The following is a 72,089-nucleotide window of genomic DNA, read 5'->3' as shown; positions in this document are numbered from 1 at the left end:
GGGTTGAAGTTGTGGAATCGATTGGGCGCGTCGTTGAATTCTCGTACTAGCTCTGGTAGCAGGCATGCTGAAACACAAAACTGAAGAACGAGGCCATTGGTTGTGCAGCACTAGATCAAGCTATTTGTTAAACGCTGCGTTAATGTTGAAGAGGTAACTGCGATATCGTGCATGTATGCCCTTGAAATATGATGAGCCTAAAAAATAGACATTCAACAAGATATAACTATAAACGAAGCCAAAAACCTTACATATAAATTGTATCCGACATTTCTAGTAGCAGAATTATTTTAGCGTACAGCCGCGAAGGTTTGTTCTTCGAAGCATCTTTCCTTCTTGATCGTAAAGCCTTTTTATAACAAACGCAAAGACAATCATCAACCCATTTTTTAATTTTAATTCAATTGTTGCTAAACTACACGCTCATAATCTTAACCATAGTTCTAAATTCTCTAAAATCAAAGAGTGTAATAACATTTATACAATCATAAAAAGATTGACTTTCGGACAACGACGTGTTTACATACATACGACAGATGTGGATTTACAATTAGCTAATAAGAAAAAGTTAAAAGTTAAAAAAAAACATTAATTACCAAAATATTAGTCATTATTAAGTATTCGATATTGTTGCTCGTTGAAGCTCTTCTACTAATAAGAAAAGATTACCATTTAATTAAATGGACATAATTCTGGTAAACATTATAACTTTTTAATTGTTTCTTCTTCTATATACCCTCTAAAGCTTCCTCAAGGTCTGTTCACACGATCCAATTTTGTCGCATCCAATTCACTTCTGATGGATGTTTTATAGTCTGTTAACTTGCAACGTATGTGAACAACAAATGAACTAAAGTCAATGTACCACTGCTTTATCAATAACCAACTACATTCCATACGTCAGAAGTGAATTGGATCCGACAGTTGGATCGTGTAAATGGCCCTTAAGAAAGTTTATCTCTGACAGTATCTGGGGAAGCTTGGTTCAACCAAATCATATTCGACCATCCTCGTTTCGAAGGTTTTCTCTTTCTCCGTTCACTTGGTATTTTTACTTTCTTTTTAACTGATTAAATGAATATAGGAATACACGAAAGTCTCTGCAGTTTATCTAATCGCCTTCAAACTTATCTCTAACTTCATTTTTGATCGCGTCGCGTAGCGACAGCGATCTATAGTTTCGGCTTGGTTTTTTTTTATTTTTTATTTTTTTCCTCTCGGGTCGACCCCCAGCGTCGCTAGCTGCGGGCCATATCACCCTAATCGGGAACCTGCGCACAGGTAAGTTGCTAGTTATATCACGTCTTGTATTCACTTTGGGCATATTTCGTTTCACCTTCGAACTTCGAAGCAGTAAAGTAGAATCAATAAAGCGAAATACACATACAACTAACTGCACACGCCGAGCAGAGTAAGCCTGCACTAAAGGATTTCAAGCAGTTTCGAAATGGGCTGTTGTGTGTATCTCTTGCTTTCAACATGCGACTATAGTTCTGTATATTGTTCATTTTTATTATTAACAATATTTACGACACAAAATTTGCATAGCTGGGCTGGCTACGCCGCTGTGAACGACGCGATCATATAACGCCTAGTAGGCGTCTTGTTTAAATCTAAAGTCAAGACAAGCATAAAAAATATTCGAAAAGTAGCCAATAATAAACAATTATTATTCTTATACGAATTTAATGGACGCGGAAAAACATGCAGGGTTTTAGAATAATAATTTTGAAACAAACACAATTATTAAAATGAGTATACCGAAAGTGGTATAATTGGCCACAATATGATCTGGGATTAAATATGATCTAGCCTCAAGATCTCCAGGATAAAATCAGAACTGCACAAACTTACAGTACTGTCCAGAAATAACCTAACATAACCTAACACTGCGGTTGAAGTTCCGTTAGGTTACGGTTCGGTCGCAGTTCGGTTGCGATCGACCGATAAAAACCGCCGACGACCGCAAGGGAAAAAATACGTTCGCACTGGCCGTTAGCTTCCGAAAGAAATGTTATGAACAATGAGAACGACAACACAATAACCAAATCGGAAAAATCTTAAAAAATGTCTGTCATATACCGAGAATGAGGCCGAGGTTTAAGCTCCGTCTCACAGCGATTTGATCTCGATCAGACCTAGATTTGACCTGGTTAACAAGAAATGGTTGGTAGTAAAAGCTCATTGGTTTGATACATTTGGTAGATTTTATTGGATCAGACATAAATATTCAAAGCCTTTTAACAGCTAAAAAATTTAACAGTATTCAATAGAGACCCCGTATAGTGTAATTGGGCCTTACGTGTGAGATTAACTATAGTAATGACATAAGATGACCTAAAATTTAGGGGTTTTATTTATGAATATATTGCGCTTAATTACCCAATGCTGAGAAAAATATTTGCTCAGGTAACGATCATTTCAATTTTTCGAACATTGCTCAGAGTAAACCAAGTTATTCATGCAAGAGATCGCGGTAAACAGCCAAATCAAGAAGAAAAAGAAGTACCCAGGAAGTTAAAACCTTAAACATCAGAATATTTCGTTATAGGTATGCAAAGACTCATGGTCCAGGTATGTTGTGCATATCGCAGACTTATTTACGCGTGCACATATAATTTTCCATGAAACAATCGAAAAAAAATTGTTTTGGTTGATTTGCGATTTGACTTTTATATGACCAGTGACGTACCAGCATTATTAAGGAGCACATTTATATATCCATGCATGTTCACTGACCACTATAACAATCGATTTGTGTTAGGACTACATGTAGAACATAAATACACGAGTATCCCCCACCCGAACTAACGAGCTGGCGACGTCACATGTGTATGGAAACCATTTCTAGAATTGGCTGTATATTTGCACGCTTACCACAAGTAACTTCGTAGCAAGTATTGGAATCAATCGACTCGTATATGCTATAAAGACGATGCAAGATTTAGTCAAAAATGGATTTTTTTATTTTATTTAACAAAATCGGAACAGTTCAAACATTTGCCACATCTGATGGTTTTTCCCTAATATTAGGACGCTTATTCAAATTAAGTGGTTGGATATTATCAGTAAGTTTAATTGGCAATACTTATCCACCTGAACATATTTTATCGAGAAATAATTTTTTTAGTATTAATGATTCGTGATATTTTCTCATCTAAGACAGAAAGTCGCATTTTCCAGGATCATTACGCTAAGGAAGCGATAAATAGTTTTCAAAATTATGAATTTTAAAATGTTTGTTACCACTTTTCCCGACGGATAGAAAAGAACAATTCGATCGCAGGAAAAAATGAAAATATACATTGGGAGAATGAAAAGGTAACCGTACGGAAGCTATGATTCTGCCTTCGGACAGCTTAACGAAATGCATCATATCATCAGTAAAAACACCTACCATTTCGGAATCCATGTAAAAAGCATTCGGAAAAGATTTAAAAGGAAGAGTAAGCGCATTTCTCATACCATTTCTTAGAAACTTAATAGCAAATAAACAACTTTCCCCAAATTTATTTATTGCAGGGTGGAATGACACTAACACTGAATTACGAGTCATATTAGTACCAGTTAAACAGAACCATTTAACTGATTCATTCAACTGTCCCGTTGAACGTACAAACCATCTGTTGCCACATTCTATTTCCCACAATTCATAAATTTTCCTCAAATTGCAATGTAACATAACAGCACACCCATCATCACTTATTGCGACAGAAGTGAACTTTTCACTATGGGCCTCGTCAAAATTCCAAGAAGGTATTTCTTGATGACAAAGATTTTCTCCACAAATTTTCAAAATAGAAATTCTTCCATTAGTGCTAATTACAAGAACACCTTTTGTAAACTTAACAACACGACTAAAATTTAAAAAAGATTCTTCAGTTTGATTTTCTAAGATATTTGAATTCAAAGGTTCATAAGGATATTTAACAACCACGCCATCAGAGACCAACCAAAGATACGACTCAGACCACCAACACGCCCCTGCTCGTTGTTTCAGTGCAACAGTTTGCAATGTTTTCCCACTGTCGATACTTCTTATTGAAAGAATGCAATTTTCAAAACAGCACGCTACATACAAGGTGTCCGGAGATAATGCACAGCAATCTATTTCGCTGTTATTGACAAAAGAAGCATCAGGAGATTCCAGAGATATAATGAATACTAAGTTTGGATACAAACTTAGAATGAATTTCGTCCCTTCTAATTTTGAAATGTGATCGAAAACACATCCATCTGGCAAACAATCAATCTGAAAGACGTCAACGATCGTTTGGTTTACAAAATCGTATATCATCAGAGCTACAGCACCTTCGGAAGAATAATTGCTAAATGCTACACACTTTTTCTCCTTCCATAAAAAGGTTTTTGAACATATTTTGTTAGGAATGAGGACTATCTCACCAGATGGCAAGGGAACATATTCAAAGCTAAGCCTACCATGTGATTTGTATTCATCCGGTGAACCCATCTGAATGGAAACTTTACTCGACAAACACGGCGCAACAGAATTCTTTTCAAAATACACTTCTTCCAAATTCTCAGAGCGAAAGACATCGGTATATGTTGATTTGCAAAAGTCGTCATCCTCAATCTCATCCCAACTCAAAAGGAGAATGTAGGAGCCACACAAACTAAACGAACAATGAGAAAAAGACACAGGTTCACAATACTTATTGTCAACTTCTGCTAATAGGGTTTTCATCATTACATCCCACACTTGGATCAATTCCTGCCCGGATATAGCAAGTTTCATTCCACACGAAGAAAAAGAACAACTCCAAATGTTTTCGGGGGCGTGTGGAATGAAGGGTACTTCCTTTTGTTCCTTAACAAGGACGCGTGACCGAATTGAATTGCATAACAAATAGGAGGAATCAGGAGAAAAGGCGATGACGTCATAAATATCACGGTGAATCTTATCTACTTGTATTTTGAAAAGAGTCGCGAGGCTTGGTATTTTAAGCACTTGCACTGTCAATGTATCAGTATTAAAGAGGGCAAACATCGTATTGTCCGGTGACAGAGAACTGGTAAATGAACGAACTGACAAGGCACAGGAGACATGATTTAAATTATGATTCTCTTCGTTTGTCACACGTTCTATCCAAATCTCATTTATTGTATCCAAGATATTTCTAGCAACGTTTTTAGGACAGACATTTTTTGGTGAAAAATCAAAGTATCCGTTTGCAAGATCTTTTAAATAATCGTCACAATATGCTGCATGACCTTGTACCTTTAAATAAAACCCTCTTATTTTTTCTAAGAAAGAATGCAATTGAATGATGCTGTAATAATATCTTTGGAAAGATCACTACAATACGTGTCAAGGATTTGTTTCAAATCAATATCGGTGGTGCGATCGCAAAATTTTAGTCTTAAATAGTTTACGCCAACATGCACCAACCAGTGAAATTCCTCCACCTTACCTGTATTAACCAAATATCTTCTACCATTTTTTAAAGCGTGCTTATTCTCGGGTGAAATTTGAAATTCTAAAACGGACTTTAAAGAATCTATCTGATAGAATTCCTTCTCACAAGCACGCCAAAGACGTCTATTTCCGTCTTCAAGATCTGCAACAAACGCATGTTCCTCATACCCATTCAACGTCATCCAATCCCATAATGACTTATGGTAAAGAGTCAAGCAACCATCATAAACTGGAAGAATTTCTGACAGAATGTCGATAATCGCTGTGCGTATTTCAAATTCTTTCCAGGACAGACCCATGCATGTAAAAAGAATTTTCAATGGGAGAGGCACGAATGCAGCGGCAATAACATTGATAAAACTTTTTAAGATAGATGACAAGGTATCTTGCTTTAAACGTTGGAGGCCTATTTTCAAACGTTTGAACTGTTTTTCATAATATCCGGCAATACCATTGGGGATGAAATCACTTAAGTCGGGTTCAATTCCCAAGCCCTTTTCTCTTAATTCACGAACTAAGTGATAAGCGTACAAAAACGATCCCTCACACTTGGAAATAACTAACCTTATGCTATCATAATCAAGATTAGGTAAATCACGACGAATGAAAAGCTCAATATCTTGATTGTGATCTTCATCATCAGGACGGATTTCTAACGGCTGTAAATTTTGAAGAACCTTCCGTACTTGTAGCTCCGGTCTGCTCGAAATGAATATCTTAATCCAATCAGGCAGTTCACAAAATTTCTCGGATATCAACTCCAAAAATTCGCTCTTCATATCAGTTTTGCTCTCGTCCAAGGCATCAACAATGATCAACATTGGATCATTTCTGCGAAGAGAGTGTAGTGGATCGTTTAAAAGAACACGAAATGCATCTGACAGCGAGTCCCGAGAATGTTCACGACGAAGGATTTCGGTTAGTTTATCACGGAATCCATCAACATTATCACACATTTGGCTGGCAAGGGACTGGAGGATTCTGTGAGGATTGCTGTAATCAGAATTTCGAAAGTCGCAGAAATGGTGAGCTGCGAGTTGGCCACGTTCTCTATACAGCTCAAAGATCTTTCCAGACAAAACACTTTTTCCAGCGCCTGGACCTGCAGTTAGGATCATAACCCGGGTTTCTTTACTCACAAACCAACTTGAGAGTTTATCAAACAACCATCTTCTAGTTCCATCATGAAATGTTTTACAAAGTCGTCAATTTTTCCAGTAAAGTCAAATTTAGCGAGTTTCTCGACATGAGTGATGAACATTCTCATCTACTGTTTTTTTAGCTTGACTACTTCACTTTAACATCACTTAATCTGATTTCAAGTCATCGTCTTGTAATTTCCATTCTTTCAATCTGTGAATATAACTTTCTTCTTCAGGGCTGAGAGGAGCCACTTTCAACTGATCAATGGCATTTTGAGAAATTCCCAAGTTACAACGGTACCGAAATTTCTGCCACAATTTTTCAAACGTTGTGTCGTCCAAACTTGCAGTTGGAATATGACCATAGACTTATTCTGAACATTTGACTCTCAAAATGTTTGCTGATAGAGATGTATCGCTAACTGGAGGCATAACATTCCATCCAGTCGCTGGTGGAGACAATCCACAAATATTTCGAAGTAGGACAGTCAGTAAGGTGATATCGAAGTTGTTTGAATCTGGTGCACCAGATATTGGGAAGAGTAGATCCCATTGCGGGGCTTTAATTATATTGTATCGTATTCTCTGCAGGGTCGCTCTGTTGGCATTCAATGCGGAGGCCAAGGTGGAAGGTGGATGCACTGAATGTAAAGCAGCTCTCAAAGCATCTCCTCCTTTATCTACCAACAGTTGACAAACCCGGGAATAATTAGCTTTGCTTTTGTTGGATCCATAAATTGATCTTTAAATTGAAAATCCCTGAAATCGGAGAAGGAAATGATGAGGAGATTGTTCTGATAAAAACAAGACACTTACTTTACTTTACTTTAAAGGCATAACGTATTGACAAAATTTACAAGCATGTCACGTTCCTTATACCAGCACGCAGGGAAAAGAATGAATAAATTCAGTGAGTTAAAATGGAACACCAAATTCTTTGTTACATTATGTAATAAGGTTGATATTATTAATAATGGAGTTAATATTTAACAAGACGCCTGTTTTGGCGTTAACTCCGGCGTGCCGCGCACATGCCAGTCTTCAATATAAAGCTTCTGAACATAAACAATACAGTTCATACCCATTTAAATGCCTTGCGAACCTAAATGTTGTTCGATTGCGACATTCAGAAGCACATCGTACTTTCAAAGTATAGAAGTTCAATTGTTCAAAATGTAAATAAACTGCATGATACATTCACTCTGTCTTACACTTTGCCTTTGGAATTTGTGCTTATATAGTTATATTAAATTTTCAATCCTGTGCAAACTGCGACGTGTCAACGCGCCCATACACGACCACACGGTCTTGTTAAACGGCGAAATAGCAGCGATATTATTAAAATAGGACTAGAATATACATGTATTAAATATATTAATACCCCAATTCAATCTAAACTTAATCGAACAGCATCAAAAGAACGGTTTACTTGTTCCTCTTGGAGGAATTGCCGTATCATGCGAGCGAAATCGAATCGCGCATCGGAAATTTAGCCAAAGCTGTGCACCACAACTCTTGGGAGACAAGACTGGGGCGTAGATATATACGATCACATACACATTTCAAATACCAGTATATTTCGCGCCATTACACACTTGCGACGACGAAAAATATTAAAAAAAAATTAAAAAAACAAAAACAAAACAAAACCGGGGCGAATTTTCAACTGTGATTGATAAGTGGGCGTAAGACAGAGACTCGAAGTGAAAAGACTGTAATTTGTTGGACTGAGTTTATGGAATAAATATATATAAATATGCGTATACGTTACAAAAGAAAAACGTGAAAGATGTTGGCGGCGGTGACCATTTTTAGTAGTGAGAAACAACTTTTGTTATGTCGAACGAGGAATTTGGTACAAGTGAAGCTACGCGAAATATGCAGGCGGCAGAGCTGCAAACCAGTCAACAAAATACGCCATCTGTGCCCCTATCACACTAGCTGGCATAAAACCACCGAGTAATCTGAATATAAAGGACAATGTAATCGAAAACTGGAAGAGTTGTAAACAAAAGATGGGAAAATTATGCCATTGTAGCTAATTTGGCGAGTCAACCGGAGACATTCAAAGTAGCATTGTTTTTACATTGTCTGGGCGAGGACGCTCTAAAGGTATACAATGGATTGTCGTTTAAGTCGGAGGAAGATAAACAGAATCTATCTAGGATCATAGAGAAATTAGAAGAGCACGCGATTGGTGAGGTAAATGAGACATACGCGAGGCATGTGTTTAATAGCAGAAATCAGGATCCGTCTGAGTCTATTCAAGCGTACATTACAGAGCTACGCAAATTAGGGAAGTCATGTAACTTCTATGACTGTCTCAAAGAATCTCTTTTGAGAGATAGAATCGTCCTAGGGATAACTAACAAGAATTTCAGAAAACGACGTTTGCAAGAACGGATACTAACGCTTAAGAAGTGCATCCATATTTGTCGCAGCATCGTAGCGGCATCTAATCAACTAAGCGGTGTCAGACATGACAATTGAGGAAGTAAACAAAGTAAGCGCGTGAAATCAGCAGAAGTCAGATCGATCGAAGAAAGGTCGGGGTATATACAACACAGCCCCGGATCAGGATCACGATCCTGTAAGTTCTGCGGAGGTGAACACGCGTTCCAGAGGGAGACGTGTCTGGCGTGGGGACAGCGATGTCGAAAATGCGGCGGTAGAAACCATTTTGCTAGGAAGTGTCCTAACCAAGCGCGAGGACAAGAACAACAGCAAGGAGGATCCGTAAAGCAGTTAGGCGAGGCATCTGAAGAATCAGACACGAGTGATCGATGTCGAATTCGTTGCGGGTATCACAACAAATGTTAATGCCGTTGAGGTCCGCAATTCAGGATACTTCAAAGAAATATATGCTATGATGGAAATTCAAAAGACCAAAAGATGAAAAAAAAGACCATTCGTTTACAAATTGACAGTGCCGCATCAATCAACGGGTGTATAAACGCCTTGGGGACAGCGAGATTAATTATCCAAAATCCCTGAAACAAGAAAAAATATTCAGTGAAATTCATTGTGGTAAATACAGGTCTTCAACCGTTAATTGGTGCGAAAGCTGCACAGCAGATGAAGTTATTAACGGTGCACCAGCAAAATTTTGTTCCGGCATCCCCACCTGTCATTCAGTCAACTGTAACCCAGGTCACAACTAGAGAGTACTTAGTTCAGAAATACCCGGAGGTATTCAAACAACCGGTTGGCACACTTCCGGGGATGGTACATTTGGAGCTCTCGCCCGAAGCAGGGGCAGCAATAACACCATCACGTCGTATACCAACAGTCCTAAAGGATCCGTTTAAGAAAGAGTTGGACAAATTAGTAAGGGACATGATCATAGCTCCGGTTGAACAACCTACGCCCTGGATGAGCAGTGTTGTGGTGACCACTAAAAAGTCAGGAGCGCTCAGAATTTGTATAGATCCCAGGCCACTTAACAAAGTCCTCAAGAGAGAACCTATCAAATACCAGTCCTGGATGAACTTTTGCCTGAATGTGCACAAGCGAAAGTTTTCTCGACAGCAGATCTTCGCTCGGGATTCTGGCATTGTGTGTTAGATGAACAATCTAGCCTTTTAACTACATTCTCAACACCCTATGGCAGATACCGTTGGCTTCGTTTACCTTTGGATTATCCGTGTCGCCCGAGATTTTCCAGAATCGTCTCATTTAAGCAATCGAAGGTTTAGACGGACTTCTTAATATAGCGGACGATATCCTAATTTATGGCATTGGTGAAACTGAGAAAATTGCGCAGGCGGATCATGACAGAAAACTGCTAGAACTTTTGGAGCGATGTGAGATCGGGGTGTGGTATTGAACTCGGAGAAACTGAAGTTACGTCTCAAACGAGTTAAATTCATGGGTCATGTACTTACGGACAGAGGATTAGAACCAGACCCAGACAAAATAAAGGCCATGGAAGAGATGCCCAGGCCATAAAATGAGGAAGATGCCCAGATCTCGTCAAATTTCTACCGCACCTGGGAGATACTATGGAACCGATTCGTCGTCTTACACGGAAAGATGCCGTGTGGATATGGACCGAAGAACAAGAACGAGCTTCTTGCAGAGATGGTTGTGAAGTCACCAGTCCTCAGCTATTTTAATCCAGCTTGGCCGCTCGAGATCCAGTGAGACGCCAGTCAGTCTTAATGCAACAAGGAAAGCCAATAGCTTTCACTAGCCGTGCCCTAACACCGACAGAGCAGCGGTACGTGCAAATGGAGAAAGAGATGTTGACCATAGTATTTGCGCCAATCCTGAGTCAATTCTGAAGAAATCGCTGTAGCAAGTACCAAGAAAGCTACAAGGCATGATGATGCGATTGCAGAAATATAACGTCGAAGTAAACTATGAGCGAGGAAAGAATATGCTGATAGCAGATCTCTTGTCAAGGGCGCATCTACCATGCTCCCAGGATCACGACCACAAGGAGTTCGAACAGGTTAACTCAGCGAATCTGCTACCCTTATCAAAGCCGCAGTTAGACCAAATCAGAGTAGAAACCCGACGTAATGAAACCCAACAAATTTTAAAGGCGGCCCGACGAGAGAAGGGACATCCCAGCGCAGGTTCGAGCGTATTTTGACATCAGGGATGAACTGACGGTCGATAACGAGTTTAGAGGGGAACGGGTAGTCATCCCAATTGCGCTGCGGCAGAGTGTAAAGCAGAAGGTTACACATCACATTTGGGGACGGAGTCATGTTTACGTCGAGCACGAGTCTGTGTTTTTTGGCCGGGTATGTCGGCCGAAATTCGTCAGCTTGTGGAGGCATGTGCGACTTGTCTGAAGCCAAAGGAAACGCTGGAACATCACGACGTTCCAAGTCGCCCGTGGGAGAAGATAGCAACGGATCTGTTCACATTCCAGAACAAGGAGTTTCTGACAACAGTGGACGATTATAGCAACTTTTGGGAAATCGACGACCACGACCGCCCCTGCAGTAATCTCTAAGCTGAAATGCCACTTCGCCAGATATGGGTGTTCAGACGTGTCCAAGTAAAATGTTCGCTACGTTCGCTAAAGTTTGGGAGTTCGAACACCGTACTATAAGCCCTTAGAATAGTAAAGCGAATGGAAAAGCCGATGCAGCCGTCAAAGTGGCAAAACAACTACTACGGAAGGCACAAGACAGCAAGACAGATCTGTTCACCGACACAAGGGATGAACACAAGTCCGGTGCAAAGGTTCTTGAAATAGAAGAACGAAAACGTTGCTCCCAACTAAAGAAACACTTCTCCGCCCAAGGGTGCCAAACCCAGAAGAACAACAGCAAAAGATCAAAGTGAAGCGGAGGACTCAAGCACACTATTAGAATCGAAATGCCAGAGATCTGAAAGAGCTGAAAAAAGGGGACGTAGTACGCATTAAGCCGTCGAAGCCGCCCACACGAGTTTGGAAGAAAGAAGTTGTAGTAGAAAAAATCGATAGTAGATCATACGTCGTCGAGACCACGGAAAGAACGAAATATCGCCGTAACCGTTACCATCTCAGAAAGACGCAGGAACCAAACGAGGCAGAGGAGGTCGAGTTTGGAATAGAATCTGAAGAGACCAAGAAAGACAAGGGGCCCGCAGAGAGACCAAAGAACCAAACCTTGGAAGCGAGGAGAGTTGAGGTTGATAATCCAACATTCGCCAGACCACAAAGGGAAAGACGAAAACCAGCGTACCTTGTGGACTATGACTGAAAGGAAGGAGAAAACGAAAAACAATAGTTCTGAGTATATATATATATATATATATATATATATATATATATATATATATATCCGGCTCCATTACATAAGCGACGGTCATCGGACGTGTACTTGTGAGCTCCGCTGAAATATTATATTATAACCTTGTTGATAAAACTATTATTACAATGCTTACAAGTCAAATAGAATACTATTGGAACGGATCACTATACGATCTGCAATCATTTGTTGAAGCTGATTTGGAATTAAATGGGAAATGGTCTTCACCTCGTGGTGGAAATAGACTGTTTAAAAGCGCTAAGGGCAGCTTTACATGGCAGGGCCCTTCAAGGAAGAAATTGGTTATCATGACCGACGACGAAGGTTATCTCACTAATGCGTTCAAGAAACATGCTGGATGTGAAGGCGATAGCACAAAACCTGTCGAAGTCGAATCAAATCAGGGCACAACAATGCAGTTCTCATGCACGAACTGTTCAAAGCATGATCTTTCCATTTCAGAATTACAGTTGGATGTTGCTATGTTGTCCGCTTTATTACACAAGGAGCAAGGAAATGTAACGGCTCAATCGGCACGTATTACAGAATTAGAAGTCCTAATCCAGAATCTGGTAGCCGAGAACAGGAATAAAGCGATCGAAGTTGAGTCAACTAGAGCATGCAACGGTGAATTAACTCACGAAAATGAATTTATTAAATATGTTGTGAAAAGTAAACGAGACAAACAAGATAATGGAGAGGCAGCAGAGTTGAAGGAAATTTCCCGAGGCTTAAACAAAGTCCATTATCCACATATTATTGTGGACACAATAGACAAAGGAAATATAAATAATAGGAACACAATAGGCGAACAAAGTATAAGAAACAGGGTAATCGAGCTTGAACCTGCCTTCGTGCAAACAAGTAAGGGCATTGTTGAGGCTTTTGCGGCAAATTCCTTGAGTTATAATAGCACCATGGTTACTAGTGGTGATCAAGTATCTGATGGGATTACAGATAATAGTTCGAATCACGAGGACGCTTTTGACTCTATTAAAAATACCTCGGTAAACGGTGACCCAAGTATCTGCTTAATCACAGACGACAATTGTCAAACAACACCGCCTGGTACAGTAACTCGAGTTATGATTGATACTCAAACGTCTTGTCAACAACAACCCATTCCTACTCGTATCACCGCAAGAAAATATGGAAGAAAGTTTCATGGGAAGTCTTATTTGGGACCACGTAATAAGGAGGGAAAATCACGTACTAATGATGGTGCAAGAAGTAATATAGCACGCCAAAAACAGCAAGAGACGAGAAACAGGAATGATAAAATAAATGAAGAGGGTTTTTGCGGCGAATCGTGGGGGAGACAAGATAAGTTGGTTCAATTTTTATTACTAGATATCCCCATTCCACAGCCTGAGACTTTTGTCAACGATGTGGCTAATATTCGAGGGGCAAATATGGAAAATTGTGTCAGAATTAAAGTAAGCAAAACTCAAGATGTCTCGTCCGGTAGAGAGAATTTATTACGCTTTGCCTGTGTTAATGCAAGGTCTCTGAAAAATAAAACAGCTGAGTTTGTGGATCATGTAGTAGGGAATAGTATTGACATATGTGTAGTCACTGAGACCTGGTTGAAAGATGCAGATTCTGTTAGCATTGCGGCGTTATCTCTATCAGGCTACTATTTTAGAAATTTCCCACGGCAAACTTATAGAAGGGGTGGCGGAACTGGCGTAATGTCTAACAGTCGTGTTGAAATCAAATTTATTAGTGGATATGAAAAAAATTCATTTGAATATTCAGAGTGGAATTGTAAAGTGTCCAATAAGGATATCAAAATTATAGCGGTTTATCGTCCACCATATTCACAGTGTCATGCAGTTACCTCGAATATATTTTTTGAAGAATTTTCTTCTTTCCTCGAAAGCATCGTTATGTGCAGGGAAATACTTTTAATAACTGGGGACTTTAATTTCCATCTCGATGACACAGCAAATGAAGATAGTAGAAAATTCATTGAAGTTTTGGAAACATTTGGCCTTATGCAACACGTTATGTTTCCAACTCATGTATCCAATCACATACTGGATCTTATTGTTACGAGATCGTCAAGCGATATTATGATTAGCAAAGTTCAGCCTTCTTATTTCCTATCCGATCACTGCTTTGTCGAATGCAGTTTGTCTGTGCCTCGTCCCAATCCTAAACCGAAGGAAATTCAATATCGTAAAATGCGACAAATTAACATAGATGCGTTCAAATCTGACATTGCTGCATCTAATCTATGTAATCAAACTTGGGATAACTTGAATGACTTGATGCAAAGCTATGATGAAACCTTGTCTAATATTTTAGAGAAGCATGCTCCCGTTAAAAGAAAGGTAATAATCGAGAGAACAAAACTACCATGGTTCAGTGACGAACTTAAACGTCTGAAAGTAAATCGCAGAAAATTAGAGAGGAAAATGTTAAAGTCGAACTGTGAATGTGACAGGTCACTGTATCGTGCTGCCTGTAATAAATATTCTGCTAAATTGAGGATGGGCAAGCGATTATATTATTCTGAACTCATTGACCAGTGCTCAGGTGACTCAAGAAAACTTTTTAAGGTGGTGTCTTCTCTTTCCAAAGTTCCCAATGAAAATTCCCTGCCTCCGCATACTGATTTGGGTCAGCTTGTGAATGAGTTTGGCGAGTTTTTTCATCGAAAGATTGAACTAATTAGAACCGAAATCGATAGCATCGCAGTACAACCTCCATCTGTTGAATATTGGCCACCTGCAGCTGAATTTACATCATTTCGTCAGTTAACAGAGGAAGAAATTTGCGACATTATTATGAAATCATCAAAGGCTACTTGCAAATTAGATCCAATTCCAACCTGGTTAGTGAAATTATGCGTTGATGAACTGAAATCTGTAATAACAAAAATTATTAATATGTCATTGCATCATGGTTATGTTCCTGAAGCATGGAAAGTTGCTCTTCTGGTACCTATATTGAAGAAACTTGGTCTTGAGGCTTTATTTGAGAATTTTCGACCTGTGAGTAACCTCTCATTTGTTTCAAAAATTGCTGAAAAGGCTGTTGTTGGTCAAATAGTTAACCATTGCGAAGAAAATGCACCACTTCCTATTAATCAATCAGCTTATCGCCCTTTTCACTCAGTAGAAACAGCTCTTATTAAAGTTCAAAGTGACATTCTTATGAGCATGGATCAACAAGAAGTCACGCCTACTTGTACTACTCGACTTAAGCGCGGCCTTTGATACGGTAGAGCACGAGATCATGTTAGAAATATTAAAATCAAATTTTGGTGTCGGCGGTACTGCGCTTGGATGGATAAAATCTTTTCTATCGGACAGAAAACAGTTTGTTTCAATAAACCAAGTACTCTCAGATAGTTTTCCCATGACCTGTGGTGTTCCGCAAGGAAGCTGTCTCGGACCGATTCTATTTTTACTGTATGTGTCGAAACTATTTGAAATTATTGGAAAGCATTTACCATCTTCACACGGATACGCTGATGATACCCAGCTGTACTTATCCTTTTGTCCTGAGTCGCCTGTTTGTCAAAATGATGCAGTTCGGGCTATTGAAGCATGTATAACTGATGTCCGCGCTTGGCTGGTTTCTCAAAAATTAAAATTTAATGATCTCAAGACAGAATTCTTAATAATCGGCACTCGTCAGCAGTTGAAGAAGATTGAAATTAACTCTGTACAAGTAGGGGACGTGGATATTAAACCTGCTGAAAGTGTTCGGGATTTAGGTATCTGTTTGATAAAACATGTCGATGGATGTTCACGTCGGGAAGGTTTGCAGCAAAGCTTTTAGAGGATTATATAACATCAGACAAATAAGGAAGTTTCTTTCTCAGGAGACAACTAAAATTCTTGTGCATGCATTTATAACCTCACATTTAGACTACTGTAATTCGCTCTTGTTTGGGATTCCACAGTACCAGTATCAGCGTTTACAAAGAGTTCTTAATGCGGCTGCAAGAATGATATGTTTTACACCAAGATCTGCTCATATCACTCCGGTTCTAATGAATCTTCATTGGTTGCCAATAAAGTTTCGAGTTGACTTCAAGATTGCATTACTGGTTTACAAAGCCCTTAACGGAATGGCACCTCAGTACATTGTTGATCTACTGTCGTATAAGCCTGAAAGCAAATACCATTTAAGGTCGGATAATTGTTCCTTGTTAAATATCCCGAAAACTAATGCAAAAACTCTTGGGGACAGATCATTTAAATACGCTGCCCCTCTCATATGGAATTCTCTTCCACTTCAAATTAGACAGTGTGAAACAATTAATTCCTTTAAAACTCAATTAAAAACATTTTTATTTAGGAAGGCATTTGAATAGACAAACTTCCTATTAAGTGTAAATATCGTGTTAATTTCTAGTAGGATAATTTTAGAATGGTTTTAGAGCATATTTATAACTGTAACTTTTAATTGTACAGCGCTTTAGAATATTTTTAACATAATTTAAGCGCTATATTTAAATGACTATATTATTATTATTATTATTATATATATATATATATATATATATATATATAATATATATATATATATATATATATATATATATATATACAAGTATATATATATATATATATATATATATATATATATATATATATATATATATATATATATATATATAAATATAAACATGCGGTCATATATTCGAATGAAAAGGTGGTAAGGTGGCATCCTTAATAAGGTGGCTCCGAATACGTGTAATTAGTACAGTTTGTAACGTCATCTTTAAAGATGAGACGCGCGTTGGTAGAAGTTTTTAATTCGAAGTGTATATTCTTATATATAATCGTCTTATGCTGCACTGGTTCCATTTCGAGGCTCTTGTTCTTAGGGAAAGTGGATATAAACATATGAATATACTCTCCCAATTTCAGTGACGGATCTACTTCCCCAATGCAATTATCGTTTCGAGTTGCGCGACTGGTTTTTATGGCTAAATACTGGCAGAAAGACTTTTTTTCTATTATAATGGCATTAAACAGTGCTTATGTTGCTAAACAACTCTCTACGCCTCATCTGAAGCTCCTCAGCCCTTTCACCCCGCAACAAACTCAGAATCTTCAACACAAATGTGAAGTCAGTGCTGCTGTATGGTTCAGAAACATGGAAGACAGCAAAGATCAGCACCCACAAACTACATTTGCAAACTTGCATTAACAGATGCTCTGAACCATTCTCAATGTTTGCTGGCCAGATGTCATCTCCAACAGAGAATTATGGGAGAGAACGGAACAAAGCCCCATTGACATTGGCATCAAGGAGAGAAAATGGGGGTGGATATGTGAAACCCTACGAAAAACCGAATTTCAACAGCACAAGACATTAAAACAGTTTGCAGTAAACACTGTAAACCAACGTCAACGCAAAAGATTATTATTCCGGCACTGTGACACACGCATGCATGAATTGGTATATAGTCCGAATTTACAACCAAAAGATGCATAAAAGGTAAACCGATCCTGATGATATATTTTATAGTATACACATAAATTTGTTTATATAATTATCGAAATTTAAATAGTGATACAAAAATGCACAATTCTGACCCAGTGATTCGATTTTCGTGTTAAAACTTCATAAACACCAATTTCTGCGGTGTTTGTTTATCATGTTGTACCTTTGTGGGTTCCTGAAAACCAGGGCGTGGCAAGCGAATTAAGGGATGTCATGTGATATTCACCATAACTTTTAAAAATAATAAAAATATCCAATATTATAGATTTATTCAAAGATTATCCACTATGTTTTGACTATTTGGCTTTTTTACTCAAGTTTTCATCTCTGCTTTTCTGATGAAAAACAATTAAAGCACTTTGATCAACTTCAAATATTGCCCCTCACCACTCCCCACACTCCTTTAGGCCAAACACTGCCTAATTTTGCTATATTATAATGATGTATTCCTTAAAAGATTATCACAGGGAGTAATTTTACAAGACAGCTGACATTGATTGTCTTATCTATAGTCTGAGTATATTTAGATTTTGGAAACATGCCATAAGAACCGACATATTACGAACACTTATGATGTTGCTACATACATAAGCCAAGCTACAGACAGTCAAGGTTGTTGACGTTTTCAAGAGCTGGACTGAAACCAATATATTTACAGAGCAACAGTATGTGAATTATGTAATTAGCAAGATATTGTCATTTAGTTTAACCAGAAACATTTCTTTATCTTGATGATGCAGTGGTACGTATCCACATGAAAATAATTCCTGTCAGTCAACTTTACATGTTACAAAACTTCAAAATTTATATTTTGGTCATCAACATTTTTTAAAACTTCCTCGAAATCTCAGCAAATCCCCAATACAAATTTTCAGCCCTTACTGCTTAGTGATCTTCAATTTGGGGGATTTTACACTAGTGTTCACTTTCCCACTTCATAAAATGAGAATATTAATATAAAGATATTTATAAATGCACATCTGCTGATATAGTCATTAAATGAATGAACAGAAACTGGAGATACAAAATGTGAAATAAACCACAATTCCTTACCTTCCCATTCAATAGCAGAGCAAAAACATCATTTAATTTGCAACATAGTTAACACACAGTGAAAATGAATCCAGATTCTTAAGGAAAAAGGTACGAAAAACTGTTAAGTTTAAGATATGAACAGTTTGACATTTTTACCACAAAGTACTATGAAAAAATCACATCATTTTCATTGAAGTTATGTAAAATGTCATTTTGAATTTCTGCTTGGGGGCAGAATGTTCAGCTAGTGCATGCTTGGGAGCCATGTTTGATATATATGAGATACATCTGTGAATAGAGTTTAGTTTAAGCCAATGCTGTATGATGAACAAAGGTATAGGCAATATATACCTATAACTTTCAAATTTCTATAACTATAATCTATGATTGCAGGTGCCCCAGAGCTGTTAACCTGCACCACTTTGGTGACCCTGGTGATGATGGAAATCTTAAAAGTAGCTTCTGCAATATCAAGATAATTATTGTCTTATAATTTATCAGACTTGGCCTGCATGAGAAAATATTTTACTCAACCTTTATTATGGATACATATGCATTTTATTTCTCCCATAACCACTTAATTTTGTCTGAATAGATTATGCTTGAAAACATATTTGATATGGTAACTAAATATTTCATAATATGTAATATAACCATGAAATTTTGCAGTGAAATTTTTGGCCTCATGCACTTCAGGATGCATCCCATCCAACCCTATATATTTCCAGTGTGGAGACAGCTAGTATGCATGTGTTGATATTGATGTGGTAAGATATTGGTGTGCAGTAAAACAATAAATCATGAAACCTAAATGCCTTTCGATTGTCAATGGTTCAGATGGTCAACTACCAGGGGCAGGTTGTATGAAAGCCGGATAGCGCTATCCACCGGATAGTGATTTTTTCAACCCTTCTAAAAATGCTCGAAAAGCGATAAAATTTCCGCTTGGAAGCAACAATTATTAAAGAGGATCTTCAATTTAAGAATACTAAGATTTAATCAAAGTTGTAGCAAATAACGGGCGATTTTAAAGCGATTGAAAAAACCACTATCCGGTGGATAGCACTATCCGGCTTTCATACAACCGGCCCCAGCAATCTAGGTAAATACATATAACACTCTTATTCATCTTAATTAAAAACAATACATTTCTAAGCCTTCACTTCAGCATGGCAATTGCATGGAATGCACCCTAGGCTGGTATAAGCACTATAATGTTAATACCTGTAGGTAAATTTATGCTATTTACATAGCTTCCAGTCAACTAAGATGGAGAAATAGATTTGTAAATTAACCGTCTTTCTATTTATAATCCTTGTGAGAATTATCCTTAATGCATAAACTTAAGTTAACAAAAAATGTTGGTGTAACATTTGGTGTAACATTGGGCGGATGATAAACAAACTTTTCAGTACGGAATTACGTAAATGATAAAATATTCTCGAAAATATAGACAATTCTATAATATGAAAGATGTCTTTAATATTATATTCCCAAGATGAAACAGCCTAAAGCTGAAATATTATAATAAACAGCACTGTACAATAGTCCAACAGTAATGTTGCTTCTCGTTATCGATTTTTAGAAGCTTATATAACAAATTTCTTCTGAATAAAATCAATATTTTAGGGGAGTCGTATATCAAATGACCGTTGCGGTTTATGATCCTTCTAATTACACTGATAGATAAATACCTTGAAGTAACACCTTTGTTTATTCCTGAATGTTACACTTCGAAGACGAGAATTATAAAAACAGTTTTATTTATTCAACATTTAAAAAAAAATTGGAAGAACAACATGTGTTGGTGGTATACTGTTATATCATATAGGCACTGTGATATAGAGTACCATAACACAACCATAATCTGGGCGGTATGCTTGATCTCCGGTCGGCACGAAGGGACCAAAGGCCGGTCAAGGGAACTAATTCCGCAATGGTAAAAAATAGGTACGCTTAGCGTTCATGTTGAGAGCCGCTGCCGCAAGAAGCCTCACGAACGAAAAGTTTGTTTTCAGGCTACTAGGAGCCAAGAAGACAGCACCAGACCAACGAAGGTTTATGTTTCAAAGAGGCGATAGACTGAGCTATCACCTGAAAGAACTTTGGTTAAAATTCAGAACTAGAATTAAAAACATATCGCTGTAAATATATTTCGAATTGTAAATTATAAATATATTTCGAGTTAATTTACCTGATCTTAGTATAAAAATCAAGTAATCATCAGTGACCAGATCCCCGACAAAATGAATTATCATTTTTCCTTATTTCATATGACATCGGCACTGGAAAACTTTAGGTAATTCTATTATTGTTTGTGGGAGAACGCGCTTTTTTTCCCAAATGAAAATTTAAATTATTCGCCCTTTATATAAAATATGAATTTCAAACGGAGGAAGACGTTTCATCAATCAAATTAAAGAGAGTTAAAATATTCATGAAGTCTGTGAGTTCAAACAATGTTTGGAAACGATTAAAAAACAATAATTTGATGTGTTTGCCAGTATTTAAAACTTGTGATAAAGAGTTGCGACAGGCAGATACTGTATTTCAAAAACTCCCACCTTCACAGGATCTTTTTGCTTTTCATCTTTGTTGTTGTTAATTGAATTTCACCAAGGAGTTTTTGCATAAATTTGTAGCTCACAATATTTAATGATTTTACAGCTAACTTTTACAAATGATTTTACAAGTAAAGGCCCTGTTACACGGTGCAATTTTTCTTGCAACTTGCAATGCAATTCTACTTTTAAGAGATGTAAATTAGTGAAAAGTCTTGCAGAAGAAAAGTACATGAAGTGTAATAAACACAAAAGTTTCGTTGTTCCCAAATATACATCTCTCAAAAGTAGAATTGCATTGCAAATTGCAAGAAAAATTGCACCGTGTAACACGGCCTTAACTTTTACAAAAGAAAAGTTATGCAATTTGATACATAAATCAACATACCTGAAATACTATATTCATTGGAATTTCCGAAATTTTAAACTATTTCAAACTTTACATCCGACTTTAATCACATTTAATACGGATCTTTTTATAAGCCAGTTAAAGCATGAAGATTTATGATTTGTTCAGATCGTTCGTCATTAATTTTAAATATGATGTTGTGTTTATATTTTACAAAATAGAGTGCTTTTTTCCCTTTTGTTCGCCAATGTCGCCAAGCCGCCTTAAGAAGTATTTAAATTACAATATATGCATGAATTATGCCATATAATAAAAAACTTACTAACTTCGACTGTTTGGTCTATACGGTATCGCTATCGCTCAGTCAATACAAAAAGACATCGGTTTGATATTTTACCGTATAGACCTCACGCTCAGTTTGAAAGTAGTTATTATATAGTTGATACAACAGTTATGACATTGACAAAACAGACGGTTTTAGGTAGTAAGAGCATTTGGGTGTTTTTGAACGAGAAGATGAATTTTAGTTTGAATTCTTAAGGTCTGGGACGAGTATCATGGTCGACTATACTGACACGCGTTGGAAGCTGTTGATCACACGCAGTTGACACGGATAAAACATTTATTTTATATTAGTATTATCGGTATTTACCTATAAGATGTTATCAAGACAGGGATGTTGTTCATTGTACTTTGGTCGCTAAGTTTCCCTTTTGGGTCTCTTCCAAATTACGGGTGTTGATTTATTTATCATGCCCATTTGATTCCATCGTTTACATCTTAAAAATTTCGGCCAAAATGATTCATTTGGCATTAAAGAACAATCATGCAGCTGCTGGGATGTTGATCTTTGCAGAGAGAGTTCCTTTGCGCTTGCTTTTAAAAAGGAGTAAGTAGGTAGGTTTTACTTTACGCTCTTCTAGATAAGATATCATTTGAAGAAAGCATTATTGTGTGTGGAAAGAAAGAGGCCGAACGATGGAATTTCGCACAGAAAACTGGTTAACACGTGCAAACGTCAAGATGAAACCGTACGACAGCCAGCAATACCAGTGTCAGGTATTGCAAAATAATGAAAATATGCTGTAAATTTCGGAAGCTCGACAGTTCGTGTGGACTGGCATATAATTAACAGTCCTTGCGAGGCGGTTCTCTCGTGACAAGCAGCAAAACAGTTAATAGCAAAACCTGGCGTTTTTCATCCGGTGAAACTGATACAATCGAACGATAAGTTTGCTCTTCAAGATATCTTGCAACGGTTTCCACAGAATTTCACTGGCCTAGGAAAGCTGGGAAATCATCGAGTATAAAACCGCATGTTGATACGTCAGTTAAGCCAGTTGACAATCCTGCAAGGCCAGCACCTTATCATCTTAAGGAACGAGTAGCAAAGTTATCGAAGAAATGGTGAGTCAAGACGTAAACGATGAACATCCAGCTACACCTATAGTGTAGAATTTTTAAAATTGTAGCGTAACCAAGAATCTTATACATGTAACTAATGATAGCAGAACTTTTTATACTAGAGTAATTATCCTATATAAGGACTTTTGTTAACATAATTATAGTAGAACCTTAAATACAGTAGTGTAATTAAGAATCTTGTACATAAAATAATACAGAACTTTTTATTCTAGAGTAATCATCCTATATAAGGTTTTTTGGATATATAATTACAGTGGATTTTTTAATATAGTAGTGTAATCAAGAATCTTTGTATATATACTAATAGTAGCAGCTTTACTATACTAGTGTAACCAACCCTTGTAATAAGTCACGCAATTCAGTTTCCGCTGCCATGTGATTTTAATTTTAATAAATCAATCAATCAATCTATAGAATAAGCACCTTGGGTCTCCAACGCGGTAATTGCATCCAAACCAGACGGGGCTATACGCATGCATGACTCTGGATGCGCGTAATGTTAACAAGGCCATCCAGGCGTCAAATTTACCTATTCCAAGGCAAGAGGATATCAAAGCAAAGCTCAGCGGGGAAAAAATATTCTGAAGGATGGATTTCAAGTCTGCATTCTGGCAAATCGAACTTCATCCGGATTCAAGATATCTGACAGTATTCCACGCAAACGACAAGCTGTAGAGGTACAAGTGTCTAACAATAGAAGTGAAACCAGTGCAAGGCGAACGCAAGGCTAATCGTAGCGACAAAGAATGATGTAGAACATAACAAAGCAATTGAAGAAGTCATGAAAGCCATATCCAATGCCGGCATAACTCTTAACCCAAGTAAATGCATTTTTGGATCATCAGAAATTGAATTCTGGGGACTGCAAATTAGTTTTATCGGAGTGAGACCGAGTCCTGCTAAAATGGATGCGCTCAACTATATATCACCGCCCAGTTCGAAGGAAGACTTATAGTATAAGTTTCCTATGTATGATGCAGTCATATGCAGAGTTCATCCCAAATTTCGCAAAGCAAGCAGCGAACGCTACTATAATATTTTGATATGGGTAAACAAGCATTTATATTCACTGATGCCCACAAGACAGGCCTTGCAGCGATGTTGGCACAAGAGGATAGCGTGGAGAAAGCAAGACCAGTGGCAATAGCATCAAGAGCAACGAACGAGTATCGACATCCTCAGATTGATCTGGAAGCCCTTGGCATCGACTTCGACTTGAGAAGATTCCGGAACTACGTCGTCGGTGTTCCAACAAAAATCAAACCATCAAACAACATTTATGCTCAATAACAGACCATCATAAAACATTTATGCTCAATTTTAAACGGTGAACGGCACGGTTCACTTCAAACCGAAAGAGACAAGATGAGACATGAAGACCGATTCGGTTTATCTTGGTTTACCAGCGAGGGAAAATTAGCCAGTTGGATTACATATCACAGCATGCAAAACCGCTCCAAAAGCTGTCACAGTCAGAGCAAGAGGAAGCGGACGACTTAAATAATCTATTATACATGCTCCACAACACTTCGGTACTCGACTGCATCGGCTATGCAAGAATTGCACGGTGTAGGAAAGAAGATCCAACTCTTGTAACGATCGGGAATCCTATAAATAAAGACTAACCGGGATTCCGAAGACGGAGGCAAGCGATGTGCAGCGTTTTAAGGAGATCCTACCACAGCTTACGGTCACTGGTATAATAAAAATTATTGAAAGATGAAAGAATCGTTTTACCGGAGAAGCTTCAAGAGATGACAATTAAAGCCACGTTTACACTACACTGGATTTATTGGCACGGCACGGCTAAAATGGGTACCCGTGCCCATTTCATCTGTGCTCGGCCATCTGTTTTGGTAGCCTGAACGCCAATAGAATTTGGCACCGGTTCCAATTTTAGCCGTGCCGTGCTAATAAATTGAGTGTAATGTAAACGGGGCTTAAAATTGCCCACAGAGGATCGCATCCCAGCCAAAGCGGACTAGAAAGAAGGCTTAGATACCATTTCTTCTTCCATGATATGAATAGGAAAGTGAAGGAGTTGGTTGAGTCATACGACGGCTGTACTATGTTTGTGGATAAGAAGACTAAAGAACCAACCAAGCCACACAAAGTCCCAGAAAAATGTTGTGACACGGTAGCAGTCGACTTGTTTGGACCGATGCCATCGTCAAAGCACGTTGTAGTCGTGCAAGATCTAGCGTCGCGATTTCCCGCAGCCAAACTGGTCATATCAACGAAAGCAAATAGAGTAATTCAAGCAAGGAGTGAAATTCATTAAGCGAATTTCGATCCCTGTAGTTACATTTATGCGGCCTTTGGGTAAGGCCATGAAGATTGTGCATCAGAAAGGCGTGGCCGACAACGAAACCTTGAAAAGAGCAATTAACAATTACCGGCAAACACCTGATCCAGCAACGGGTATGCCTCCAGCAGCCATGCTCTTCCGGGATGGGCAACGTTCACGGTTTCCAAGAAAATATGCAACCCAAGAAGAAGTGAGGAAAGCAAAGGAAACGGACAAAAAAGAAAAGCCAATTACGAGAAGCAGGTCAATATCTCCAAATACAAAAAGAAAACAAACTTTAACGTGAGGGAGAAGGTGCTGATCAGAAAATACCGCCGGTCAGCGAAATTTCATCCGGTTTTCTTTGACCAACCTTTGATCATTGATATTAACGATGTAGGAAACAAGATTATCGTGGAGCAAGGGGAAACCTGATTGACGTTGTGCCGGCTACCAGTTGATATTAAACTTTTGAAAATAAGAGAGCAGAGTTATGAAGATTAACTTGAGGTTATTGAAGGTACTGAAGAAATTTAATGGCCTTAAGCGAATCCAGAAGAGGACGGACATTGCTGCTTCGAAGAGAAGCAGGCTACACCTTCATTACGGCGTAACGAACGAACCCCTAATAGAAAGTTACTTCATTAACATTCATAGATAGGATTTTAACATATTTAATTTATAAAAACTTCAAAAAATAGGGGATGATGTATGTTAATTTATTTAGACATTCTAATATTAATTTATTCGAATTAGATAGGAAGGATAAATTTGGACGTTAGTGGAACATGGGGGACTTTTTTCCAAGATGGTGAGCAATATAAACATGTAAAACCAGAGAAGGAATAAAATAGAAAAATTACAAATTATATTTCTAACCGACTATTCTTGAGACTTTGCATCATCGTTTCAACTTCAAAACGAGTTCTTGAAAGTGTGTTTCGTATTTTTGATATGACAAATATCGCTTTAAAGCTTTTATAGAGTCGACTGCAATCTTTGCATGAATTCAATAATCGAAAAACAACACTCGACGTTTAGTGCTTGGAGAATAAGGCTTTAAACTATTTGTGCTGTTTTGATGTTTTGAAGGCTCCTAAAGGGCCTGTTTACATCCAGCGAGTTATCCAGGGTAGGCGAGGTAAAAAACGCATCACATCAAAGGCTTATAACCTGATTAGTCTTTCATTATATGCAGTCTTCACTTCGCCTAGCCGAGTAACTCGCTTCATGTAAACAGACCCTAAGAATCGGGGATCCATTGTAGCACTTTCCGATAGACAAAGCATTTTGTGCACCAGCGACCTCAGACAAAGAGAATCACAGATTCTTAGGACAAGTGTGTACGAGGCCGAAACTGTGAAAGTCTATAAACTGCATTCAACATAGTTAACGCAGCAGGATTTTACTTCACCTTTTATATGACTGTGTTTGCTTCAGAAAAATTTGAAACATCAGCTATATCGGCCTTTATATTTCAAAAGTCATTTCATAATATAAGCTTAGGTTAAGTCTGGTTAACTCAGGAAATATTTAATTTGCTTCGTTTGAAATGAAGAGGGGTTGTGCATGCATGTATTTCTATAATATAAGAAATAAATTGTAACAAAGATACAATTCTTTTCAAACTTTTAACCATGGAAATCTTCTTACGTAAACAATTGTTTTTATTATATAACAGTTATAGAACGCGCGTGCTGATTGGTCGAGAAGCGTGTTTGTATAACTCTATAGAAACACGGGAATTTTCCCGCCGAACTTGACAAGCGAAGCGATGTAATGAGAATTTGTAATTGAATCGAATTATAATATTTGTACAAAATCTTTTTATTGAGTTATATTATAAAAGAAATAGAAAACATTTTTTCCTGTGTTTCTATACAGTTATAGAAACACTTGTGGGAGTTTGGAAGAACTCGAAATAACGTGGAAAAACTCGCCCTACGGGATCACTTTCCCACTGATTGTTTCTCGTTCTCCCAAACTCCCACGCGTGTTTTTATAACTGTATAGAAACACGGAAAATGTTTTCTATTTCTTAAATGTTACACTAACTGTTATGCTTTTTGTTACTCACTTGTCTGATGTCAGTGGACTGAATTGTCGCCCTTGACCTTGCTGCTGTCGTCTTGCTCCGCGAAGGTTGACGTTTTGAATTCTCGTACCAGGTACAACTAGGTCTGGTAGCAGACATGCTAAAAGACAAAACTGAAGAACGACGGCATTGGTTGTGCAGCACTAGACCGAGCTATTTGTATATTGTTGAACATATGATGATCCTAAAAATAGATTTTTTAACAAGATATATAACTCTAGTAGCAGAATTATCTTGACGTACAGCCGCGAAAGTTTGTTCTTCGAAGCATCTTTCCTCTTTGAAATCTTTTTATTACAAACGCAAAGACAATCATTAACGCATTTATTTATTTTATATATTCATTTGTTGCTAAGCTACACACATATAATCTTAATCATAGTTCTATTCAATTGTCTAAAATCAAAGAGAGTAATAAGACTTATACCATCATAAAAAGGTCGAATTTCGGACAACGACGTGTTTAGATACATACGACAGATGTGGATTTACAAGTAATAAGAAAAAGGTTAAAAAAACATTAATAACCAAAATATTAGTCATTATTTAGTATTTGATATTGTTGCTGGTTGAAGCTCTTCTACTAATAAGAAAAGATTACCAGTTAATTAAATTGACTTAATTCTGGCAAACATTACAACTTTTCAATTGTTTTTTCTTCTATATACCCACTAAAGCTTTCTCAAGGTCTGTTCACACGATCCAATTTTGTCGCATTCAATTCACTTTTGATAGATGTTTTATAACCTGTTAACTTGCAACGTATGTGGAAACCAAATGAACTAAAGTCAATGCACTACTGGTTTATTAATAACCAACTACATTCCATACGTCAGAAGTGAATTGGATCCGACATCGTGTAAATGGGTTTAAAAAAGTCTATCTCTGACAGTATCTGGGGAAGCTTGGTTCAACCAAATCATATTCGACCATCCTCGTTTCGAAGGTTTTTTTCTTTGTCCGTTCACTTTTTATTTTTACTTTGTTTTTAACTGATTAAATGAATATAGGAATACACGAAAGTCTCTGCAGTTTATCTAATTGCCTTCAAACTTAACTCTAACTTCATTTTTTAAATCTGAAAACAAGCATAGAAAATGTTCGAAAAGTAGCCAATAATAAAGAATTTTTATTCTTAAAAATTTAATAAACGCAGAAAAACATGCAGGGTTTTGAAACAATAATTTCCAAACAAACACAATTATTAAAATGAGTACACCGAAAGTGGTATAAATTGGCCACAATATGATCTGGGATTAAATATGATCTAGCCTCAAGATCTCCAGGATAAAATCAGAACTGCACAAACTTACAGTACTGTCCAGAAATAACCTAACATAACCTAGCACTGCGGTTGCAGTTCGGTTGCGGTCGACCGATAGAAACCGCAGACGACCGCAAGGGAAAAAATACCTTCGCAAAGGCCGTTCGCTTCCGAACGAAATGTTATGAACAGTAAGAACGACAACACAATAACCAAATCGAAAAAACCTTAAGAAATGTCTGTCATACCGAGAATGAGGCCGAGGTTTAATCTTCGTCTCATAGCGATTCGACCTCGTTCAACCACGATCAGACCTAGGTTTGACCGCAGTAGGTTATTTCAGGACAGTACTGTAGGTCCACGTTTGTTTTTGTTCAATTAGCATGTAATCAGTTACGCCAACATGCAAATGTAGCTTAATATTGGTTAATTGGCTAAAACCACGTATAAACTTCGTTTTAATCAAATTTCCAATTATCTTGAAATAATCTTAGATATACAAGTAACAGTAATTTTATCTCTGACTAAGGCCCACATTACACGACACAGGATTAGCTGGTCACGACACTTTCGTTTCCCGTTAACAAGAAATGGTTGATAGTAAAAGCTCATTGGTTTGATAGATTTGGTAGATTTTTTTGGACCAGACATAAACATTCACAGCCTTTTAGCAGCTAAAAATGACTGCATGTATTCAATAGAGACCCCGTATAGTGTAATTGGGCCTTACGCATGAGATTAACGATAGTAATGACATCAGATGAACTAAAATTAAGGTTTTTAATATATGAATATATTGCGCTTAATTACCTAATGCTGAGAAAAGTATTTGCTCAGGTAACGATCATTTCAATTTTTCGAACATTGCTCAGACTAAACCAAGTTATTCATGCAAGAGATCGCGGTAAACAGCCAAATCAAGAAGAAAAAGACGTGCCCAGGAAGTTAAAACTTTAAACATGAGAATATTTCGTTATAAGTATGCAAAGATTCATGGTCCAGGTATGTTGTGCATACGCAGACTTATTTACGCGTGCACATATAATTTTCCATGAAACAATCGGAAAAAAATTGTTTTTGTTAATTTGCGTTTTGACTTTTATATGACCAGTAACGTACCAGCATTATTAAGGAGCACATTTATATATCCATGCATGTTTACTGACCGCTAGAACAATCGACTTGTGTTAGGACTATATGTAGAACATAAATACACGAGTATCCCCCACCCAAACTAACGAGCTGGCGACGACACATGTGTATGGAAACCATTTCTAGAATTGGCTGTGTATTACACGCTTACCACAAGTAACTTCGTAGCAAGTATTTGAATCAATCGACTCGTATATGCTATAAAGACGATGCAAGATTTAGTCAAAAACGGATTTTTTTTATTTTATTTAACAAAATCGGAACAGTTCAAACATTTGCCACATCTGATGGTTTTTCCCTAATATTAGGACGCTTATTCAAATTAAGTGGTTGGATATTATCAGTAAGTTTAATTGGCAATACTTATCTACCTGAACATATTTTATCGAGAAATAATTTTTTTAGTATTAATGATTCGTGATATTTTCTCATCTAAGACAGAAAGTCGCATTTTCCAGGATCATTACGCTAAGGAAGCGATAAATAGTTTTCAAAATTATGAATTTTAAAATGTTTGTTACCACTTTTCCCGACGGATAGAAAAGAACAAGTCGATCGCAGGAAAAAATGAAAATATACATTGGGAGAATGAAATGGTAACCGTACGGAAGCTATGATTCTGCCTTCGGACAGCTTAACGAAATGCATCCTATCATCAGTAAAAACACCTACCATTTCGGAATCCATGTAAAAAGCATTCGGAAAAGATTTAAAAGGAAGAGTAAGCGCATTTCTCATACCATTTCTTAGAAACTTAATAGCAAATAAACAACTTTCCCCAAATTTATTTATTGCAGGGTGGAATGACACTAACACTGAATTACGAGTCATATTAGTACCAGTTAAACAGAACCATTAACTGATTCATTCAACTGTCCCGTTGAACGTACAAACCATCTGTTGCCACATTCTATTTCCCACAATTCATAAATTTTCCTCAAATTGCAATGTAACATAACAGCACACCCATCATCACTTATTGCGACAGAAGTGAACTTTTCACTATGGGCCTCGTCAAAATTCCAAGAAGGTATTTCTTGATGACAAAGATTTTCTCCACAAATTTTCAAAATAGAAATTCTTCCATTAGTGCTAATTACAAGAACACCTTTTGTAAACTTAACAACACGACTAAAATTTAAAAAAGATTCTTCAGTTTGATTTTCTAAGATATTTGAATTCAAAGGTTCATAAGGATATTTAACAACCACGCCATCAGAGACCAACCAAAGATACGACTCAGACCACCAACACGCCCTGCTCGTTGTTTCAGTGCAACAGTTTGCAATGTTTCCCACTGTCGATACTTCTTATTGAAAGAATGCAATTTTCAAAACAGCACGCTACATACAAGGTGTCCGGAGATAATGCACAGCAATCTATTTCGCTGTTATTGACAAAAGAAGCATCAGGAGATTCCAGAGATATAATGAATACTAAGTTTGGATACAAACTTAGAATGAATTTCGTCCCTTCTAATTTTGAAATGTGTTTGAAAACACATCCATCTGGCAAACAATCAATCTGAAAGACGTCAACGATCGTTTGGTTTACAAAATCGTATATCATCAGAGCTACAGCACCTTCGGAAGAATAATTGCTAAATGCTACACACTTTTTCTCCTTCCATAAAAAGGTTTTTGAACATATTTTGTTAGGAATGAGGACTATCTCACCAGATGGCAAGGGAACATATTCAAAGCTAAGCCTACCATGTGATTTGTATTCATCCAGTGAACCCATCTGAATGGAAACTTTACTCGACAAACACGGCGCAACAGAATTCTTTTCAAAATACACTTCTTCCAAATTCTCAGAGTGAAAGACATTCTACATTTAATGAGTCCGAGACGCCCAACTAAAAGGAGAATGTAGGAGTCACACAAACTAAACAAACAAGACGCAATGTTCACAATCACAATGTCAACTTCTGCTAATAGGGTTTTCCTCATTACATCCCACACTTGGATCAATGGCAGGCTTAATGTAGCAAGTTTCATTCCACACGAAGAAAAAGAACAACTCCAAATGTTTTCGGGGGCGTGTGGAATGAAGGGTACTTCCTTTTGTTCCTTAACAAGGACGCGTGACCGAATTGAATTGCATAACAAATAGGAGGAATCAGGAGAAAAGGCGATGACGTCATAAATATCACGGTGAATCTTATCTACTTGTATTTTGAAAAGAGTCGCGAGGCTTGGTATTTTAAGCACTTGCACTGTCAATGTATCAGTATTAAAGAGGGCAAACATCGTATTGTCCGGTGACAGAGAACTGGTAAATGAACGAACTGACAAGGCACAGGAGACATGATTTAAATTATGATTCTCTTCGTTTGTCACACGTTCTATCCAAATCTCATTTATTGTATCCAAGATATTTCTAGCAACGTTTTTAGGACAGACATTTTTTGGTGAAAAATCAAAGTATCCGTTTGCAAGATCTTTTAAATAATCGTCACAATATGCTGCATGACCTTGTACCTTAAAAAAGCCCTCTTTTTTTTCTAAGAAAGAATGCAATTGAATGATGCTGTAATAAATATCTTTGGAAAGATCACTACAATACGTGTCAAGGATTTGTTTCAAATCAATATCGGTGGTGCGATCGCAAAATTTTAGTCTTAAATAGTTTACGCCAACATGCACCAACCAGTGAAATTCCTCCACCTTACCTGTATTAACCAAATATCTTCTACCATTTTTTAAAGCGTGCTTATTCTCGGTGAAATTTGAAATTCTAAAACGGACTTTAAAGAATCTATCTGATAGAATTCCTTCTCACAAGCACGCCAAAGACGTCTATTTCCGTCTTCAAGATCTGCAACAAACGCATGTTCCTCATACCCATTCAACGTCATCCAATCCCATAATGACTTATGGTAAAGAGTCAAGCAACCATCATAAACTGGAAGAATTTCTGACAGAATGTCGATAATCGCTGTGCGTATTTCAAATTCTTTCCAGGACAGACCCATGCATGTAAAAAGAATTTTCAATGGGAGAGGCACGAATGCAGCGGCAATAACATTGATAAAACTTTTTAAGATAGATGACAAGGTATCTTGCTTTAAACGTTGGAGGCCTATTTTCAAACGTTTGAACTGTTTTTCATAATATCCGGCAATACCATTGGGGATGAAATCACTTAAGTCGGGTTCAATTCCCAAGCCCTTTTCTCTTAATTCAAACTAAGTGATAAGCGTACAAAAACGATCCCTCACACTTGGAAATAACTAACCTTATGCTATCATAATCAAGATTAGGTAAATCACGACGAATGAAAAGCTCAATATCTTGATTGTGATCTTCATCATCAGGACGGATTTCTAACGGCTGTAAATGTTGAAGAACCTTCCGTACTTGTAGCTCCGGTCTGCTCGAAATGAATATCTTAATCCAATCAGGCAGTTCACAAAATTTCTCGGATATCAACTCCAAAAATTCGCTCTTCATATCAGTTTTGCTCTCGTCCAAGGCATCAACAATGATCAACATTGGATCATTTCTGCGAAGAGAGTGTAGTGGATCGTTTAAAAGAACACGAAATGCATCTGACAGCGAGTCCCGAGAATGTTCACGACGAAGGATTTCGGTTAGTTTATCACGGAATCCATCAACATTATCACACATTTGGCTGGCAAGGGACTGGAGGATTCTGTGAGGATTGCTGTAATCAGAATTTCGAAAGTCGCAGAAATGGTGAGCTGCGAGTTGGCCACGTTTTCTATACAGCTCAAAGATCTTTCCAGACAAAACACTTTTTCCAGCGCCTGGACCTGCAGTTAGGATCATAACCCGGGTTTCTTTACTCACAAACCAACTTGAGAGTTTATCAAACAACCATCTTCTAGTTCCATCATGAAATGTTTTACAAAGGTCGTCAATTTTTCCAGTAAAGTCAAATTTAGCGAGTTTCTCGACACTTAAGTGATGAATATTCTCATCTACTGTTTTTCTTAGCTTGACTACTTCACTTCTAACATCACCTAATTCTGTTTTCAAGTCATCGTCTTGTAGTTTCCATTCTTTTAATCTGTGAATATAACTTTCTTCTTCAGGGCTGAGAGGAGCAACTTTCAACTGATCAATGGCATTTTGAGAAATTCCCAAGTTGACTAATGGTACCGAAATTTCTTGCCACAATTTTTCAAACGTTGTGTCGTCCAAACTTGCAGTTGGAATGCCAACACTTCATTCCTGAACATTTTGACTCTCAAAATGTTTGCTGATATAGATGTATCACTAACTGGAGGCATAACATTCCACCCAGTCGCTGGTGGAGACAATCCACAAATATTTCGAAGTAGGACAGTCAGTAAGGTGATATCGAAGTTGTTTGAATCTGGTGCACCAGATATTGGGAAGAGTAGATCCCATTGCGAGGCTTTAATTATATTGTATCGTATTCTCAGTAGAGTCGCTCTGTTGGCATTCAATACGGAAGCTAAGGTGGAAGGTGGATGCACGGAATGTACTGCAGCTCTCAAAGCATCTCCTCCTTTATCTACCAACAGTTGACAAATCCGGGAATGGTTAGCTTTGCTTTTTATTCGATCCATTGTTGTTTTTGATCATTAACTTGAAAATCCCTGAAATCAGAGAAGGAAATGATTGGGAGATTGTTCTCATAAAAACAAGACACAATATTCAGATAATTCTAGAAAGCCATTGACAAAATTTACAAGCATGCCACGTTCCTAGTACCAGCTACTCAGAGAAAAGGATGACCAAATTCAGTGAGTTCAAATGGAACAGCACATCTTCACAAGCATGCAGTCATATATTCGAAGGAACCAGGTGGCTCCCAATACGTGTAATTAGTACAGTTTGAAACGCGATCTATAAAGATCAGACGCGCATGGAGTAATCGCGATTCGTCAAAAACGGCTCGTTCTGTTTAGAGGCGTTGTTGGAAGTTTATGTCGTAGACATAGGACATAAAGTTTAAAATTAGCTTTTTATTTTGGGAGTTTGTCAAACAATCAAAAAATAGAGAGAGAAGAGAGAACGTACGTTCAGAGACAGAGACTGATAAAACAGAGATATAGGAGACAGAGAAGTGAAAATTCGATTTAATTGAGTTTTAGAAGTCTATTGTAGTAGTGAGATTCAGAGCCAATATTTCCCGGCTACATTTAATTAGAATTGTATATTTTTATATATGATCGTCATATGCCGCACTGATTCCATTTCAAGGCTATTGTTTTTAGGGTAAGTTGATATAAACATATGAATATTCTCCACGAATTTCAGTCGCGGATCTACTTCCCCAATGCAATCATTGTTTCAAGCTGCGCGACTGGTTTTTATGGCTAAATACTGGCAGAAAAAGACATGTTTCTCTATTATCCCCGAGCCGGTGCGGAGCATTGAGCACTGTGCGAGGGTACTAATCCCGCCCGGGAATTAGGAATTACACCCGAGTATTGTCAAAACATAGCGGAATCCAAAGTTGAGAAAAATCTATGTCATGAACGTTGGATGGTTTTCTTACTTGTGGGCATGCGCGAAATTTAAATGAGTGGAAACCGTTAATCAGCAACTTTCTGATTGGCTGAGTCAAAATTTTTTTATTTTAATAATAACGTCAGCAATTTAACTGCAAATTCACAGAACTTTTTTATAAAACTGTTTGTAAAAATTACACCAAATAAAATGGGAAAATTGAATAAGAGATCCAATGAAAATCATCAAGAGACATTTATCAAAAACAAAACAAAAAGGGTTGCTCGAAAAAGGAACGATTTATATACTACATAAAGTTTTGAAATGTTTTAAATCGGTACATGTCCATAGTATAGTTGTTTATAACATTCTGTGTTTGCTTTTTGAAGAAGGATGCAGTTTATTTATATAATATTTGATGTCGTTTTCCAAAGTCATACTGAAAGGCTTTTCACATCACTCTTCATAACTTAAAAAAGGGTTTTTCAAACTTTAAATTATTTATAATTATATGTAAACTGTCGCTTCAAAATCACGTGAGGCTGAAGCTTTTACAGTCAACGGCATAATATATTCAAAGAATATTTGAAGTTCTGTACTTGAAGATTTTGTACTGTTTTGAAGCCTCAAATGTTAAAATTTTAACAGTTAAGGTGGTAGGGTGTATAAACGCCTGTAGAAAACGGATGACATCACCTTCATGCAACGTTATATATGACTATATTTTGTACCGAATGATAAGAATATTGGCCATCGATGCTTTGCCATTAAGTCATTTCATTATGACTCAATGATGACGCATAAACTTATACACTGCGTCCAAAAATTATATGCAAATATATTTTTCCAAAATATGTAGGACAGTATTGAGAAGAAATTTACAGAATTTTGTGTGCAAAGTGGCAACACTGACATCTGCGCACATCTGAAATTTCGTGCAGTTCTGCGCACTAGTAAACAAATGATAGCAATTTCCAACTTTTAACATTCAGGGATTGTCCATTATTTTTATGCACCATGGGCAGAAAAGTCACTTTGACTGACAATAAAAAAGCAGCAATAATTCAGGGCCTTCATGCGAAACAAACCACCCTCCAAATATCGAAAAAACTTGTTGCAAACCCCGCATCGTTTAATGGAAGGGCAGACAAAGGTAAATCTCGGAGGAGCTCAGTTGTAAGTCCCCTAATGGTCAAGCGTTTGAAAAGAGAGATTCGCCGCAATCCTCCCCAAACTAGCAAAGAAATTTTTGAGGCAGTTGGTTTACCACATACACCCAAAAGTACAAGATGTCTCATCCTCAAGCGCATAAGCAAATGTGGAAAAGCAGTGACTAGACCTCCTTTGAAAAGCGTCCATCATCAAAAGAAACTAAAGTGGGCAGAAAATAACATGAAAGTGAATTTTGATAACGTATTATTCACCGATGAATGCAGGGCAACCCTCGATGGTCCGGATGGTTGGAGTAGATGATGGTATGATGCACAGTCAACTGCTCCTCAAAGATTACGACGTCATCAAGGTGGTGGTGGAATTATTTTCTGGGCAGGTATCATCAATAATGAAATAGTTGGACCTTTTAAAGTTAAAGAAGGGGTGAAAATCACTGCAGAAACGTAGACCGCTTTTTAAAAGAGTTTCTTCTACCTTGGTACAAAAAGAAAAGTTTGTCATTCAGGAGGAGAATGATATTCATGCAAGATAATGCACCGTCACATGCAGCACGTCTAACATTGGATATCTTGAAGAAATCTTTGGTCTAAAACGCTACAATCATGGAATGGCCTCCATACTCCCCTGATACAGAACGGGACAAAGCCCCATTGTCGTTGACATCAAGAAGAGAAAATGGGGATGGATATGTGAAACCCTACGAAAAACCGGATTCCAAAAGCACAAGACAGGCCGCAGACTCCAACCCACAGGGGAAAAGAAAAGGGGGCAGCCCGAAGCAGACCAGACGAAGCATAGACGCATGCAGAAGTGAAGACTGCCGGGATGACGTGGGCTCAGCCAGGGCGCTGTAAAACACGGGCAGGGAAACGCCAATATAGTCACGCGAAGTACGTGTGATGCATCAAAGGCCTGGCACGTGCGCGTGTATCTTAAAAATACAAATTAGCGAATTCATATTCCGCTGCCTGCAATATGTTGGCATCTTAAATGGACTATTAAACACAGTCCAAAAGCCAACAAAATCGTGAAAACTTTTGTCAAACAAAGACAGGAACAAAATATAAACGAAACTGAAACGTATAATTTTATAAAAACTCAGCTAGGTTGTGGGAAATTTTACGGGATATAGTGAAATACATAAAATTGAAAGGGGTTTTTAGGGGCTTTTTCAGTTATCTAAGAGAGAAGTCGATAAACTTTTTGACACAAGCCACCCGGAAAAATATTCATTAAAACAGTTTGCAGCAAACACTGTAAACCAACGTCAACGCAAAAGATTATTATTTATTATTCCGGCATTGGAACACACGCATGAAGTGGTATATAGCTCGAATTTACAACCAAAAAATGTATAAATATTGTAAAAGGTAAACCGATACTAATAATGTAATTTATCAATCATCCTAGCTGTTTATACACTCTAAAATTCGAAGTGTCCGACAAACACCGAATAAGTGTAAATACACACAATTTTGGTGTAAATCAGTATATTACACCCACAAAGTGCAAATTTACCCGTCGAAGTGTATTATTACACCAATATTGTGTTTTCTCAACACCGGACATAATTGTGACGGAACGTCAAAATTATTCAGTCAAAACGCTTATTTTCTGTATCGTCCTATGATGTTTTTTTTAAAAGTTAAAAATATTAAATATACAAAAATGTTCGGGGGGTACGCGCATCGCACATAGATCAGGGGAGTACAGCCGTTTCCCCCCCCCGTGTTTCACAGCGCCCTGGCTCAGCTGAAAAGAAACGCCCAAAAAAGAGTCCGTTGGAGGAGCGTCGTTGAGGCCCCATGTTTCCCAGGGAATCCAGAGTCTTAAACACTTAAACAATGTTGCTAAAACAGCTTCCTAGCTTTTAATAAGTGTGTTTTTGTTCTGTTAGCATAAATGCTCAACAAAATATAATTTGAACAAAATATTTGAAGCTTGCACACACGGTAAAAACGAATCGTCTGAATTAATAACCTTGGGTCGGTTGCATGAAAGCCGGAAAGCGTTATTCACCGCCGGATAGTGTTTTTTTTCAACCGTTCTAAAAATGCTGGAAAAGCGATAAAATTTAATCTTTGGAACCAACAATTATTAAAGAGGATCCTCAATTTAGTAACACTGGAATTTAATCGATATAAACAATGGGTTATTTTAAAGCGATTGAATAAAGCGCCATCCGGCTTTCATATAACTGGCCTCTTGTGTATAATTTAAGCCCCAAAATGGTCATTTCACAGCTGTCAGGTGTGCATGATATGAGCTGTCAAAAGATTGCAGAATGCTTATTTCGAAATTTAACTTATTCTCTATGATACTGATACAAAAATGCACAATTCTGAACCAGTGATTAGATTTTCGTGTTAAAACTTCATAAACACCAATTTCTGCGGTGTTTGTTTATCATGTTGTACCTTTGTGAGTTCCTGAAAACCAGAACGTGGCAAACGAATTAAGGGATGTTATGTGATATTCACCAACTTTTATAAATAATAAAAATATCCAAAATGTTCACGAGGGGACATATTATAGATATATAGGTATATTAAATATTATCCACGATGTGTTGACTATTTTGGCTATTGTCCTCATGTTTTCATCTCTGCTTTCTGATGAATAACAATTAAAGCACTTTGATCAACTTCAAACATTGCCCCTCACCACTCAGTCCCCACACTTCTTTAGGCCAAACACTGCCTATTACTATCAGTCTTACCACCGCAGAGATTCCATGAGAGAGCACGCATGCGCTGCGCTGATCATAACATGTTTCGTTTCGTTTTTTAATAAACGATAAATCTAAGGTAATCTAAGGTTTAATAAACGATAATCAACCACCAAATTTAAGCCATTCCCCCATAAAAATGTTCAGCCCTTAGTGGTCAGTGATTTCCCGTTTTTTGGGATTATACACTAGTGTTCCCTTTCCCACTTCATAAAATGAGAATTTGATATAGTAAAGGTATTTATATATGCACATCTGCTGATATAGTTATAAAATGAATGAAGAGAAACTGGAGCTACAAAATGTGTAATATACCACAATCTCTAACCTTCCCATTCAATAGCAGAGCAAAAACATCATTCAATTGGGAACATAGTTAACACAGTGAAAATGAATCCAGATTCTTAAGGAAAAAGGTAAGAAAACCTATTACGTTTCAGATATGAACAGTTTAACTATGAAAAAATTACATTATCATGGTTGCAGAGATAATAATGACAAACATGCATTAATTACAAAGACAGATGCAAAAACACTTTTCCAATAATAGATCATTAGACCAACGTGTACGACTTCGACATCTTCCCAAAAACGTCGAACATGTGTGATCAAAAAGATTTCAGTTCAAAAATATTGACTGACGTTTGCATTTTTCTTTGAAAATATAATAATGAGAAATAATACTATTTTTTTAAAAACTAGGGGGGAGTACATTTGTAGAGGGCTCAAAATTGAGCCTTGGTCAGTGGTAACTACCATGGCGAACCAGTGGCGTGAATCTGGCGTCAGCAAACGCCGAAATCCGTCATGTTTTTTGCTTCACTTTTTGGTCGCGGGCAAGTCCGCCAGGAATTATAGTATACTCAGTGGATCATACCAACAAGAAAGGCTTCATGATCTGCCATCTTAATTGGCTTCACTCATTAATGATCACTCAAAATGAGGGAAAGTCAGAGTGAGCGTTCCAGTGATCCAGTCTTATTTGAGTTCACTGCATTTTGAATACTCTGTACTAATTTACATCTCTTAAAAGTAGGATTGCATTACAAGTTGCTAGAAAAATTGCACCATGTAAGTGATGTAACATGGCATTGCAGTTTTTTATATACCATGTATAGTCAAAGACAAAATGAGTATTTATGAATATTTTTTAGAAGGTTGCCTTTCTTTTTATACACCTATTACAAGCTGTAAAAGAGTATCCCTATAGCAATTGAAATTATGCTCTTGTAGGAATTTGTATGCATGATTAGCGCACTGGTGTGTCATTTACACATTGTAATTAGGTTGAGCATTCACTTTCAATTTTACGCGTCGATGGGTTTACCATAATAATAATTAATAAGGCATCCAAACTATAACAAAAGCTTGATTTCAAATTATCCTCGTAAATATTATGCTAGCCGAGATATTTATATGTCTAAACAATAAAATGTGTAAATAATAAAAATGCTCAAAGCATTCAAAGCAACGGAAACAAGCAGAGCCACGACCATCCAACCATATAATGTGCTGTTCACATAAATTGTTCTTAAAAATATGAATAATTCTTCACGAGAGAGGTTTAAACAGCATTAATATTGTAAAAAAACTTGTCTTATTCCCAAATGAACAATTAAAGGCAGATGAAACAGCTCAAAGATGAAATAACACTACAATAGCATCACAGCCTCCTACGTTCCACATTAGTAATGTCTAATATACTAATAATTATAACACCTACACTGACAAATACCTTGATATTTAAATACAATTTGAACACAGTAATACCTTTGTTTATTCCTGAATGTTACACTTCGGAGATAAGAATTATAAAAACAAGAAATTTTTGAAGAACAACGAGTACATAACCGAGGTATATAGCTGGTGTATTGTTACAGCCGATTCAGGTTGAGCGTTTAACGGAAGTGTTGTTGTGGGCGTTGCAATGGGACGTTCTATTTGACGTAAATTGACGATGGAACTCTTTCCGGCAATGGTAATCAATGTGGGTAGCTCCTGAAAGACAGCACCAGAATATAATGCGACGTATGAACTGAACGCCCAGTTTAGATAACAATAGATAATTAGATGGTAATGAGGTTTAAATCTTAATATCTAGTGTTTGAATTGCATTCGATGCGACCAAAATGCGACCTATAAACTGGTCCTAAGAAGTTAATATGTATTTTCAAAAACCGTAAACGCGCTTTGGGTCGATTTTAAAAATTATATTATACCTCTGGGATTTGAAAATGGAAAATGCTAAAAGTCATTTTAGCTGAACTATGGTGCAAACCCGAACAATATTAATGTTCTTGCATATTTAAGTGGTTGCGTTTTATATATATATATATATATAATTATATATATATATATATATATATATATATATATATATACACCCGTTTGCAAAAACGTTGGCCGCAGATAGATATATAGATAGATACCCGAAATCTAATTAGAATTGCATCTGTTGTGTAATATGATTGAAATCCCATGCAAATGCATTCATATGCAATTCTAATTAGACTTCGAGTATCTATCTATCTATCTATCTGCGGCCAACGTTTTTGCAAATGGGTGTATATATATATATATATATATATATATATATATATATTAATATATATATATATATATATATATATATATATACAGTCGTTACCATTAAGGTTGTCACCTGGAAATATTATATATAAATACCTAAATATCGATCACGTGATTGTACTGCATACGTTAATTTTATGGGAAATCGTTGGAAATCTATCGTGAAAATTTCTTAAATGTTATAGTAAGGTAAACAAGATTAATAATAATAAAGAAACAAGACGTAAATGAACAAAATAATATATATATATATACACCCGTTTGCAAAAACGTTGGCCGCAGATAGATATATAGATAGATACCCAGAATCTAATTAGAATTGCATATGTTGTGTAATATGATTGAAATCCCATGCAAATGTAATCATATTCAATTCTAATTAGACTTCGAGTATCTATCTATCTATCTATCTGCGGCCAACGTTTTTGCAAATGGGTGTATATATATATATATATATATATATATATATATTATATATATATATATATATATATATATATATATAATTTATATATATATATATATATATAGGTGAGTGCGCAGGGGTACTTGAGGTGGACGCAACGGAAGAAAGAAGCTTCCTTCCTCGAGATCACCCCAAACATCCCTGCGCGCTCGCCTTTTTTCAACTGACATGTATACAATAACTGAATGCAACATTAGATATTTTATTATCAAAGCGCCTGGGTACGAGGCTGAAGAAGCACAATGTGTTTGCACCATAATACAACCGATATTTGATAAATGATTACGACGATATAACGTGGGGAGCAATAAAGAGCAATTTTGTATTCGCTGCTTTTGTATTGTTGCTATCAATAACCAATTACATTCCATACGTCAGAAGTGAATTGGATCCGACAGTTGGATCGTGTAAATGGGCCTTAAGAAATTTCTGACAGTATCTGGGGAAGCTTGGTTCAACCAAATCATATTCGACCATCCTCGTTTCGAAGGTTTTTGTCTTTGTCCGTTCACTTTTTATTTTTGCTTTGTTTTTAACTGATTAAATGAATATAGGAATACACGAAAGTCTCTGCAGTTTATCTAATCGCCTTCAAACTTAACTCTAACTTCATTTTTTAAATCTGAAGACAAGCATAAAAATGTCATTTTCGAAACACAATATGAAATTTTCATAAACACAATATGAAATGTGGAATCAAACAAAATGAAATGAGATAAAAACACCGGAAAAAGATTAAAAATTCAATACTAGCGGTCAAAAGGAACGACTCGCTGTTTATAATCCTTGAAGTTGTAGGCGTCAAAACGAGTTCTTGAAAGTGTAATTCGTAGTTTTGATATAACAAATATCACTTTAAAGTTTTTATAGAGTCGACTGCAATCACTGCATGAACTCAATAATCGAAAAACAACATTCGACGTTTAGTGTTTGGGGAGTGGGCAAATGTAAATTATTTGTACTGTTTTGAAGGTTTAGCTATAGCGAAGTATTAACTCTCATGCACTTAAGGCCTGGTTCACACTAGCTTCTAAAAATCGGGGATCCATTGTATTACTTTTCGATAGACAAAGCATTTTGTGCACCAGGGACAATAGACAAAGGGAATCCCAGATTCCTAGGACAAGTGTGTACCAGGCCTAAACTGTGACTGTCTATAAACTCCATGCAACATAGTTAACGCAGCAGGATTTCACTTCACCTTTTATATGTTTTGCATGTTTACTTGCAAAAAATTTGAAACATCAGCTATATCGGCCTATATATTTAAGTCATTTCATACTATAAGCTTAGAGGTTTAGCTCTGGTTAACTCAGGAAATATTTTGCTTCGTTTGAAATGGCGAGGGGTTGCTGCATGCATGTATTTCAAGTATAAGAAATAAATTGTAACAAAGATACAATTATTTTCAAACTTTTAACCATGGAATTCTTCTTACGTAAACAATTGTTTATGTTACACTAACTGTTATACTTTTTGTTGCTGACTTGCCTGATGTCAGTGGACTGAATTGTCGCCCTCGACCTTGCTGCTGTCGTTACGCGCCGCGAAGGTTGACGTGGGCGCGTCTTTGAATTCTCGTACTAGCTACTAGGTCTGGTAGCAGGCATGCTAAAAGACAAAACTGAAGAACGAGGGTATTGGTTATGCAGCACTAGACCGAGCTATTTGTTAAACGCTGCGTTGATGTAGCAGAGTAGCAGAATTATCTTGACGTACAGCCGCGCGAAGGTTTGTTCTTCGAAGCATCTTTCCTCTTTGAAATTTTTTTATAACAAACGCAAAGACAATCATTAACGCATTTAGTTATTTTTTATTTTAATTCATTTAATGCTAAGCTACACACTCATAATCCTAACCATAGTTCTAAATTCTCTAAAATCAAAGAGAGTGAATAAGATTTATACAATCTTAAAAAGGTTGACTCTCGGACTACGACGTGTTTAGATACATACGACAGATGTGGATTTACAAGTAATAAGAAAAAGTTAAAAGTTAAAAAAAAACATTAATAACCAAAATATTTGTAATTATTAAGTATTTTGATATTGTTGCTGGGTGAAGCTCTTCTACTAATAAGAAAAGATTACCAGTTAATTAAATCGAAATAATTCTGGTAAAAATTATTACTTTTCAATGGTATTTTCTTTTTATGTACCCTCTAAAGCTTCCTCAAGGTCTGTTCACACGATCCATGCAATTTTGTCGCATTAAATTCACTTCTGATGGATGTTTTATAGTCTGTTAACTTGCAAAGTATGTGGACAACAAATTAACTAAAGTCAAGCACTACCGCTTTATCAATAACCAACTATATTCCATACGTCAGAAATGAATTGGATCAGACAGTTGGATCGTGTGAACGGGCCTTAAGAAAGTTTATCTCTGACAGTATCTGGAGAAACTTGGTTCAACCAAATCATATTCGACCATCCTCGTTTCGAAGGTTTTTGTCTTCCCTCGTTCACTTGGTATTTTTGCTTTGTTTTTAACTGATTAAATAAATATAGGAATACACGAAAGTCTCTGCAGTTTATCTAATCGCCTTCAAACTTAACTCTAACTTCATTTTTTAAATCTGAAGACAAGCATAAAATATGTCCGAAAAGTAGCCAATAATAAACAATTTTTATTCTTAAACAATAATTTTCAAACAAACACAATTATTAAAATGAGTATACCGAAAGTGGTATAAATTGGCCACCATATATGACCTGGGATTAAATATGATCTATAGCCTCAAGATTTCCAGGATGAAATCAGAACTGCACAAACTTACAGTACTGTGCAGATATACAAGTAACAGTAATTTTATGTGACTAAGGCCCACATTGCACGACACAGGATTAGCTGCTCACGACACTTTCGTTTGCCGTTAACAAGAAATGTTTGGTAGTAAAAGCTCGTTGGTTTGATAGATTTGGTAGATTTTTTTGGATCAGACATAAAAAATATTCACAGCCTTTTAGTAGCTAAAAAATTTGACTGTATTCAATAGCGACCCCGTATAGTGTAATTGGGCCTTACGCGTGAGATTAACTATAGTAACGACATCAGATAGCCTAAAATTAAGGTTTTTAATTGATGAATATATTGCCCTTCATTATCCAATGCTAAGAAAAGTATTTGCTCAGGTAACGATCATTTTAATTATTACGAAATTGCTCAGAGTACACCAAGTTATATATGCAAGAAATCGCCGTAAACAGCCAACTCAAGAAAAAAAAGTGCCCAGGAAGTTAAAACTTTAAACATCAGAATATTTGGTTATAGGTGTGCAAAGATTCATGGTCCAGGTATGTTGTGCATACGCAGACTTATTTACGCGTGCACATATAATTTTCCATGAAACAATCGGAGAGAAATTGTTTTAGTTAGTTTGCGTTTTGAATTTTATATAACCAGTGACGTACCACCATTATTAAAGAGCATGCACATTTATATATCCATGCATGTTCATTGACCGCTAGAGCAATGTATTTGTGTTAGGACTATATGTAGAACAAATACACGAGTATCCTCCAACCGACCTATAACGAGCTGGCGACGTCACATGTATGTGTATGGAAACCGTTTCTTGAATTAGCTGTGTATTTGCACGCTTACCACAAGTAACTTCGCAGCAAATATTTGAATCAATCGACTCTTATGCTATAAAGACGATACAAGATTTAGTCAAAAATGGATTTTTTTATTTCTTTTAACAAAATCGGCACAGTTCAAACATTTGACACATCTGATGGTTTGTCCCTAATATTACGTCGTTTATTCAAATTAAGTTGTGGGTTATTATCTGTAAGTTTAATTGGCAATACTTATCTACCTGAACATTTTCTATCGATAAATGATTTTTTTAGTATTAATTATTGATTCATGATATTTTCTCATCTAAGACAGAAAGTCGCATTTTCCAGGATCATTACGCAAAGGAAGCGATAAATACTTTTTAAAGTTATGAACTCTAAAACGTTTGTTACCATATCTCCCGACGGATAGAAAGGAACAAGTCGATGGGAGGAAAAAATGAAAATGTTCATTGGGAGACTCAATAGGTAGATATGCAGAGGATATGATTCTGCCTTCGGACACATTAACAAAATGCATCATACCACTACTGAAAAGACCTACAATTTCGGCATCCATGTAAAAAGCCTTCTGAAAAGGTCCAATAGGAAGAGTATGCGCAATTTTTATACCATTTCTTTGAAACGTAATAGAACGTAAAACAAAATTATCACGGGGAATTAATGGATTGTCGGATGACACTAATACTAAATTACGAGTCATATTAGTACCAGTTAAAAAGAACCATTCAACTGATTCATTCAACTGTCCCGTTGAACGTACAAACCATCTGTTGCCACATTCTATTTCCCACAATTCATAAATTTTCCTCAAATTGCAATGTAACATAACGGCACACCCATCATAACTTATTGCGACAGAAGTGAACTTTTCACTATGGGCCTCGTCAAAATTCCAAGAAGGTATTTCTTGAAGACTGAGATCTTCACCACAAATTTTCAAAATAGAAATTCTTCCATTAGTGCTAATTACAAGAACACCTTTTGTAAACTTAACAACATGACTAAAATTTAAAAAAGATTCTTCAGTTTGATTTCCTAAGATATTTGAATTCAAAGGTTCATAAGGATATTTAACAACCACGCCATCAGAAACCAACCAAAGATACGACTCAGACCACCAGCACGCCACTGCTCGTTGTTTCAGTGCAACAGTTTGCAATGTTTCCCCACTGTCGATACTTCTTATTGAAAGAATACAATTTTCAAAACAGCACGCTACATACAAGGTGTCCGGAGATAATGCACAGCAATCTATTTCGCTGTTATCGACAAAAGAAGCATCAGGAGATTCCAGAGATATAATGAATACTAAGTTTGGATACAAACTTAGAAAGAATTTCGTCCCTTCTAATTTTGAAATATGATTGAAAACACATCCAACAGGCAAACAATCAATCTGAAGGACGTCAATTATCTCTTGGTTTACAAAATCGTATATTATCAGAGCTACAGCACCTTCGGAAGAATAATCGTGAAATGCTACACACTTTTTTCCCTTCCATAAAAAGGTTTTTGAACATCTTTTATTAGAAAGGAGGACTATCTCACCAGATGGCAAGCAAACATGATCAAAGCTAATCCTACCGGATGGTTCGTCAGGATCAAAGATATCCGGTGAACAAATCTGAATGGAATCTTTACTTGACAAACACGGCGCAACAGAATTCTCTTCAGTAAACACTCTTTCCAAATTCTCAGAGCGAAAGACATTCGTATAATATATTGATGATTCCGATGAAACAAAACCCAAAAGGAGAATGTAGGAGTCACACAAACTAAAAACACAATACCTAAATCCATGATCAAAAATGTCAACTTCTGCTAATAGCGTTTTCCTCATTACATCCCACACTTGGATGAATGGCTGCAAGTAAAGCAATGTAGCAAGTTTCATTCCACACGAAGAAAAAGAACAACTCTTAATGTCGTCGCGGCCGTGTGCAATGAAGGGTACTTCCTTTTGTTCCTTAACAAGGACGCATGACCGAATTGAATTGCATAACAAATAGGACGAATCAGGAGAAAAGATAAAGAAGGCGTCAAATACGTGTATCTCATCTACTTGTATTTTGAAAAGAGTCGCGAGGCTTGGTATTTTAAGCACTTGCACTGTCCATGTGTGAGTACTAAAGAGGGCAAACATTGTATTGTCTGGTGACAGAGAACTGATGATTGAATCAACTGGCAAGACACAGATTAAATTATGTTTCTCTTCATTTCCCTCACGTTCTATCCAAATCTCATTTATTGAATGCAAGATATTTCTAGCAACATTTTTAGGACAGACATTACTTTGTGAAAAATCAAAGTATCCGTTTGCAAGAATTTTCAAATAATCGTCACAATTTGCTGCAGGTCCTGTTCCCCTTGAATTCAGATCTCGTTCATTTCCTACGAAAGAATGCAGTTGAATGATGCGGTAATAAATATCTTTGGAAAGAACACTACCATACTTGTCAAGGACTTTGTTCAAATCAATATCGCGGTCGTGATCACAAAATTTTAGTCGTAAATAGTTTACGCCAACATGCACCAACCAGTGAAATTCCTCCACATTACCTGTTATTATCAAATATCTTAAACCATTTTCCAAAGCGTACTCATTCTCGAGAGAAAGTTTAAATTCTAAAACGGACTTTAAAGAATCTATCTGATAGAATTCCTTCTCACAAGCACGCCAAAGACGTCCATTTCCGTCTTTAACATCTGCAACAAACGCATGTTCCTCATACCCAATCAACGTCATCCAATCCCATAATGACTTATGATAAAGAGTCAGGCAACCATCATAAACTGGAAGAATTTCTGACATAATGTTCATAATCGCTGTGCGTGTTTCGAATTCTTCCCAGGGAAGACCCATGCATGTAAAAAGAATTTTCAATGGGAAAGGCATGAATGCAGCGGCAATAACATTGATAAAACTTTTTAAGATAGAGGAAAAGGTATCTGGCTTTTCACTTTGGAGGCGGCTTTTCAAACGTTTGAACTGTTTTTCGTAATATCCGGCAATACCATTGGGGATGAAATCACTTAAGTCGGGTTCAATTCCCAAGCCCTTTTCTCTTAATTCACGAACTAAGTGATAAGCGTACAAAAACGATCCCTCACACTTCAAAATAACTAACCTTAAACTATCATCATCAAGATTAGGTAAATCACGACGAATAAAAAGCGCAATATCTTGATTGTGATCTTCATCATCAGGACGGATTTCTAACGGCTGTAAATGTTGAAGTACCTTCCGTACTTGTAGCTCCGGTCTGCTCGAAATGAATATCTTAATCCAATCCGGCAGTTCACAAAATTTCTCAGATATCAACTCCAAAAATTCGCTCTTCATATCAGTTTTGCTCTCGTCCAAGGCATCAACAATGATCAACATTGGATCATTTCGGCGAAGAGAGTGTAGTGGATCGTTTAAAAGAACACGAAATGCGTCTGGCAGCGAGACCCGAGAATTTTCACGACGAAGGATTTCGGTTAGTTTATCACGGAATCCATCAACATTCTCACACATTTGGCTGGAAAGGGACTGGAGGATTCTGTGAGGATTGCTGTAATCAGAATTTCGAAAGTCGCAGAAATGGTGAGCTGCGAGTTGGTCACGTCCTCTATACAGCTCAGAAATCTTTCCAGATAAAACACTTTTTCCAGCGCCTGGACCTGCAGTTAGGATCATAACCCTGGTTTCTTTACTCACAAACCAATTTGAGAGTTTATCAAACAACCATTTTCTAGTTCCTTCATGAAATTTTTTACAAAGGTCGTCAATCTTTCCAGTAAAGTCAAATTTAGCGAGTTTCTCGACAGTTGATTGATGAACATTCTCATCTGCTGTTTTTCTTAGCTTCACTACTTCACTTTTAACATCACCTAATTCTGTTTTAACATCACCTAATTCTATTTTAACATTACTTAAGTCATCGTCTAGTTTTTTCCATTCTTTTAAACTGTTAATATAACTTACTTCTTCAGGGCTGAGAGGAGCTACTTTCAACTCATCAATATCCTCTTGAGAAATTCCCAAGTTGACCAACGGTACCGAAATTTCTCGCCACAATTTTTCAAACGTTGTGTCGTCCAAACCTACAGTTGGAATATGACCATACACTTCATTCCTGAACATTTTGACTCTCAAAATGTTTGCTGATATAGATGTATCACTAACTGGAGGCATAACATTCCACCCAGTCGCTGGTGGAGACAATCCACAAATATTTCGAAGTAGGACAGTCAGTAAGGTGATATCGAATTTGTTTGAATCTGGTGTACCAGATATTGGGAAGAGTAGATCCCATTGCGGGGCTTTAATTATATCGTATCGCATTCTCTGCAGGGTCTTCTTGTTGGCCTTCAATGCAGAGGCCAAGGAGGAAGGTGGATGCATCGAATGTAAAGCATCTCTCAAAGAAAGTCTCAAAGCATCTCCTCCTTTATCTACCAACAGTTGACAAACCCGGGAATAATTAGCTTTGCTTTTTATTGGATCCATTAAAGTGATCTTTAAATTGGAAATCCCTGAAATCAGAGAAGGTAATGGTCGGGAGATTGTTCTGATAAAAACAGGACACAATATTCAGATATTACTTCGGCTCTACTTTAAAAAAGTCTTTGTCAAACGTATTCAAAAAATTTACAAGCATACTACGTTCCTTATACCAGCTACTCAGGGAAAAGGATAACCAAATTCAGTGAGTTAAATGGAACACCAAATCTTCACAAGTATGCGCATAGGTTACCCGAAAATTTGTTTTTTTATGACATTAATCCACAATTAGCATTTTGATCCGTTAAAATTAGCATTACATGAAGTAGCGGACGCACTCATAATTAAACTAGGGATCCAAGGATACACGCGTAAAAATCATCATGTTGATTCCAGTTGTTAAAAACAGTAGTGAACAATGTTGTGCTGCACCCTGTGAACAGTATTGTTAACAATGTTATTGAAGCTTGTTGAATCATCAATGTTGTTGCAACTTGTTACAACAATATTGCATCAACATTGATGATTAACAAGGTTCAACAACATTGTTAACAATTCTGTTTCCAGGGTGCAGCACAACATTGTTCACTCCTGATGTGACAACCTGATCAATTTTTGGCCGTGTAGTGCAAAGTTTTCATGCCCTGTAACACCTGAGCAACCAGACGTTTGTCCCAACATAGACATTTTGACTTATACCAGTAAAAATATAACGAGCTAGGTTAAACATTAATCAAAAGGAAATTACTCAAAGTACTCAAATTACGTTAGCCGCGGATACTGTCACTATTAAATTATAGCTAATTTTAGTTGCCCATGTAAACCGGCCTAACCGGGTGCGATTTTCTCAGTTTAGTTTCTTTTCTTCGTCAAACAACTGTGACTACATTCACTACATTTATATGATGGCAACAATATATCCGTCATTTCATAAGAATAGCCAAAATAGTTGCGTTGTAAATAATGTAAATAAACCGCGGTGCATATTATGTATATGATGTGGATACTTCGACGCGTAAATCGATACAAAACAATACTACTAATCAATACTGTATACCGCCAAAATGATTTGATTACTGCACAAAATGTCCGTTTTGTATAGTATCATTTATGTACTGTATGCAGAATATCAGGTATCGACTTGCTATCGACATAATATACATTCGTGTAAGGCCCTGTTCATATGAGCCGGGCTGGCCCGCTTCGCCGGGCTGACTCGCTAGAGGCGAGATCCCGCTTCCTAAGTTTTTCTATATGTTTTTGAAATTTGATTCACATGGAAAGCGGGCCAGCCCGCTTTGGCGAGATCTCGCTAAAGCGAGGCGAGATCTCGGCAAAACGGGCTCATATGAACGCACTAGGCGGGCTAGCCCGGTAAACCGGGCTGAAAATCGTCGATCGCTTTCTTTACAAATATACCTTCATAGCATCATTTCGCCATTTTATATGTATTTGCAAACCAAAAGAACACAATACATTTCAAAAATTAACGAAATATATCTGCCCAAAACCACTGTAATCAATGCAAGCAACATTTTTCGATTTGTGAAGCATCAACAAATGATGTAACGCTACCGGGCTAGCCCGCCTCATGTGAATAAGAAAATAAACCAGCCCGGCAAAGCGAGCTAGCCCGGCAAAGCGGGCCAGCCCGGCTCATATGAACAGGGCCTAAGAGATCTATCAATACATAAACAACACAGCGTCGTTTCTTCCTGACCTCTTAGCTCTATTTATGGAATAAACCTTCCAAATTATATTTGTGTTGAATTGAATGCTCATAATTCATAACATAAGTTGATAAAGTGCGTAGATTCTCAAAGAATTGCTCCATTTTTACGCCCGGAATGTTTTGAAGCAATGCTCGTTGCTCCTCGTTTCTTTACATCGTGAATCATGTTCACGTCTCGACGGCACATGCGCAGTTGCGACGTGTAAGAAAGAATCGGGTGTTCCGGGGGGTAATTCTGCCCAAATCCCTTTAAAACATAACCCAAACCGCGGGAAAAGCAATGCTTCAAAATTTACAGTAACCGCCAAAATCCCTCAATATTTTGGTGAACTTTGCAAAAGGGGTATAGTACATTAATAAATAAAGCAAGTTAAACGGATTTAAAAACCTTAAATTACTGATCATATACAAAAAGTTACTATACGTATAAATCAAGCTACCCCCCGTAAAGTTTACACTATGAGTATGACTGACTGACTGACTGACTATAGTCGACTGACTGACTGTCTGACTGACTGACTGACTGTCTGACTGACTTACTGACTCGTTTAAATTTTCGGCCACTCATCACAATACTGCAAAGTTTCTCAAACTTTGCACTAAAAATGTCAATGATCTCTTATGTATAAAATATATACAAGGTTAGCAAGTATATTACTGTATACAAATAATATATCAATAAAAAAACACATAAAAAAACTTCAATCTCTTAAAGTGCCCATGTCATAAAATTGGAATTTATCTCATTAGAATTGCCGTGAAACGTAGATTACGAAAATAGTAATCACATTTGAAATTGAGTTTGTTTTCGCGGAGAAATAAAGCGATAAAGTTTGAAAATTTCAAATTTTAACGGCAAAAGTTTTTGAAATCCGCGACAGTCGGAAACTGGTAACTAATACGTCACAATAGGAACTCGCATATTGCGCCTTTTGATAAATAATTGCTGCCGCAGCGAGGGAGCCTGAAGCGAGCGAGCAAGGCAGCAGATCCTAATTTAGAAATGGGGGTGCAAATCAAAATTTGTCTTTGGCGCATTGCATGATGGTACCAGTGGCAGGGATGGAGGAACATATTTTATTTTGGGGGTGGCTGAATTTAAGTTCCGGCCATAGTTGACACGCTGAGAGCATATGTTATGTAGCGTAAGAGAGAAATAATTAACATTCACCTGAACACAATGTAGGATATTTCTTTTGTATTTTAGCAGACGAACAGCAATTTGACGACCTTATTGTTACACGTTTGTGAAATTCTTTCATGTATTTCGGGGAGGGCTACGATTTTCACCTTGCGCGGTGCGGTGCGTGATACCACGTGTATGGTATGTTAATTTATATTGTGAATAAAGGTGAAAACGTGTTTTGGAACATTGTATTAGCGTATTAGGGTGCCAGTAGATCAGGGGCGGATCTAGGATTTTTTTTACGTTATACGTTTACGTCATAATTTTCGCAGGTCAATGACTACGTTTACAGAGTAAGAAGAATCCCCCCCCCCCCTAGATTGATGAAATTAGTTGTATTTCACAGTTTACTAGCTGATTCGATATAAATCACACCTTTATTGTATTGAGCTTGGTCAAAGCAAAATTGCTTTATAAGTTTATAGCAGAAACACGCGGGCCACATAACAAGCATTAATATATAATACTATTAAACATGTCTGGATATTATTTCTACGGTGCAGACATATAAACATACAGACATAACATGATTTTACAAATATTCGTATTCAAAATCTATCACACTTTTAAATAATACAGATATAACACACCAGCTCACGCTCAGCTAATATGAATAAACAAATACAACAAATGAGAATATGAACGGCTCCAAATTCTGAATATTAATATAATTTTATGACATTTGACCGGCGGCGGGCGAATGCAAATAAATGCTAATAAAGGCAGCTTCAAAGTCCAAGTGAAATATACAGCTTATGTTATCGTTCGGTTTATAGTATATATTAACTTATAGTATTATCGGAGAATAGTTTAAATAAACATGAACATAGAGTGAATATTAAATTTACCTTCGCGTAGAACACTCGACATTACACTTCTCAATTCGTTACGCAAACGAGTATATTATGAAAACAAACCTCCATAGCAAAATTACTCGACAACATGTTCTCAGCAATGGTTATCAGTGCCACAAATAGCGTCCGTTGCAAAGAACTGTATTCGACTGCAAAAGCTTTCTCTGCATGAAGTCATCCGGAAAGCTCAAAACGAAAGCTCACAGGCACACCTCCAGAAAGAGCAGACCAAACCCCCAAAACGAGCAGAATTTTTGTCTCCATGGAAACTACCGAATGGGCCAATCAGATTGATGAGAAACGCCCCTAACCAACCTCCAAAACGAGCAGACCAAACCTCCAGAACGAGCAGAATTTTTGTCTCCATAGAAACGAATGAAAATATTGCGCAAGTCTGCATTCAGGAGCAAGGGAATCGAACGAGATCAGTGTTTATTTAATTTCATAAGCGCAAAAATTATTATGCAACTGTACAAATTTACAACAGGACTGCGATCTGAAAAATATAATCTCACTGCATTTAATTAGTGCGAAATTTTTACGTTAGTCGCGTGATCGGTGTGACTACCCCTAGATCCGCCCCTGCAGTAGATTTTCGATATAAACGAAACATAATACTCTTGTCACCTGCGATGAAAATTTTTGACGCATTGCATGTTGGAGTTCGGTGTCAGGTTATACCATTCCACGTGTTGGCTGCATAAACTTTGGCGAATTTATTTCGAAGAAGGAAAACTATTTCGGTGAGTTTTTTTGTAATTAAGTTCATATTTATTCAATGTTTTATTCATATTTAACTGTTCTTTTATATTTTATAGGTTGATATTTTAGACAGAAGGCGAAATTTACGTAATTGGCTACATATTATAGTACTGCGAAGTATTAGAGGTATAAGGTATTTTGGTGAGTTTTTTACCGTCGAGTTCCTATTTATTCGATATTTTATTCATATTGTTAAACGATATACTTCACTATAGGCTTTTAGCCTTTTATCATTATGACTTAAATACTGGGATAGTGCATTTATTCTTAATGATGCGTTCACTCGTGTTGTCTGTAGTAAAGATACAATTTCTGACGCTGCTAAAGCTGTTAAGAGCGTAATGATAAAAACACTTGGTGAAAGAGATTACGGTGCTCAAGAAACAATACGCCTATTAATGTCACTTAAGTTGCACAGCTCCACTTTTCGTGTAACACCTGTAAATTTAAATGGATCGCGAAAGGTTCAAACAACTGCTAAGAAATCCGAATACTGCACTAAAGACTCGTTGTTAGATTCTTATGCAAAGAGGGGGGTTTTCCAACAGTCTCATCCAAACATATTTGACTTAAATCTTATCGATTTTGCAACGCAGTTCAAGGTTGTGAATAAAAAATTGCAAAATCAACCCAAAAATGTTGTAGCGAGGACTTTCTCAAACTACTCCGCAAATCCTAAAAGTGAAAGCTATGGATTATTTTGCAAATATCAGCTACTTAAATACAAACCATGGATAGACTCGCCAAATGCTGCATGGGGAGATTTCGATCGTTGCGATATTAATTACATTTCTGCTTGGCAAGAATTCTTAAACTCAAGCTATGCCAAAAAACATGTTCCAAATTGGGAACAAAAATTGCAAAGTTGCTTCGAATACACCGTTCGAACAGAAGAAGACCTGCTCCTACAGAGAATCCAACTCAGGAAGACTGGATGATAATTGCTGAACTGCATAATAATAAAACAAGCAGAGCACAGCCCAGTGAACAAGTGTATGACTGGTCTTTAGATCAAACCTTTTACAATCAGCAGGAAATATCTGAAATGCCAAAGTGGATTCAAACTGAAAGAGAACGTAGTCCACAGCTTGATTTTGATTATCGTCCTGTTGATACTACTTGTTTTAGCGAAGAACAAAGCCTTGCATATAACATTATCTTAAACCATTCCTCTGGAAAGTTATCAGAACCCCTTTTACTAATTGTTACTGGGGAAGCAGGGACTGGAAAAAGTTACCTAATTAATGCTGTGCGAAATTACCTTAAAAAAGGGTGTGTTGTTACCGCAACAACTGGAAAAGCAGCTTTTAATATCAATGGGGTAACAATTCATTCTCTTCTTAAGCTGCCAATATTGCCTGCTAGCCAAAAGGATCTGTCTGGGCAGAGTCTAGTTGTGTTACAAGAATCACTAGTTGGTATTGAATACATCATTATGGATGAGTACTCTATGCTTGGACAAAACACAATGGGATGGATAGACCGCAGGTGTAGACAAACAACAGGAATACAACAGGAGATTTTGGGGGGAAAGTCGATTATTCTTTTTGGGGACGCTGGTCAATTGCCACCTGTTGGTGATAAACCGTTATTTCACTCCAAGCCATCAAATGACGTAGGTCAACAGGGTTTGATTGCGTACTCAATGTTCAGTAAAGTTATTCAATTAACAAAAAATCAAAGAGTTTCCGGCATGGAATCTGATCAAGAATCATTTCGAAGTCTCTTGGCTAGGTTGAGAAATGGTCAATCAACCGTTGATGATTGGAAGAAATTACTTGATAGACAACCAAGCAAAGTCAAAAATCTAAACAATTTTAATACAGCCACAAGACTTTTTTACAATAATAAAGATGTGGCAAAATATAATTACGAACAATTAGCAAAGTTGAATAACCCAATTGCTATGATAAACGCTCGTCATTCAACTGCCAAGGCTCAGCATATAAGCCCTCAACAATTTTTTGGCCTGCACCCATGCATATTCCTCTGCAAAGGTGCTAAAATCATGTTGACTATGAATCTGTGGCCTTCAGCCGGCCTTTGCAATGGATCAAACGGAACTGTAGTCAATATAATATATGCAACTAATCATTCCCCACCTGATTTACCAATTGCTGTCATTGTTAAATTCGATAATTATATTGGGCCATCTTTTTTCAATAGAGAATCATATGTTCCTATCTCACCAATTACCGCAAGTTTTAATATTGATAGCTCTATCCATGAACGACAACAGTTACCGTTGACTCTAGCTTGGGCATTAACTATTCATAAGAGTCAAGGAATGACTTTAGATCACGCATGGGTTGATATAGGAAAGAAAGAATTGACCGTTGGTATGACATACGTTGCCATAAGCCGAGTTCGTAATCTGTCCTCTCTAGTAATTGAACCCATCACATTTGACCGACTTATTTCTATAAAAGAATTAGAAACACTTAAATATAGACTTAAAGAAGAAAATCGACTAAAGGAAATTGCCAGCAAAACACGCCCCACAACCATTTTAATTTTCGTCGCACGTCGTTACAATTGACAGTTGTTTTGTATCTTATGTTTCAATTTGTTTTTACTTTGTATCTTATGTTTATCTGGTTGCATTAGTACGTTTTTTATCTCACAAATATCAATTGGGTTTTTTTTGTTTAGAGATGGATTTGAGTGAAATTGACATCAAAGATGGTATGTACTTTCAATAAATATATAAGGTGTACGTGTAGGATGGAGTTAAACTTTCCTGACTAAACATTTATGTTTAATCTGCAGATGGTGCAGATAAAGCCATTTTAGAGGTCAACGAGTCAGAAATACCGCAAGTGGAACAGCAAAAGGGTATGTACAAATTTCTTTCGGTTATATTAGTTGAAAAATTACACATTAGAGCAAAGGTGAGTTCTAACAAATCTACTCAGATCGACTGAACTAAATCTTTTTTTGGCTTCGAGTGTTATTCATGTGGCTTAATGTATTATTTATTTATTTTTCTAGGCGTTAGTGAAAAATTGCCTAAAGAAAACGCCAAGCTGGATGAAAGTAAGTTTTCAAGTCCTTAACTTTGTGAAGATTCACACGTTTCGTGTAATACATGGGCAAATCAGCTGCTTCGGCACAACGTGTAAAATTTGGTTACAGTGTACTAGGAAGAAAATCTTTCATTTTCGTCCCCTCTTAGGTCAACCAATTCTGGCGTATCTGCACAACCTATCGCCAATCAAACAAAGTCAACGGAAGAATTTGTATTTCGACTTGGACCTACAGACGAAAAATAGGACCTATAGGATGGTATGTTTCTCTCCTGAGAAACACGCCAATTGCAAATCAAAATTTGAGTCTTCGTCGCCAATAAAGTTGACAAGATTTCAAATTAAAAGAAATCAACGCACCGACGAAGACGAAATCATGATTAATACGCGGTCAAGAATAGATGATACGACCGAGAATGAAGTTGACTTCGACAGCTGGAAGACCAAGTAAATATACAAAGCGATCTTAAATTCGTTGAATGTCCTGCGGAAGGTGTAGATTCTATAAACAACTTTCCATGTTGTAATAGGTGCCATGTAAAAGTAGCAACAGTTCCTGGCAAAAAGATTGTAAAGTGCTCTGAATGTGGGTTAGGGCAACTGAAAAGTAAATGTAAGCAGAGATTTACGGCTAAAGTCCTATTTAAAGATGACAAAAGCCAGGCTGTTAGCTTGTTATTATTTGACGACAAGCTTAAACAGCTTGTGGAAATTTACGAACAACAAAATGACGTGGAAAGCGTCGATTGTACCACCCTTGATGAGGACACCTGGATGGAAATACTATTAACCGTAAACGCCAAAATCTATTTCAACCAAAAGAAAAACGTGGTATCCGTTTCACCAAAAGACGATTGATCGAAAGCATTGCGCATAACAGCAGCAAGATTTTAATAACTATATCGAGCGATTTTTAAAACAACATTATCGAAAAAAATTGTGTTCTGTTGGGGGTTCTGTTCTGTAAAAATCAATTTATATATAGGCTACGTAGAACATTTCTGTTCTCGAACAATATTGTTTTAATGATGATAATAAACTGAGGCTAAGCATTGTGAACTATATTTTATATTTCCAATCTCGTCTTGAACGTAGGTGATTGTGATTGGAAATGGTGGTTGTGATTTCTGTTCTTCTACAAGTTTAATGTTTCCTTTGATGACTACAGTTTACTCACAGGCAGGACTTCCTACCCTATGGGTACCCTAGTAGTATGTAGTCCAAGAGAAGCGATTTCATACCAGCTAAATTCGGTTATTTAACGTGGCAGAAATATGTCTTCATAAAGTTTAGCTAATGAGAAGTTACCAAAGGAATGACACCAATTAGAATTGTTTTCCTGCCAATGCAATATCAAGAAAGAACAAAAGTTAAGACCATGAACGCGGGTCAATGTCAGCCTTGTCAGGCAGTAAGAACACTTCGGACCATAAATTAACAAACCAGATGCCGATGATAAGCTGAAAGGCTATCGCGAAATGGAGCGATCGTATAACGATCATCGCATCGAAACTACAACGAAGACTTGATCGTAGACGTCAGTAAATTGCAAATGTTTTCTTATGATTTTGATTGCGCGACTTGCTTTCTGTGACCCCAGAACGTAATATCATTACGCTAGATATACACTATACAGTATTCAAATTACAAATAGATTCTATGGTAGTAATGTGGCAATTGTACTTTTGCATAACATATAACTTTTTTCCTTAAGTTTCGTCCTAGTTGATCGTCATTTGTATAATTGCGCACATACAGTTCACCCTAATACATTTTACTGCCCTATATATATATATATAATATTAATAGCATTATGATTGACGTTTTCCTGTGGCTCATGAGTGCCGGTAATTCTAAAGTGTGTTTATGTGTAGTTCAATCACGCATGCCAGTGTGATTCTCTGGTTTATTTTCGTTACAAATCAACTGAGCTAGAGTATGAGTGGAGTTCCCATGCGCTTTTAAAAAATAGTTCAATGAGAGACTGAGAGATATCAATAATTATATTAACTGAGAAATCTAACACGTCTCGCGCAAAAGAAACATATCAAATCATGTGTATATAAATATAACCCAGTACATTTCGCTTTTATCATCGCATCTTTTTTACCAATATTCTTTAGCTTTCCTTACTAAAATGTGCCAACTTTTGAGACGTTATTTTATGATGCCTGCATGCATGAAACCTTTATCTGTTAACTTAAACACTGCCTTCGTGTTTACAGTGACTCAATTGGTAATGACTCATGGCGAATTTGCAATCATTGCGCGACTGTTGCCAAGAACGTAAAATTATTAAAGCCATTTCACAACACATTTTGATAATATATCAAGTCACTTTATACAGAATTGTCTGTTAAGTAAGAACAACCAATTTTTTGCGCAGTTAGCTTCTACTTATTACTCCATGCAATAGAGTTACTAAGTTGTCGCGTCGAACGAGTTCCTATGGTAACGTCAAACACATTGTTTCGCACCAGTCTCATTTGCGCGGTTTTCAGAGTTTTCATTCCACCAAAATCAATGTTTAGATGGCAATAACTCGAAAAATGAAAGTCCAGTTTCAGTTTTGATTCAGAACTTACAACTCATTTTAAACAAAGATTCTAAAAATCTAAATTCCAATTTTATGACATGGGCACTTTAAAAAAAAACAGCTCAGTATGAGCACGAGTAAATTTTAAACATGTATCCTGTAATTTTTTGGTCTTAAATCACACCAAAAGGCTGAATTTATCGAAAATTCGTCAAAATTTTAGTGAAATTTTTTCGAAACCATGCGGGATGATAGTTGCCTGCCTTACGTCACAGATTTATGCCCTGTGATTGGCTGACTTTGGCGATTCGCCCAAGCAACGCCCGCGTCAATATTCTCACACAACTTCAGTGACGGATCTACTTCCCCAATGCAATTATCGTTCAAGCTGCGCGACTGGTTTTTATGGCTAAAAACTGGCAGAAAAAGACAGGTTTTTCATTATAATGGCTTTAAACAGTGCTTATGTTGCTAAACAACTCCCTACACCTCATCTGAAGCTCCTCGGCCTTTTCACCCTGCAACAAATTCAAAATCGTCAACACAAATGTGAAGTCAGTGCTGCTGTATGGTTCAGAAACATGGAGGGCAGCAAAGATCAGCACCCACAAACTACAAACTTTCATCAACAGATGTCTCAAAACCATTCTCAATGTTTGCTGGCCAGATGTCATCTCCAACAGAGAATTATGGGAAAGAACGGAACAAACCCCATTGACGTTGACATCAAGAAGAGAAAATGGAGATGGATATGTGAGACCCCACGAAAAATCAGATTTCAACAGCACAAGACAGGCCCTAGACTCAAACCCACAGGGGAAAAGACTAGGGATCCAAGGATAGTGCAAAGTTTCTATGCCCTGTAATACCTAAGCAACCAGACGTTTGTCCCAACATAAAAATTTTGACTTATACCAGTAAAAATATAATGAACTAGCTCAAAGTACTCACGTTACGTTAGTCGCGGATATTGTCACTATTAAATAATAATTTAAGTTGCCCATGTAAACCGGGCGCGATTTTCTCAGTTAGTCAGTTTAGTCTATTTTCTTCGTCAAACAGCTGTGACTACACTCAATGATGGCAACAATTTATCCGTCATTTCATAATAGCCAAAATAGTTGCGTTGTAAATAATGTAAATAAACCGCGGTGCATATTATGTCTATGATGTAGATACTTCGACGCGTAAATCTATACAAAACAATATACTTATAATCAATACTGTATACCGCCAAAATGATTTGATTACTGCACAAAATGTCCGTTTTGTATAGTATCATTTATGTACAACAGTATGCGGAATATCAGGTATCGACTTGCCATCGACATAATATATATTCGTGTAAGAGATCTATCAATACATAAAAAACACAGCGTCGTTTCATCCAAACCTCTTAGATCTTTTATGGAATAAACCTTCCAAATTATATTTGTGTTGAATTGAATGCTCGTAATTCATAACATGCATAAGTTGATAAATTGCGTAGATTCTCAAAGAATTGCTCGATTTTTATACGCCCGAAATGTTTTGAAGCAATGCTCGTCGTCTACTAAAAGGCAGACAAGACCAAAGAACAGACCAAAGCAGACCTGGTGAAGAAGCATAGACGCAGAAGTGAAGGCCGCCGAGATGACGTGGGCTCAGCCAGGGAGCTGTAAAACAAACCTCGTAAGCCAGGCTCTTTTACCTACGCTCCACGGCCCACGCTGCGGCAAAGACCCTGGTCAAAGCTGGTCAAGTGGTTCTTTCGTTAGGTTTATCGCGTGTGGGGATGGGGTGGAACACAAGTAGACGCCGGGTAAAAGCTTGCGCATGCGTGACCCTCGCTTTGCATACTTGTGCCTAAGCTTTATCAAAATACAGTAAGCATATAAGTGCTCGTCCTTTTCCAGAATATCCAGTATCTTTACACTTTATGTCTAGTGAGAGATTAAAGCCCGTTTTCCACTAGGCGAATGTATTCGCACGATGCAAAGCGATATCTGAGATCCGATCAGTGGCGTAGCCAGCCTGACGATTTTGTCCCGCTATGTAAATTTCGAGTTATAATAATTATTCATGTCTTTAGAAATCTATTGTTTTCACAGTCAGTGAACACTAAAATATTAGCATAGCGGGACAAATCGACAGGCTGGCTACGCTACTGGATCCGATGATGTGATTGGTTTGCGAAAAAATTCGCCGCAAAAAAGTAGATTCGCTTCCTACTTTTGATCTATTCGCGTGAATACATTCGCCTGGTGGAGATTGGGCTTAACATCTGAGCGTGTTTTAACATCGCAGAAATTGAACGAGTTATTCAATCTAATCGGGAATTTAGATTAAATGATTCAGTAAATGTTAATATTATGAAACGTTGAGATGCCCAACGGAGGCATCGGAAAGAAACGACATGAGATCAATTATACGTATTAATAACACTGACAAAATGTGTTTAGCTCGAGCACTATAGCAAAGCTTGAAAAGGACACTGAATCAATATCAATCTATTCAAAAATCGAGTGTCAATTTTGCGATGGGCCAATGAGCAGTTGCTCATGCATGAGCAGTTATGAGCACATTCTCATCTGCTCATCGCAGTTACTCGTCTGCTTAAAAATTGTTACCGACATTACTTTCTAAATTGAACAAATTTAACTATAGGTGTTTGGGTCTAAAAAATCTCAATGAACCGGGTACAGTTTCATGCGATGAGCAGATGAGCACATGCTCATAACTGCTCATGAGTAGATGCTCATTTGCTCATAAAACTGCATTACTGTTCGATAACAAGGCATTTCCACACCTCCAGTGTTAAGGGAATGAGATTACAATCAGCGCAGACACGAACAGGATTACTGTCAACTACGAGAACAAGAAAGAAACATGTCTCAAACACACTCGGACAGTCAAGAAAGAAATTTCCAAGATGATGTCTCAACAACTTCCACTCAGCAATCTGGAAATTCGACGGCGACTGAATCAGAATCTGGAGAAGAAATGCATTCCTGGATACCGTTAATAGAAGAAGCAAAACAAAGAAGTAACACAGCTTTTGAAGAAATGGAAGAAAGGCTTATAAGCAGTGGTTTCGATGAGCACACTGCTAAAGAGAGAGCTAACTTGAATGTTATGCCTAGTCTCCAGAAAGAATTAGAAATATTTATTTAGAGCGCCTTTTGTAGATGAGACAAATAAAGAAAGACCCAGTACATAAGAAAATAATGCATACAAAAGATGCGTTTATCCAAAATGATGATTTTGACCTAGAAGAAGCAATAGAAGTTGCAATTGATAAGAGAAAGTTTCTTATAAAAAGGCTTTAAACGACCACGAGATTGAAGATGTGAAGGAAAATAAAGGCAGTGATGATGATGATGATGTCGATGAAGATTAGAATTTTAACTTAGCCAAATGATTTACTAAACCTTTCTTAAGGAAACCATGGCAAACGAGCAAAAAGCGATAACGATTTAGAAGTAATTATTTTTTATTGCTGCATGTAACCACAGTTATTAGAATATACATGGTTTGGAGACTAGATGGAAGTACAATACAACTCATTATCTATGTTTTTGTCCAGGTTTATGCAAAAATCCGTCACATGTCTATTGTATTTTAGCCCAACAAACCAATAGCAATGGCTTGGCTTAGCTCCTTGAACAACATGTTAATTCAGACCCTACTATTGGTTTATTTGTTCAAAATACAATAGACACGTGACGAACAAAGAACAATTTTTTCATAAATGTTCTCCGACATAGATAACGAGTTCTATTGTACTTTTGTGTAGTCTCTAAACCATGTATATTCTATAACTGTGATGTAACTAATTGCCAGACAATTGCAAGACAAATAATAAATGTTTAAATCATCCATGTCTAAAATTTTCTTCTTCCTCATGCTAGTTCATACATTAATTTTCATTTTATCAACAAAAATTTCCAATGGTCCTGAAATATCTCATTTAGCGGGAATGTGGGAGTGTCTTGTTATCGAACAGTATAATGCAGTTTTATGAGCAGATGAGCATGTGCTCATAAGCAGTTATCATTGCATAAAACTGTACCCGGTTCATGCTCACGCAAAATGTTAACGTGTACCACACATCAGCGTCGTATACATTGTTTAATTATCTTCATCCTGTCTACGTATACAATGCTCACGCGAATTGTCAACGTATACACCACATCAGCCTCGTATACGTATACATTAGGGAACTTAAGCATGTAGGACGCAAACGCGACGACGACGGTTATCAATACACTGGGTCATTGAAAAGAAATGAATAATTAAAGACCAATGATGGGTTTTAGAAGTCGTCTTCGTTCTGTTTACAACGGGAAAACCTCGTTTTTTTCGTCTTGCCCAGAACGGGTGCATTTCAGGACTTAGCGAGCCCTACCTCAAATTAGGCTCTATAGAACTGTCCTTAAACATAAACACAATGTTTTAATAAGATAAAAAAAAACTTTACTATAGCATTTATTTAAAGGAGAATTTCAGCCGCGTCGTCGTCGTGTTGCCGTCCGACATGCTTAAGGTCCCTATTGTCTAATTATATGTATACAACGCCCACACGATATGTTAATGTTACACATGTCTTGTCAACAGTCATTTAATGTTCGCCTATACTCGCGGTTCAGTTATACACATAACCTTTGGGCGATGGAACGTGTGCTTATCGGAGCCTCGGAATGACTTCGACAATGAAAGACAAATAACTGCATGAAAAGCTAATGTGGGTGACCCGTGACTAGGTGTCTGATGTCCGTTGGAGGAGGTTCGTTGAGGCCCGATGTTCCCCAGGGAATCCAGAGTCTTAAACACTTAAACAATGTTGCCAAATATAACAAAATAAAATTTAATATAATTAATCAACAAAATATAATTTGAACACAAAAGATTTGAAGCACTGCCTAATTTTGCTATATTGTAATGATGTATTCCTTAAAAGATTATCGCAGCCAGTAATTTCAAAAGATAGCTGACATTAACGACTGTCCTATCTGGTCTGAGTTACTCTGAGTATATATATTTAGGTATTGGAAACATGCCATAAGAACCGACATATTACGAACACTTATGATGTTGCTACATACATAAGCCATACATACAGACAGTTGGTTGTTGACGTTTTCAAGAGCTGGACTGAAAGCAATACACAGAGCAACAGTGTGTGAATTATGTTATTAGCAAATAGCAAGATATGTCATTTAGTGACGAAACTTGAAACGCGATTTTAGCAACGAAAGTTTCATGAAACGTTGGGTTTTTGACTTTCTCACTGACAGACAACAACGAGTGAAATTAGCAAGAGATTGTTTGTCCGAATGGTTACATGTTCCTTCTGGTGTCCCCCAGGGAACCAAATTGGGACCGTGGCTCTTTATTTTAATGATAAATCACCTCCATTCTCCCCATCACGAACGATGGAAATACATTAATGATACCATCATATCCGAAATTATTTACACCTAGTAATATTCAGGATACAGTAAAATATGTTCAAACTTGGTCAGAAGATGACAATATGCAATTAAACGCTTCTAAGTGTAAGGAAATCGTTATTAGCTTTACAAAATTTGAGAAAGTTTTCCTCATCTTCATGTTAACTCAGATCTTATCGAGACAGTGGACCATGCCAGAATACTAGGATTGACGATATCCAAAGATTTGAAGTGGAACCAACATGTAACCAACACAATTAAGAAAGTTAACAAACGTATCTATTTCATTATTCAGTTGAAACGTGCTCACATAGTCACATTCCTGAAGTGGACATTATAAACTTCTACACTACCTGTGTTAGACCAGTTTAGGAATTTACACCATTTCTCCCCCCCCCCAACTTATGTACCTATAGATCCAATTCCCTTGAACGAGTTCAAAAGCGTGTCCTATCAATTATCTATCCACTTAATTGCTATGCGGGTTGCTTAGAAAAATGTGGCATCAAGTCATTAAGTGACAGGCGCGTGAAAGCATGCGAAAAACTATTTAAAGAATTTACCAGAGAAGCAGCAGAAAACATTTATGTTATACCATCTAGACACTTCCCATACTATAATCTGAGACTCTCTAGAAACTTTGTTGTTCCGCAGACTAAATTAAACGAACAGATTTAGAAACAGTTTTTTCCCTTCACCTGCAAGCATTTTATTGCATGCTTAATTGTTTTTTAACCTCTTTGTAGTTTTGTAGTTCCATATATATTGATATGTCTGTAAAATAGACAGTTTTGTTTTCTTATTCTAATCAACCATTGATTGTAAATTAATTGGCGTACGCAATTCAGCCTTTTGGTTGCAACCTGCCCTTTTAATTAAAGGATCTATCTATCTATCTAGTTTACCCGGAAACAGTTCTTTCATACTCAATTAACACTCATGTATCACTATAGGAAAGATCTCGCCATAATTGTCATGACCATGCAGTGATATCCACATGAAAATAGTTCCTGTTAGTCAACTTTACATGTTACAATACCTCAAAATTTTGGTCATCTATCTCAAATCTCAGCACTTGGAACCCAATATATATTTTAAGCCGTTAGGGGTTAGTGATCTCCCATTTTTGGGATTATACACTAGTGTTCACTTTCCCACTTCATAAGATGAGCATATTATAATATAATAAAGATATTTATATATGCACATCTGCTGATACCTGGAGTCATTAGTAAATGAATGCAGAAACTGGAGATACAAAATGTGTAATAAACCACAATCCCTTACCTTCTCATTCAATAGCAGAGCAAAGACATCATTCAATTTGAAACATCGTTAACACACACAGTGAAAATGAATCCAGATTCTTAAGGAAAAAGGTAAGAAAATCTGTCAAGTTTTAAATATGAATAGTTTAACATTTTTATCGCCACTGTGGTCTAGCCAATATATTTTAAAAATTCTGACTATGATTGCAGTTGTGCATTTGCCCTAGCTGCAGTTACCATGCAGCACTTTGGTGACCCTAGGGATGATGAAAATCCTTAGAAGTTGGCATCCACAACTTCAGGATAAATGTTTTAATTTATTAGAATTATGTTTTAGCCTGAGAAATTATTTTATACACCTCATGCAGTATGCATGTGTTGGCATATAATCGCTAAGATGTTGGTGTGTAATAAAACAAATCATTCCATTGTCAATGGTTAAAATGGTCACCAAAAATTTAAACAAGCAATCTAGGTGTAACACTCTTATTCATCTTGCTTAATTTCACCAGACCTTATCACTACATAATTATATTTGATGATTGCCAAAAAATTCAAACATCTTGACATAAAAACATAATACATTTCTAAACCTCCAGCATGGCAATTGCATGGATGTACCCTAGACTGGTATAAGAACTATGTTAATACAAATAAGTAAATTTATGCTATGTACAATAGCTTCCACTTATCTAATCTGGAGAAATAGATTTGTAAACCCTTTTATTCTGAATAAAACTTTCAAATTATCATGCATATTTGGGCTGCCTATGATAAAATCAATATTTTGGAGGAGTACATATATTCATATGACCATGGCAGTTTACGACCCCAATGACAAGGTTGTTAAGATAACATGATTCTTCTAATGAACTTATAATAAATACCTACAGCGTTAAATATCTTGATATACTCAAATATTGTCGTGAAGCAAATTGACAACAGGGGCGTAATTCGGAATGCTGGCTTGCTGGGCACATAAATTCCTCTTGAAACTAAAATAGAAAATAGTGTTAATATTGTGAAAAAAGGCATGTCTTATTCCCAAATGAACATCTAAAGATAGGTGAAAACTAAAAGATGAAATATTACCACATTCTGCAACAGTACTACAGTTTTCTACAGTAATTTTGCGTCGTTTGCAATTTCTAATGAACTATAAATAATTAATACAACACCTACACTGATAAATACCTTGATATCTAAATACAATTTTAACAGTAATACCTTTGTTTATTCCTGAATGTTATACTTCGCAGACGAGAATTATGAAAACAGTTTCAATATTTAAAAAAAATTGGAAGAAAAACATGTGGTGAAGTGTTGTATACCGTTATATTGCGGTTAAAATATATGGTACCATACCCACATAACGCAATACGCAACATAATAATATTATGCTTGATCTCCGGTCGGCACGAAGGGCCGAAAGGCCGTCAAGGGAACTAATTCCGTACACTGATTTCGTTTCGTAAAAAATAGGTACGCTTAGCGTTCATGTTGAGAGCCGAAGCCGCAAGAAGCCTCACGAACGAAAGACTAGAAGCCAAGAAGACAGCACCAGACCAACGAAGGTTTATGTTTCAAAGAGGCGATAGACTGAGCTATCACCTGAAGGAACTTTGGTTAAAATTCAGAACTAGAATTAAAAACATTATATTTCTGTTAATATATTTCGAATTTTCTCTTATTTCATATGACATCGGCACTGGAAAACTTCAATTAATTCTTTTATTTTTTGTGCAGAAACGCTCTATTTTTCCCAACTGAAAATTTAAATTATTCGCCCTTTATATAAAATATGAATTTCAAACGGAGGAAGACGTTTCATCAATCAAATTAAAGAGAGTTAAAATATTCATGAAGTCTGTGAGTTCAAACAATGTTTGGAAACGATTAAAAAACAATAATTTGATGTGTTTGCCAGTATTTAAAACGTGTGATAAAGAGTTTTGACAGGCATATACTGTATTTCAAAAACTCCCGCCTTCGCGGGATTTTTTTGCTTTTCATCTTTCTTGTTGTTAGTTGAATTTCTCGGCACAATGCTAGCTTTTGAAAATAACACAGTTCATAGGATGAAATGTTATGAATATGTTTATCAACGTCTGTTACTCGAGACAACAGTCGTGATATCTTGTTAGAATTAACTTTCATATTACGCTCATATAATCTTCTTCGAATATCCGCCATTGTAGTCAAAATACACATACATTGTACGATTGTAGTTTATCCTCTCACATCGTTCGCTAACTCATCAAAATCTCGTTTTTGTTCTTTTAATAACGTTCGTTTCTTAATAAGCTCTTCTGCAATTACATTTTGTTCCTATTCCTTAGTTGACTTGCTCCATTTCTCAGCTTTCGAACTCTCAACTTTGGCAAATTTAGGTGTTAATTCAAAACTTTGACACAACTGAATGAATTCGATTGCACATATCGTATTACAAACTTTTTCACTACTTCGTCCAAGACGCCTGAACAGTGGTAGTTGATTATCGCGTTTCAAGTGTTTAAACAGTAAGCTCTTTGAGTAAAGTTTTGACACAAATAAAAGCGATATAAAATTTATTATTTTACAACGTTTCGATGCTGCATCTCGCACCATTTTTAAGTGATAAAAATACATTAGTGAAGCATCAATATATTCAATCGTTCACAGCTCATTAACTAATCATGTTCGGATTGTTATAGAAATTAAAAATTATTAAAAATTACTACATTGTTTCTATGTGCATTAATTGCAAAGGAATTTAAAAGAAAGTGCCAAAAGCCACACATTAACATATTACAATTCGCTTTTCCTGTGAAGGTTATGAAGAAAGAAGTATTTGCATCTTTTGAGAAAGTTTATCACGTCATTGAAAAGAATGTACCAGAAAAGAAAAAGGAATTGACGGTGGCCACACTACGTTCAATTGCCCTAAATTATGTTGAAAGAAAAGGACCATCACCAACCTAAATCATTGTAATTGAATTTCAACAAGAAATTTTCGCATAAACTTGTACCTCACAATGCTTAATGATTTTACAGCTAACTTTGACAAATGATTTTATAAATAACTTTTACAAAAGAAAAGTTATGCAATTTGATACATATATCAACATACCTGAAATACTATATTCATTGGAATTTCCGAAATTTTAAACTACCTAAAATCGTCTGTTTTGTTAACGTCTATATATCATAACTGTTGTATCAACTATATAATGACTACTTTCTAACTGAGCGTGAGGTCTATACGGTAAATTATCAAACCGAGGTCTTGTTGTATTGACCGAGCGATAGCGATATCGTATAGACCAAACAGTCGAAGTTAGTAAGTTTTTTTTATTATATGGCATAATTCATGCATATATTGTAATTTAAATACTTCTTAAGACGGCTTGACGACATTGGCGAACAAAAGGAAAAAAGCACTCTATTTTGTAAAATATAAACACAACATCATATTTAATATTAATGACGAACGATCTGAACAAATCATAAAACTTCATGCTTTAACTGGCTTATAAAAAGATCCGTATTAAATGTGATTAAAGTCGGATGTAAAGTTTAAAATAGTAAGAGCATTTGGGAGTTTTTGAACCAGAAGATGAATTTTAGCTCGAATTCTTAAGGTCTGGGACGAGTATCATGGAAGATGTTGATCACACACAGTTGACACGGATAAAACATTTATTTCATAATACCGATAATACTATCGGTATTTAGCTATAAGATGTTATCAGGACAGGGATGTTGTTCATTGTACTTTGGTCGCCAAGTTTCCCTTTTGTGTCTCTTCCAAATTACGGATGTTGATTTGTTTATCATGCCATTTGATTTTCATCGTTTACATCTTACAAATTTCGGCCAAAAGGATTCATTTGGCATTAAAGAACAATCATGCAGCTGCTGGGATGTTGATCTTTACAGAAAGAGTTCCTTTGCGCTTGCTTTTAAACAGGAGTAAGTAGGTAGGTTTTACTTTTAATTTTATTTAATTTGGAATATACTCCCCGAGAATTCCCGAGCTAGTGCGGAGCAAAGTTTTCCAAGGCCGCAAAGCCGCAAGAAAAACCTAAACACGCCACTACTGTGAGTAAGAGATAAAGGCGTCTGTAATAGAGCATGTTAAGAAGTGCAGGGTCCGGACAAGCAAATGTAATTTCTGCAATGCAACCGGGCAGCACGAGAGAGTAGGCAGGAAAAAGAAAGAAATTAAAGAGCCGAAATCTGAAGATCTAGAGAAATCCCAAAAGGACGATGTTTATAATATTAATATCTTCAGAGTTGCAAAAAAGAGTCAACATCAACCACAGCACAATGCCAGACATCATAAGGACGACTTCAAGGTCGAGTTAGTCGTCAATAACAGTCTCGCTACTGTCCTTGCCGACCTTGCGCACACGGGAGAAAGTATTAGTGTGTGTGGAAAGAAAGAGGCCGAACGATGGAATTTTGTACAGAAAATGTTTAATACAAACGTCAAGATCAAACCGTACGACCGCCCAGCAAATCCAGCAATACCAGTGGCAGGTTTTGCAAAATATGCTGTAAATTTCGGAAGCTCGACAGTTCCTGTAGACTGCCATATAATTAACAGCCCTTGCCTGATAGAATCGAACGATCAGTCTGCTCTTCAAGATATCTTACAACGGTTTCCACAGAATTTCGCTGGCCTAGGAAGGCTGAGAAATCATCAAGTGAAACCGCATGTTGATATATACGTCAGTTAAGCCAGTTGCCAATCCAGTTATCATCTTAAGGAACGAGTCGCAAAGTTATCGATGAAATGGTGAGTCAAGACGTAAACGAGGAACATCCACCTATAGAATCAGAACCCTGGCTCTCCAACGCGGTAAT

General features: G+C 36.8%; 1 protein-coding gene across 2 annotated transcripts; it reads right to left on the bottom strand.

The window, feature by feature from the left end:
* Positions 1–45,858: 45,858 nt before the first annotated feature.
* On the bottom strand, positions 45,859–68,526 carry LOC114537524. Of its 2 annotated transcripts, none has more exons than XM_028558570.1 (4): positions 68,469–68,526; positions 68,133–68,236; positions 67,261–67,339; positions 45,859–50,477 (listed from the first exon to the last, which is right to left on the bottom strand). In XM_028558570.1, exon 4 carries the CDS (start codon positions 50,449–50,451, stop codon positions 46,258–46,260), a length of 4,194 nt encoding a protein of 1,397 aa, XP_028414371.1. In that variant the 5' UTR covers positions 50,452–50,477; positions 67,261–67,339; positions 68,133–68,236; positions 68,469–68,526; the 3' UTR covers positions 45,859–46,257. The 2 variants fall into 2 exon arrangements, 1 of the variants encoding a protein (XP_028414371.1); XR_003688597.1 differs by lacking the exon at positions 45,859–50,477 and adding an exon at positions 66,545–66,747.
* Positions 68,527–72,089: the final 3,563 nt, after the last annotated feature.

The sequence above is a fragment of the Dendronephthya gigantea genome, unplaced genomic scaffold (assembly GCF_004324835.1).
Source record: "Dendronephthya gigantea isolate DGI-Jeju-01 unplaced genomic scaffold, DenGig_1.0 000159F, whole genome shotgun sequence".
Classification (NCBI taxonomy): Eukaryota; Metazoa; Cnidaria; class Anthozoa; order Malacalcyonacea; family Nephtheidae; genus Dendronephthya; species Dendronephthya gigantea.
The sequence above is the reverse complement of the archived record's forward strand: the minus strand, read 5'-3'. Positions and strand labels throughout refer to the sequence as shown.

What these genes read in the sequence shown, in the direction of transcription:
- LOC114537524 (XM_028558570.1), bottom strand. Translation starts at nt 50,451, where the DNA reads ATGGATCCAATAAAAAGCAAAGCTAATTATTCCCGGGTTTGTCAACTG.